The sequence below is a fragment of the Gymnoscopelus microlampas genome (genome assembly GCF_963454915.1).
Source record: "Gymnoscopelus microlampas genome assembly, chromosome: 7".
NCBI lineage: Eukaryota > Metazoa > Chordata > Actinopteri > Myctophiformes > Myctophidae > Gymnoscopelus > Gymnoscopelus microlampas.
Window position 1 is genome coordinate 43,625,629 of NC_139944.1, and position 67,706 is coordinate 43,693,334.

At 41.2% G+C, this 67,706-nt stretch overlaps 3 protein-coding genes across 8 annotated transcripts in view; 2 read left to right on the top strand and 1 right to left on the bottom strand.

Annotated features, from left to right (window-relative positions):
- The first annotated feature begins 4,731 nt into the window (after positions 1-4,731).
- Positions 4,732-51,505, top strand: tacc1 (transforming, acidic coiled-coil containing protein 1). Of its 4 annotated transcripts, none has more exons than XM_084063173.1 (13): positions 4,732-4,851; positions 33,397-33,503; positions 38,612-40,064; positions 41,269-41,329; positions 43,666-43,873; positions 45,383-45,444; positions 46,158-46,280; positions 46,504-46,580; positions 46,697-46,740; positions 48,828-48,991; positions 49,171-49,277; positions 49,434-49,554; positions 49,693-51,505. In XM_084063173.1, exons 3-13 carry the CDS (start codon positions 38,635-38,637, stop codon positions 49,756-49,758), a joined length of 2,463 nt encoding a protein of 820 aa, XP_083919299.1. In that variant the 5' UTR covers positions 4,732-4,851; positions 33,397-33,503; positions 38,612-38,634; the 3' UTR covers positions 49,759-51,505. The 4 variants fall into 4 exon arrangements, with proteins under 4 accessions (XP_083919299.1, XP_083919298.1, XP_083919296.1 ...); XM_084063172.1 differs by lacking the exon at positions 4,732-4,851 and adding an exon at positions 14,669-14,935; XM_084063170.1 differs by lacking the exon at positions 4,732-4,851 and adding an exon at positions 30,644-31,529.
- On the bottom strand, positions 16,074-24,076 carry aggf1 (angiogenic factor with G patch and FHA domains 1). Of its 3 annotated transcripts, none has more exons than XM_084062558.1 (16): positions 24,022-24,076; positions 23,873-23,936; positions 22,882-23,079; positions 22,668-22,773; positions 22,358-22,539; positions 21,738-21,869; positions 21,382-21,567; positions 19,930-20,341; positions 19,388-19,496; positions 18,990-19,041; positions 18,731-18,832; positions 18,217-18,382; positions 17,887-17,975; positions 17,662-17,789; positions 17,430-17,529; positions 16,074-17,335 (listed from the first exon to the last, which is right to left on the bottom strand). In XM_084062558.1, exons 3-16 carry the CDS (start codon positions 23,074-23,076, stop codon positions 17,096-17,098), a joined length of 2,199 nt encoding a protein of 732 aa, XP_083918684.1. In that variant the 5' UTR covers positions 23,077-23,079; positions 23,873-23,936; positions 24,022-24,076; the 3' UTR covers positions 16,074-17,095. The 3 variants fall into 3 exon arrangements, with proteins under 3 accessions (XP_083918684.1, XP_083918685.1, XP_083918683.1); XM_084062559.1 differs by having other exon boundaries at positions 24,046-24,070; XM_084062557.1 differs by having other exon boundaries at positions 23,873-24,068.
- A 2,549-nt stretch (positions 51,506-54,054) lies between the features above and the next one.
- loxl2a (lysyl oxidase-like 2a) overlaps positions 54,055-67,706 on the top strand; it is a 42,460-nt gene continuing 28,808 nt past the window's right edge. The window contains exons 1-3 of the mRNA XM_084063174.1: positions 54,055-54,214; positions 57,422-57,732; positions 61,608-61,783. Of these exons, the coding sequence (XP_083919300.1) occupies positions 57,450-57,732; positions 61,608-61,783 (459 nt within the window). The 5' untranslated portion in view covers positions 54,055-54,214; positions 57,422-57,449. The remainder of the gene's footprint in view (positions 54,215-57,421; positions 57,733-61,607; positions 61,784-67,706) is intronic.

Sequence of the window (67,706 nt, forward strand, 5' to 3'; positions counted from 1 at the left end):
TGGATTAACCACAAATTTTGACTTGAGGATTAGTGCTCGGCTGTTGTATAAATTGTGCGATTAATTGTTTACATTTGCTGCAGCAATAGTCTGACCTCCCTTTGATGGCATGGTATCATTGTCTACATTTATTGGATAGATAATTTAGCCTAAGTATTCAAAACAGGGTTTGATATTGCAGCAAAGTGGTCAGACAGCTCATTATACAGTAAAACTGTACGGACATCTGATAACGTAACATCCAAACCGGTGAGACACACCGTTGCTCCGATCCGGACCAAATTTGGCACAAACACTGGTCAGGAGTCTGCCATCAGAATAGCCACACCAGGGGCCATGTGTGGCCCCTGCCTGGGTGCCACAGGCGCACCGTTGCTCCAATCCACACCAAACTTGACACAAACTGTTCAGGGTTCTGCCATGACAATAGTCACACCAGGGGCCATGTGTGGCCCCCAGGGGCCCCGTCAAGGGCCCTCAAAAATATTGTATGGCAGTAGTTGCCTCCTCATAAAGATTTGTCCTCCTCGGGACAGGAGTGTCAAGTCCTTCCTTGGGGTTGGAATGCCCACTCGTGCCCGTTGTGCATGCAGCACCTTTTAAACGCATGATGACTTCATCAATATAGAGCCCACTTTATTCCTTCTAGCTATCACCTGCCTCTTACTTATCATTACTAACCATAAGATCATCTTAAAATAGCTTTCACTCCTCCCAGTCTCCTGACACTCAAGTCACTGGTCAGTGTGTCAAATGTGAAGTGACAATGTTTAAGGTTTCTATGACCCAGACACCATGTGCACATGTCATGATTAAAATCCCACTACCGTGAACTGGATTTAAAGTCATAATAATACTATGGCATTGAACGTCTAAACTTTCAAACTTTAGAGGTTACTGTGCTCACAATGCCCCCCATCACCATGTTCTTGATCACGATTTCATGGTTAAAGGTTACAGTTAACTGTGCCATCATAACCCCACTACTGCTAGGTGATGCCGGACACTTGGGAACAGGAGGGGTGCATAAATGTCGCTGCTTGGCAACACTATATTGCGTGTCCTTAAGTTACATTATATTTTTAAAATATTCTTTTAAAAAGGGTATAATACTGAATTTCCGCTTATCTCAGAAAAGTACATTCCATTGATCGTTTAGACTAGAGATATATACTGTTGTGTTTGTTTTCACCCACACATGATGAAAGGATTCTTTTCACAGCTACTGTATTATCAGACAACTTGTTGCCAGGTTACAGTGTGAGAAGGAGGGAATAGGGAAATGTACACAATGGAATAGATACAATTAGAATTCTAATAAGCAATGCAGTATTTGTAAATTACAGGTTGACAGCTGTGGCGATTGCAAAATAAAGTGACGGAGGAAGAGTTTTTTGTAACCCATAAAAGATGTGTTATATTGTTACTTGTGCTGTTCAGCTCATTTTCTTTGTAGTATAAAGATGGATAGTACATGATATGCAAATGTAGCTAGACGTTGGGATGTTGTCCTGGAAATTTACCACTGCACACTAAATTTGTACTTGTAGTCAAGTCAGACTCACGTTTTAGCTGTTTGCAAGAATGAGAAACAGACAGTGTGCACTCAGAGCATCACGGGTCTCAAAACATTATCAAATCATATAGCATTTATACTTTTTATTTATTCATAGAATGAGCGTGATAGAGGGTTAGAGCACCTTTCAAAAACAAGTTACAAAGTGCTTTACAATAACAACAGTAAATATACAATAAAGATCAGAAATTGCATAAATAGTACAACAGTTCATAAATTAAGAAAAAGCTGTGCGATAGAGGCGAGTTTTTAGAAGCGATTTGAAAGAGGACACTGAGCCCTTTGTGACAAGGCAAGACTTTGGAACCGTCAATAGGGCCCTGCTGGATGATCTCTCAGGCAGCGGCTTGGCTTATAGGGAGTTAGATCACAGATATACGCAGGAGCCTGACCATTTAGGGCTTTAAAAACAAGCAGTAAAATCAATTCTAAAACTCACAGGTAACCAGTGAAGGGCCGCAAGGACTGGTGTAAATGTGCTCACATCTCTTTTTGTGAGTCAGGTGCCTGGCAGCTGTGTTTTGTATCAGTTGCAGTCTTTGAATATTTTGCTTACTGATACCCGAATAAAGTGCATTGCAATTTGCAATTGTCAAGTCTGGAGGAGATAAAAGCGTGGATGACCTTTTCTTGGTCTGCAGCGGTAAGGAAGAGCCTGACCTTTGCTAGTTGTCTCAGCTGGATAAAGCAGGACTGACCTACTTTGGTCACCTGGAGGCCCACACCAAGGTTGTGGGCCTTCTTTTTCACATTTTTGGAGAGGCCACAGAGACTTGAAGTGAGATTGTCAACTATTTGTGTGTTGGGGGCAGGACGGGGTGAATATAATGACTTCAGATATCTATACCTGCTAAACAGAGCATATACCCAGCACCTGGACCCTGTGGACAGGAATCATGTACTTTGACTTTTCCAGCACCTTCATCACGATCCAACCACACCTGCTAGCTAGCTGAGAAGCTCTCTGCAATGCAAGTGGATCACGGCTTGGTGGCCTGGATCACTGACTACCTCACTGCCAGACCGCAATACATGTCACTGGAGATCGTGGACACCTACAAGTACCTACTGTAGGTGTTCACTTGAACAAGTAGCTGAGCTGGACTGACAATGCTGACACCCTTTACAGCAGTGGTTCTCAAAGTGGGCTTCGGGGACCCCCAGGGGTACATGTGACAAGAAATGGACTGAGACGAGGCTTTCCCCCCAAGATTACAATGTTTTATTCAACAATTAATCAATAATTAAAAGTACTTTATTGCATAGAATAGTTTAAAAGTCATATCAAAATAGAAGCTACTCTAAATACTCTAAAACTGTAACGAGAAAGGGAAAGGGAGTAGGACTACAGGATGGTAGGCCATAGCCAAAAAGAAGGGAGGGTAGTGGGCAGTGTGGGGGGGGGGGGTAACTTGACCACAAGTGGGCAGTGTAGAATATGTACATTAAGCTCTGATCTTAACTTTGCTGAGCGCATAATGATATATTATAACTCTATGATACTGACTGAACCTGTGCATACTACATCCTGCGGCACTGTCTGTGAATATCATCATCATCTGTCATCTGTTCTGTAATAAAATGTCCAAGATATTTGACATATCAAATTAAAAATGGTTGAGAATCACTGCTATAGCCATTAAAATATTGTCTTATGTGCCATAATAGGCTATGTGTCAATCTATCAATCAACAGCAGGCACATACTGACACCTCCAGCACTTCGCTCTCTTTAGATGAGCTTGTCCTAATTCTTGCACATTTACTAGAGATTTACTTAGATCAAGATCATGTATTTATTTTATTTTTGTATGTAAAGCCCGTATTTCTCAAAACTTGTACAAATGCTAAATATAAGGTGCTTACCCACTTGCCCCAAATGTTAACTAGGTGTATTAGTCCATATTTTTCAATAAAGAAGTGCTTTAATCTCGTTTGTGGCCAATTCTGCCGGAAGTTCCCAATGGGTGGTAGTGGCAGCGCGCATCCGGTGAACGCCGGAAATACACTCAATGTAAACAGGAAGTAAACGAGGGGGGAATGGCCTTCGGCCACAGACGGGATTAAAACACTTCTTTATTGACAAATATGGACTAATACATTGCACAAATACTGCGGACACTTAGCTAACATTTGGGGAAAGCGGGTAAGTACCTTATATTTTGCATTTGTACATGTTCAGAGAAATACGGGCTTTACTAGTGACATTTCAGGCAAACTGGGGGGGGGTCGCTAAGACTTGTAGATAAAGTAAAAGTCAGACTCAATACAATGCTACACATTTACATGTGATGAAATGTTGATTGATGTGCAGTGTCCCTCATGAAAAAATAATAAATAAACACGATCATGTTAAATAAGAAATTTCATCCATAATAACACACAAATAGTCTCTAAACCAACTCAACTTTCGCCGGAAAAAGGTGAGGAGTCCCCGAACTTCCTCCAAGGGATACACAAATTAACAGTTGCGGGGTAATTAATAACTCATTTAATGAATTTGTGTCCCATACACTGTGCTCACTCAACAGGCTTTGTATGAATCAAAGCCACCTCCCGTCTCGCACAGAGATACTGTTAGTGTGAATCTTGTGGAAAAGGAAACGTTGAGGTACTTCACTAATACACGTTTTCTGGCACAACTTTCAAATGGAATAGTAGCTGACCTGACCCCAATAAGTCACAATTCATTATTGGGTGAGTACTAGGAGTGCTAATTAATATGTCCCCCCCCCCCACGAAAACACATGCGTTATGTGTTATGGAATATCCTACATATAGCCTGTATCTGATCCATTCTAGATGGCTAGTTAACTCCATAATTATCCTGGAAACCTTGGAATGTCCGCTTTTAAGTCTTTTAACACATGAGCATTTTTTTTGTAATGAAAAACTATTTCCCCTCATTTTATTTTAAAAAGTGTTTTTTTTACTCCTTTTTAAACCCACGTTATGTTGTAGGCTATAGCACGTGTTGCATTGTAAAGCAACTCTGTGTCTTTAAGATACAATCCACTCTTGGCATGTTGCCCAGAAAGTTGCTTTCCCAGCCATTTCCCATCCAGCGGCATGATGGAATACACACACACACACACACACACACACACACACACGAACGAAGGACAAGTCTTCTCTTTCACAAAGCGACTGCAGCCCAAACATTCTCTCCACATGTTCTACTCCTACAGGCAACTGGAATACAGACATAGGACTGTAACTTTCTATCTGGATAACTGACTGACAGCAGATCATCATCTTCGTTCCTGATTTGTCAAGGTATCATATTTTACACTCTTAAGTTCAAAGTGTGACATCTTACTATTAATCAGGTGTACCGTTATGTCTACAATCTTCATAGCTCATAAGCCTGTTTGTTGCATAACCGGAGTAGTGAGTTGAAGAACTTAAACAGTGGCTCTGTGGTTCCTCAAGTCAGAGGAAATGTGGATATCAGGTGACCTATGGGGTTTAAATAGCTGTGACTGGTTTTAACCTAAACTCCTGCTTCCATATGGCAGCTTTGTTTAGAGCCTGAACATGTTCGTTTAACCATGTTTTATCCCAAGTGAAACCAACAGGTCCAAAGTACAGTGTTTATGAAAGCTTTCAGGAGGCAAGACTCCCTATAACTGTACTAAAACACATGCAATAGTCGGAATTCCATTCATTCATTGTAATGCATGGCTTGTTGTTCAGTTGTCTCATTTTATTGGCCACAATTTTCCTGTATTCTCTACCTTATTTGGTGAAATCAGAAACAAAGATATGAGGTGTAGACCTACTTAAGTAAAGGATGTTTTGAAGTACCGGTAGTTTGTATTTTACAACAAATTCCACTCACAATTCTTCCTATCATGTCCCAGTCTCGGAGCACAGTTTCAAAGTTCATCCACTGCTGGTGGCAAGGCTGGCTGTATAAACAGGATACTAGTTTGCACGCTCACACGCACATACTCAGCGCTTTTACAGGCTGATGCTTCAGCTGAAAGGACCAAGTGTGCATTGGCTCCAGTAGTGGTAGCCTACTGTTGATGTAGTAAACATGGGGTAAAGGTTTCCTTTTCCCCATAACCTGCTGGTAATTGTGGACAACTTGCATGGAGGTTGCATCATGTGAGACTGGTGCTTCTGAGGTTTCTGCAGCTTAAATGGGAGGAAGATGAGGTCAGCGTGAGACACACCCTAAAAGACCCGGGTTCTGCCAAGCAAGGAACGGACGCAGTGGAAAGGTTCAGCCGTGGTTCTCGGAGAGTCACTATAGCAGAGAGAGGAAGCCACAGTTCTTTGGAATGTGTATCTCCATTCAGCTTGCGGCACTGGAATTTGTGTCTGGATGGGTTATGGGTGCTGAGCCGGCTGACATGGCATACATGTACTTGTTTACCCACTAGGCATGGATGTTTCAAGAGGATCTTTAATCTTAAAAAGCTGATTTGCACTGTCTGGAATGTGGCTGGAATGGAGAGCATTTCCTCTCAGCCGAGCAGAACTGAGAAATTAGGGGTAGACTTCCTTTTTGTAGTGTTTAACCTGACTTCCTGACCTCTCTTCCCCTTACGTGGTGTTATTGTTAGGCTATAATACACAGGGACATCCTTTGACTTATATCTATCTAGAGATTACAGTCCCATTTTGAAGTAGATTAACAACTTCTGTTTTCAGTTTGAGAGTTTTGTTCAGTAGAGGAGGGTTTACGTTACTGGTTTTGATGGGCGAGCCGATGTGGAATTGATGGGAGAAGTTGAGTCACCTAATTGAGGCTGGAAATACAGTGCAGCAGTCAGATGTGTTCTGGCAAATGTGAAGCCCATTGTGAAGAGTGATTGTCTAGTCTGTTAATGTTGACACCATCAAAATAAAACAAAGAGAGGGTAAAGTGTACAATGGAAACGCAGACTGCTTCATTTCTGTCGGGTGTGGTGGACTGTGTGTTCATTCAATGTAGTTTTCTTTTATCAAGATTGCATTCAGAATACAGTGGTGCCTGAACAAAGAATATTGATGTGACTCTGGCCTGTATAGACAAAAACTATCAATTAGAATGACCTGGTGGTATGACAATTACACACATTGATTTGTACATCATAAATGGATTGGCTGATGGGGGTAGCATGAGACTGAGAGTAGCCCAGGGTCTGCTGTACTATTTTGAGCACTCAGTAGACAAGCGAAACTAATGTGTGATTTATAGTATTTAAAATGAAAGGGCAAACTTATCATGTTTTTTCTGTTATTTGCTTTTAGAATTATTCTGTCAGAATTGTATGACAGATATATAGTTAACTTTCCAAATTATAGTCTCCAGGATGTGATGCTTGCTGGTTCACCCTGCCTATGACCATAATGGAAAGCCATAGGAAATGATGCCATGGAGATAGTCTCGCGTCACCAGACTGTTGCCTCCCACAATTTACAAATGTTTCCGACATACAGTCTGGGACTCGGAAGCTCTGATCATGTGTAAGTGGAAAGCGGATGCCCCTCCCCTACCCACGTCCGTTTCAGCATTGTGCAGAGTCCGACTGGAATCAACGAATCTCATAAACATCGTTTATGTCTACTAGTGTCTTCTTTCACATTTTTTTCGGCATTAATTCCATGATACCTTTCTCAGTTTTCTGTGATAAACAATCCTCGCACAAATAACATGAATCTACCGCTCCTATGACTATGCTTCCGCCTCGGTTCTGTTTCCACTAGGACTACAGGTCCGCGGGCACCGCGTCGTGATTGGTCGAATGTCTTTCCGGTCTGAACAACTTCCGTTACACAGCTTTCGGGAAGTGTAGTCCCAGACTCTATTTTAGCATTCAGAGATTGTGGAATAGTTGTCTGGTGACGCGAGACTACCATGGAGATGACTGACTCAGTGGCTTCATCCTGAAACATACTTAGTCCTGCTCAAAAAAAGGTCTACCAGAAGATGTCAGGCTTTCCCTAATTTACCCCACCTGTCTGGTTACACCTGCATCTAGGCAGCCACTTATCTTAAAACTTAAAACACAATAGATGTATTTCATTGTACTTGCCTGTGTTATGCCTAGTTAATCATTGTCTCCGCCAGGCCGAAAGGCATGGCGAGAGAGTATGTTTTACCCTCCGTCCGTCCTTCCGTCCGTCCGTCCGTCCGTGTGTCCTGTCTGTGTGTTACCAGCTAATCTCCGGCACCGTTGGCCCGGTCGCTGCGAAACTGTGCACACCCACTCCCTGGATGCCAATTCAGAACCTCTGGCCCACATTTTTCACATGGGCCTGTTATAGCGCCACCAGGAGGCCGATTTGTGCAAAACCCATTTTTCCCATTACACCTACAGCTTTTAACCAAACGTCATGCAAATCGGTACACAGTATCTCTATAGTCATGTGATCAACCTGGATCTGTCCGATTTCCCATATTGCATCCTCATTGGCTAAGGTTGGCTTCCAAAGTTTGCAGGATTGGTCCGTTTTGAACAAACTGCCTTCAATCATGAACGCAGCTTGCCATTTCCATAAAATTGCACACACACATTCCCACTAGGCCGAGGAAGAAATGCCACTTGAACATTTTCAAATCAGCCTCATGGTGGCGCTATAACTGGCCGATTTGCATTTTTAACTATAACTGCACCGATCTGCGTGAAACTTTGCACGCACACTCCCTAGAGGCCAAGGAAAAACATTGGACTGCATTTTTCACATCTGCTTTTTACAGCGCCACCAGGAGGCCGACTTATGTAAAATACATTTTTGGAGATTATTCCTTCAGATTCTGTCCAAAAAACACGCAAATTGGTACACTGCATCTCCATAGTCATGTGATTCTGATGGATCTGTCCGATGTTTCATATTCCATCCTATTTGGCTTACAGTGGCTTCCAAAGTTTGCAGGATTGGTCAGTTTTAAACAAAATGCCTCAAAACATGAATGCAATGTGCAATTTCCGTGAAAGTTTGCATGCAGATTCCCACTAGGCCTAGGAAGAAATGCCCCCCTTTTCACATTCACATTGGCCTTTATAGCGCCACAAGCAGGTCTAATTTAGCAAAACACATTTTTGGAACAAAATGCCTCAAATCATGAATGCAGTGTCCCATTGAAAGGCCTAAGAAGAAATGCCACCCTTTTCACATTGGCCTATTATAGCGCCACCAGGAGGCCACAATAACCTACCTGACCTGGCGGAGACCTGTGCTCCGAGGAGCACTTTTTCTAGTTTTACATCATTAGGTTCACACACAGTAGTAGGCTTATATTTCACTTTGAGTTTTAAACGTTTTTGTGCATTACTTGAATGAAAGGCAGGGCAATGCAACAGTCATTGCTTAGCCTTATGAAACTAAGCATGCAAGTATGTAAACTATGTAGCCTAACTGATCTGTAACTGTTAACTGGCAGTTACAGTACTATACTCCTTAATACATTGTCTCACACTTATTTTAGAAAACATTCCTCTGTTATCAGAAGACTTGATTGTAATAGGGTGTTCACCTCTTTGTCTCCTGTGAAGTTATAGCATACAGCTTTGTTCAGTGTAGACTTGAGATATGTAGTATAAAGTATGACAATGACCTGTGTCCAGGGCTGCCAACATTGGACTGTCAGAATCCAGGAGATCCAGGAGAATATATATATATATATATATATATATATATATATATATATATATATATATATATATATATATATATATATATATATATATATATATATATGTTACTATATATTGGTGTGTATGAAGGCTTACTTTGTGGCTCCTAGAATCCCGACCTAGAGAGAACTTTCAACTATCAGGCTCCTCTCCTGTTGGAACCATCTTCGAGGTTTGGTCCAGGAGGCAGACACTGTTAGTTTAAGAGCAGGCTAGGCTTAAAACGTTCCTTCCATAGGGGAACAACAGCACCATCATCATCCATAGTCTGAGTCTATTGTCGTCATAGCCAGAGCAGTGTCACATTTGATTTCCTCATTAAAGGAGAATTCCAGTCATTTTAGATGTTTGCTTTGATGTGATTTGACTCACCAACATACAAAGGGCCGTTGAATTTTTCCAGAGAAGCCCCTGTTGTCCATTGTGGAGACCCCTTCCACTGGCATAATGGAGTAATGTGTATAAACGAAAATAACCTATTTTAGCAGCTCCAAAGCTCGTTTTTTTCCCACTAATCCTCATTATGCAGCGTACTGACACTCAAACATGCATGCACTGAATATCCCTTATGAGCTGCCGTTCATGCAGAACGACATGGAGCTGGTTGCTTGTTTCTCTCACAGAATCTGGCAACACCGAGGACTAGCTTCACGTCGTTCTGCATGAACGGCAGCTCATAAGGGACATTCAGTGCATGTTTGAGTGTCAGTACACTGCATAATGAGGATTAGTGGGGGAAAAAAACTTTGGAGCTGCTAAAATAGGCGATTTTCGTTTATACACATTACTCCATTATGCCAGGGGAAGGGGTCTCCACAATGGACAACAGGGGCTTCTCTGGAAAAATTCAACGGCCCTTTGTATGTTGGTGAGTGATTAGCGACACATCAAAGCAAACATCTAAAATGACTGGAATTCTCCTTTAACAAAGGACGTGACCTGCCGGGTGAAACATGTTCAACAACTCTTATGAACGTGTGGTGTGGTGAAGTAAGTATGTACATTATATTTGTACAGTATATAACACTTCTCACAGAGAGAACTCACAAAGTGCTTTACATACAACAGAAATAAAAACACAGCATGAAACATTCAAATGATTAAAAACAACAAAAACACACACAAACAAATCTAAGACATTCCACAAGTTGTTCTTAAAAATGTCCACAGAGGCTGCATCTCTCAAGACCTGTGGAAGGGCATTTCATTCCTTTTTGTTTTTGACCTTTTTTCGTCCCGCGGGGGAACTCCTCCTCCGCCTCCTCCAGCTTAAAAACAACAAAAAAACTAAATATCTAAGACATTCCACAAATGCTTGTTTAAACAGTAATGTTTGTAAGTGGTTCTTTAAAAAATCCACAGAGGTTGACCTTTTTTCGTTACAGCTCTCAAGACATGTGGAAGGTTTTTATTTTTTTACCTTTCTTCATCTTGTGGGGGAATGCGGAGGGGGGAGCAGTTAGGGATAAGTGTCTTGCTCAGGGACACTTCGAACCTTAGGCTTCCCAGGCGGGCTCTCTAACCATTCAACTATGGCCTTAGGGTCCTGCTGGTCACAGAATATTGTTGTAGCAGGTCAGTGAAGGGTCCTGGACAATTGGACATCACTATATGCTTCAAAATGAGGCTCTACTGGCAGCAGTGGTGGATCAAAGTACTCAACCCCAGTACTAGAGTCAAATGATATACTCCTGGTGAAACATTACTCAACTACAAATGAAAGTATTCAAAAGTAAATCTTCTTTTTAATATCAAAGCATGCTGTATTTAAATGTAGACACTTTCCAATACATGTTTTTTCCAGAAATGTAAATACAATATAAATAATAGTGAAGATAGCAGCTCAACAAGCTCACTGTGATGCGTTGTGAGCTTGTAGATCTTCTATTTTCATTTTCTAAAATAGTGCTTAAGTGTCAAAATGGCCCAGAGCAAGACACTTAACCTCTAACTGCTCCCCCCTCCGAGCTCCTCTGTGGGCAGCAGACGAAAAAAGGTCAAAAACAAAAGGTATGGAATGCCCCTCCACAGGTCTTGAGAGGTGCAGCCTCTGTGGAAATTTTGAAGAACCACTTGTGGAATGTCTTAGATTTTTTTGTGTGTTTTTAATCATTTGAATGTTTCATGATGTGTTTTTATTTCTGTTGTATAGCACTTGATATAGTACTGTGAGTTCTCTCTGTGAGAAGTGTTATATACAAATAAAATGTACATATTTACTTCACCACACTACACGTTAAAAAGAGTTTCACCAGGCAGGTCATGTCATTTGTTATTGAGGTAATCAAACGTGCACTGGCTATGATGACATTAGAGACTATGGATGATGATGGTGCTGTTGTTCCCTAAATGGAAGGAAAGTTTTAAAGGGCAAGACCACTTTAGTAGAGGTTTGGGTTGTGTAGTTACCTTGCCATGATCTGGGTTTTCTTCCTAATGAAAATGTCGAAATCAACAGGAAGTTAACATTTTTATTTAAAAAAAACAGTACTGGGTTTGGTGATACTCTAGTCTATATTGTCTGAGTCAACTTTGTTTACGTTCGTTTGCTAAAAGAGTGATTTTGAGAGCTGTTTCTCCGTATAATGTAAGTCAACGAGAAGCATATTTAGAATGATCAATTTCTAATCAATGGAGCAATTTTATTTTTTTCTTGTCCACCTTTGGAGTTACATCATGGTAAAACCACACAACCCAAAACTCTACCAAAGTGTTCTTGCCCTTTAAGCCTAACCTGCTCTTAAACTGACGCATACATCGATGTAATCTGACCTTTTTTAGCTCTGTTTTTTTTTCACTTTTTGCCCTAAAATAGTGTCAAGATATGCTTGAATCTTAATAATACCAATTTTAATGAATTCATTGAGTCCAAATTGTATGGAAATTGTATTCATTTGTATGTTATATATTCCCAAATATTTGCTATGTTTCCCTTTTTGGGTTTGGGTAGGGTAAGTGTTAACATAGGGTTAAAAAAAAATTAAGTACATGGCAGAATCTTAAAAAACACACTTCAAGGATTAAGAAAATGCAGTTAGGGCACGGCACGGCCACACCGCACTTTTATTTTACCTATGGGGCCGAATCTGACAATGCTTAATCAATGCAAATGCGTGGATTGTTGTAAAAAATGCGCAAGACCATGAATCCACGCATTTGCATTGACAAAGCATTGGCAGATTCCGCCCCAGAGGTAAAATAAACAGGATCCAGGAGTCTTGTCAGCCCTGCCTGTGTCCAGTTGACCCCTGAGGGCTTGAGAGAAGGTGTACATATCAGCATAGTTGGTAGTTAAAATGTTCCCAGGTCAGCAATAGTAGCTCTCACTTAATATGTTGCATTTTAATTTATTTAATTACAGTAGTGACTTATAAAGCCTAATTTGAAGATTGTGTCACTTGCCAACAAAGTATTATTAGAATAGACCTAAGGTTTGGTAAGCTTTAAACAAGACTATGAACTACCCAATGTAGCTGCCTTGAATATTCTCACACTACACTGGAATGTCACCCTAATTGACTGAGAAACGGTACATGCACCCTGGTGTCTCACTTTAGTGATGCTTAATTCATGGTCTGTCGTAGGGCGGTGTCATGCGCTGATAATAGCACATCGACAAGCTCACAGCGCGTCATGTACAAGTATGAAAAGTGGGCTTAAGAGGACCTGAGTGACTTGACTGCATGTCACCCCCCCTCCTGCCATGCAAAATAAAATATATATATATACAGTATGTATATATTGGTACCCTTTAGTTGTATGAAACATTTGTTTTAATTAATATCGCAAGTGTTTTCAATCTCATAATCACTCATGCAGCCAGTTTAAAAGGAGAAAGAAAGTCTGAATGAAAATGGGATCCATGGTAGAAGAGCCAGGATGACCCCTCTAAAATGTAGCCAGACTGGAATTTGCGCTTTTTGGTAAATCACATGAATTGTGCGGACCTCACACACTTTAATTTTGCTGCTTGTACCTGTATTAGTAGTAACAAATAAACCATATTGATTCTTTATTCTTCTACTCTGTTTACATAAGACAAAATGAAGCTTCCAAAGAAAACGCCATGTCTGTCGTGAAACATGGAGGAGGCTCAGTGATCGCAAGCCAATACAGAAAGGTCCCAATGTTTTCATGTACCGGTAATCTATTCTCTCTGTGCTTTTTGATGTTTGATGTTTCATTGTAATGGAAGGCCCATGACACATGTTCCCCAAGACGAATGAAACATTTACTTCCTGTAATAATGTATGTTCATAACCAGTTTGGAATATTGCGAGAGGTCAAACCAGCTCTTGAGGCGTCCCTAGTCAATTGTATGCAGCTATTAAGCACAAGGGCAACATAAAAGGACTTGAGAACTTTCCCAGCTCAAGCTTTGTACAGTTAAACTTTTCTGAATAGATAGTGGCAATTCCACCTCCTATTTGTTCCCGTCTTAATACTGACTGATATAAGCTGTATTCTGGTGGACATACCTTGATAAGTGTCACAATGCTATTGATATCTAACCACATTTAAGTGCATAAAATCAAGATTATGATTAACTACAACTACAAGATCACTCATTAAAAAGTATTTGTTTGATTTTAACATCGAACAGAGCTAAGTTTATATGCTTATTCATTGGGTGGAAAGAGGATTATTTCTGGTAGATTAATTTTCTATTATTTATTATTTTTAATTAATTTTCTAGCTTGAGCCATCTCTGTCCTCAGCTAGTTTCAACAGAACTCGTTTACACTTGTCTGTGAGATTTTTTGTCTCTTCTGTAAACTGTAGTGTAAAAAGAGATGAGTTTAAGAGAGGTGTACTACTGCAAGGCAAATCTGCATTCGTGCTCTGTTCTGGTTCAGGTCGTGTTGCTCAGTTCAAGCTACTGCCATGTAGTTTGGTTGAATTTGATGCAGAGTTTGGCAAGAAATTAACTACATTCTTTTTTTGTATAAGCATTTTGGTTAGTGTAACATACATACTGTGATTCTGTGACCACACCTTGTTTTATCGATACTGATTATTATTAGAAGCAAAGACAATTTATGCCTTGTTTTGCCCAAGCAGCTTAAGGTAGCTCAAAAAGGACCACGGCAATATTTGTTTTGACTGGACTGTTGACAGAACAGTAAGCTGGTGTTCTAATGAATCTCACAGCACTATAGCTCCAGGAACTGGTCAAGCCAGATCTGCCAGTGCCTGACGCCAGGGCCTTACTACAGTATCTCACTCTCTTCAGTGAAGCTTGAAGAAACCCCGTTTCATCTCATGACTCTCAGCCTGACTCAGTGTACAACATTTAAGACGGGGACTTTAACCTCAGAACAAACATGCACACGTCACAAATACCCTCGTGCACCAAGACAGCGACAAACGCACAACCGTCCCGCCCAAGTTTATAACCGTACAGTACACTGTTTACCTCCAGTGAGGTAATGGAGGAGGAGACTGGAGGAAGACAGCAGTGAGGTGGGAGGGAGAAAAAGGCAGCATGGATCGGCTGATAGATTGTAAGAACTCTGCAGCAGCAGTTGAACAGTCTCAGACACGCACAGGACGGTATGCTTACTAGCTAGAGGACAAAACACATTGGCGTGTGTGTATGCTGTTGACACACTGAAAGAAACAGGACTTAAATCGTGGGGCAGAACGAGAAAAGTCGCAATGGGAGGCTCTTCTAGTCAGCAGAAGAAGACCAATGGGTCAACGAAAGCACGCCACTCCAAAAGTAGCATGTGAGTCACTTGTTTACAATCTCTGAATTTTACCACAGATTTAAAAATTGGATTCAATGTGTGATGCAGTAAAAGTCGTGGTGCTCCAACCTGAAACGTATACCAGATGAAAGTTGTTGTAACACTTTATTTCCAAAAGTGGTATAATTTGTTTAAATTAAGACACACTACCTTCTGTTATGCAATAGCCGTTGTACCCACTGTCATACTTAGTGCAGTACCCCTCATCATAGTACATGGGGGCCTGTCTATGATGTCAGAAGTATGTCATATTGATGACGACAGGGATCTCCATATACGGACATAAAAGGGACCCAGACAGACAGATTTGTTCTCGAGATATGGAGGGGGACAGTCAGGCAGAGGTTCCGTGAATTTATAGATTGATGATAGCAAATAGAGTATTTACACCCACCACATCATCTCCATATTGTGCTAAACGGTGACTTGGTGTTAAAGGAGGAGTTCACCCAAAAAATTACTTATTTTCTATCAATTACACACCCCATGAAGCCTTGATTTCATGGATTTATTTTTGTGGCATTCCTAAAACAATAATTTGATGACCGTGTGTATTTCCGGTAGGAGACACAAATAATCTACTTTGTGTCTCCTCCCGGATTAGCCGGTAGGAGACGGTAAATTATTAGCTTAGGAATGCGACAACTAAAAATAATCCATGGATTCAAGGCTTCATAGGGTGTGCAATTGATAGAAAATAAGTCATTTTTTTGGTGAACTCCTCCTTTTAAAGGCTGACTTTGACCATTTGAATCGGAATCCTATCATTCTATGATATGAAGCGTTTTACATGGGCTGATGGTGTTTTGACAGCACCTGCAAAGCAGGCTATAGTAGAATGCATTGGATTCCAACATTGTGGTGGTGTTTGGTTGCATTTGCTTTCACTTTCTGATCGGAGTGTGAATTAATGACCTCTGTTCAAGTGTACACTTGCACACACATGCAAATATTCACACCCTCGAAACGAACTCTGCGATAAGGCTCAGGACCAGCATTTGACTGGTCTTGTGTTTATCCATGAACACTTGTGTGAATGAACATTGTACTTAAACATTCCATAGTAGAAAAGCATCTGGTCTTATATAATTGCTCAATGAATCAGAAGCCACTTAAAACGAACAGTAAATATTTAATTATGTGCAACAAGATAAAACATTTAGGCGTACACAAAGCAAATATGATTGGTTGAACATGATCTGCATAAACTAACGTTCACTAATGGGGCTGTCAAAATAGAAGCATGGTTGTTTCCTCAGAGTTATGATCTCACTGTGAGAAATGTATCCTCACTGTCAATATTCTCAGAGTTATGATCTCACTGTGAGAAATGTATCCTCACTGTCAATATTTGCTCGGGGCCATTCATGTGCCCTTTGTTCGTCAAAGTCAGCTCTGCCCTCTGTAGGCTAGACTATAGAGACATGTCTAGCCTTGTATGCACTGTAGTTTCATTTTGCTGTCAAGCTAGGTTGTCATGGCTTAACAGTAAAGTAGAAACTAGAAAAAACATAAAACAATTGCAGTTAACAGCCTCCAGAGATGGGTAGTTGTGGTTAGGCAAACTTATTAAACATTTGGACCAGGATACAATTCAGAACAATCCCAAATGATTGAGAATCCAGTGGATCTGTCAGATCACACTTTAAGAAAATGGTTGGTGGAGGCTTCTTCCAAAATGCCAAATGCATGAAACTGATGCTGTTGTGGACTACGACATTTACTATGGTTACTGACTTTGTTTAGAACTGTTGGGCAATCTGGAGCTTACTTGATCTTCCAACTCTGATCTTGTGTGTACCATACATGTACATTCACTGCAGGGTGATTAATCGATAGAAGATTGATATGATATTACATTGGATATTGCCTGGGATTTTGCTCATAGTGATATTGTAATATAGATTAATGTTGTATTAATGTTTAAGTCTTAAAGGCTGCATTACAGTAAGTAAGACCAGTTGAGCGTAATTCACATTACTAATGATTGTTTCTCTAAATGTTCTTGTGTGTAGATATCTTCTGAAAGCACAAATAGCCAACCTCAAAATATCATCACATTATTGAAAGAGGTATTTGGTCAAAAATATCATGAGATAAGACTTTTTCCAATATGGGCCATTCTTAACTTTGGCCGTCTCAATCCCCCGGTGTGTTGGTCTCCTCACTCTTATCTGCTATAACCCAGAGTCTGGGTGACTTGTCCTTCTGTGTCTTAGATTTATTAGACACAGTGTCAGGCTGGCAGGAGTCTGCAAACCTCTCGCGGGCTTTCTCCCAGTTCTTCTGGGTTCTGGATCTGGTCAGGGAAGCTTCGTCCACAGAAAGTGCAACACCGGCTCCTAAGCCTGATTGCGACTTCCTGATCTTCAAATCAATCTAGGAAATCAATATTAGAAAATCTGGTTAGTTTGTATATTAAAAAAACACTTACATCAGATGGCAGTAAAACTTTAGATTGATGAATTCTTACCGGGGCTTTCATTCCAGTTCCGTCTTTGCCAAGACCCTCTCCTTTTCTCCAGCCCATCTTCTCCAGCATCTTGCGTCCTTTATTAACTTCACTGATCTCCCTTTTAGAACAGAGTGGATCATGGGACATTATACACCAATAATACATCTACTCCATATGTCTGATTAACAACTGCATTTATTATTTCCATTCTGTTATTGATTTACCAACCAACTGTTAATTGTCCACTTACACGTTAACTGAAGCTGGAGCGTCATCTCGTTTGAAAACGCCCTCACTGCCCACTGTTTGCCGCCGCGACTCTGCTCGGTCTATGTACTTCGGGTTCCGTCGTGCTTTGGCTTCCTCATACTCGCTACTCTGTTTACGAAAGAGACAAGACAGCCAAGATTACTCGTTTACTGAAAGAGCAGAGAGGTTGAAAATAATGTGGTTGCAGGGGCAGCAAAATGCTCACCTGCAGGCCATATTTGGCTTTTATTTGTTTAAGCTCCTTCTGTCTCAGTGCTTCCTTTTCCTCTTTAGTTTGGCTGGAGAGAACAGGGCCTTTGGAAAAAGCAGAGAACAAAATAAAACCTCCCGCTGTGCTGCTTTGCTTTCCGCAAACCCCTGTCTCAAATCGGGGTGGGTAACATGACATGGTAAACAATCACTGCAGCTCAAACAGACAGTATTAGTCTGTCTTGTGACAGGTCTCATCTATTGACAAAAGCATTATCGGGTTTGAAGGGAGAGAATCATGATTAATAATCAATCATGAATGAAGAAACACATGAAGACCCCTCACCCGCGATCTCGTGTTTCTTGTGTTTGCTGAGGTGAGCCATCACCTGACCCGGCTCACAGCCATCACATGTATCTGTCCCAGAGTGGATGTGGAAGGACAGCACCGTTTCTCCCATCTTCACCTCATCGCCGTGGGTCAGAGCACAGGGCTCACACTTGGTTTTAGGCTGCAGCAAGGTCCAAAAAAAGGTGGTAAATGCTTCCATAACTCAAGCATTCTTTGGTTTTAAGCTTAATAACAAGGGGTTGGCCGATGTGGGGGGTTTCAGGACCGATACGGATTTGATTTTGTACCAATATTTAATTACAGTAAATGTGAAAATGCTTATGTAAAAAAATTCAAACATCATTTTAACTGAAATTACATTCAATTACAAAGTGCATGTTCCCAGCTAAACTAAATTAAATGCAAAAGGGAGCAGATGCATTTCATAATTGGCCAGCATACTGGTCCTAACAGCCATTGTCAGGCAGCCAATCGGTTGACCCCTAATAAAACAATGAAGATTACTGACCTGTAAGATTCGGTTGCCATTGATTACAGTTCCATTCTGACTGCCCTGGTCGACAAGCATATAGCCCTGCTGGTCCTGGTCAAAGTAGACTTCTGCATGGAACTGCATAGGTGGAAAAATAAGAACAGGATTCTCCTCTGAAATTGGCCAGTACAATTAGCATTTCAAAAGATCCACATTTGAATTCCCTGTAGTTAATGAAAGGCTCATTTTGCTGCTCGGAGGGAAATGGTAAAATTAGTCAAATGTAGATGAATACCTTGCTGACTCCCATTTCTGCAATTCGGATTGCATGGTCCATATCTTTCTCTCTGCAACAAAAGATAGAATGTCAAATAGCAAACCATTATCATGATTTGTTGGACAATAAACTCCCCCTTGTGTTCAGAGTGAAGCATTACTCCCAATGTCAATAGTATGTATAAAAGATTTAGTCTTTATTATCAAAAAACAGGGCTTATACAGTTAGCAGTAGCTGTGCGTAGACTATGGTACTACTACAATCCCACTGATAGAGATTTGTCTCTCCAATCTGTGACCACACAATCTGGCGACTGTAGGCTGCTTTTGGATGTGTCCATCAAATGACAGTACATTACCACTGAAAACAGACCTTGTGTTTCCATGTAAAATCATGAACATTACAGTAGTTCTAACCTGCCAATGGTGGCTGGGGAGTCAGCAGTGATAATGAAGAGGGTGCCCACTTGAAGCACTGGGGACCGGACTACCGTCACTCTTACGCAGGGTGGCCAAATGTCGTTGACTGCAATAAAGATGAACAAAGGAGAGTCAGGTTTTCAGACAATAGAAAGCTGAATGGCTTCTTAAAAAATACACCATGCTGTCATCAATGGCACTGATTCTTTTGTTGTGTAAAGAGGGCATAATAATAGCAGAATTTCTTTTCCACCACTACAACCTGATTTCTACTGCGTTGTATGACTGTAACGCTCGCCGAAAAAAAATAAAAATAAGCTGTTCTTGATCGTACAACACAGTAGAAATGTGCCATTAGCTTAGCAGTACCTCTATCAAGGAGTGCCTCTGTTTGTCTTAGTAGTGTACAGTGGATTTGATTATCAGCTCGTCAAACACAAACCTATGTGATCTGGTCAGATAAACAGTGGTAGTGTACACACACAGCCTCACTGAGCCCAACCCCGTGAACAAAACGGTTGATCCTCATTCCCCCTCACCTTCTATATTCTCACTCTCCATCTCTGACTCTGGGGCAGATGACGACCACGACGGCGTGGACGCCCATTCTCCTTCTGACTCTGTGCTGATCTCGCCCTCTTCCGGTTCGCTGTTCCCGCTGGAGTCATCGCTGCGTGTGCCGGTCTTCTTCTTCTTCTTGTGTTTATCAGATTTAGACTTTTTCTTCTTCTTCTTTGACTTGCCCTTGTCATCAGAGCGCGAGCCGTTCTTCTGTTTCTTCCTCTTTGAAGAGCCCCTTTCGCTGTCATCGCGAGACTTGGAGGTGTCTTTTCTCCGTGGGTTCGAGTCCGGACTAGGGGACCGCTGACTCCGTTTTCTCGATGCTGTGGTCTTCTTGGACGACTGCCGTTCCACCCATTCAATGTCATCCTCCTCTATCTTTACAGCGTCCTGTCACCAGACAGACAACTTTTACACCTCTAAAAAATTCCCCTGGAAGAATGGCGGCTGGCTTTGTAGATCCGTTTGTTTTTGCATGGCATTCTCATAAAGGTCTCAGTTTTCAAAGACAATTCTAAACTGACCCTCAAAAGAAAAACTTGAAGCATAACAATGACTCCCACACTGATCTAAAACACAACCGTTTGTCCTCAGTTGAAGTGTCCAAGAAACATTTAATAACTATGGTAGGGTGCTGTATTGAGACCTAACTGGGTATTACATACACAAAAGAATAATAGAGGCACAAATGGGTTGTTGTGAATGAAATGAATCTATTATGTAGTTTTACGTGATGCAATATCGCCGGCAGAAACCTTGTATGTCTAGACTGTTACTTTTCAGGGAATGTAAAAAAGAACCTGTCATCCAATTAAGTTATTATTTAGTCACAAGGTCTTGTTAGTACTTTTCAAAAGTTAAATGTTCATAAAACCCACAGACACTTAACCACTTTAACTTTAACATTTAAAAATGAGCAAAAATAGCAGATCTACAAGCTCAGAACGTATCGCGGATGCGTTGTAAGCTTGTAGATCGGCTATTTTTGCAACTTTTGTGTGAGACTGTAGTATGACGAAGTAGGGTATTCATTCACGAAAAATATAAAAAGTTGAAATATGGAGATACAAGGTTTCTGTACGACAGCAACGATATGCTCTGTATTCTGTGACAAGGTACCTCTGTAAGAAGCAGTATTCCAGTAAGAGGAAATCTTCATACTAGCCAATGATTTAGTCATCTCTTGCACCTACGTAGATCAGAGGAATAGTATTTTAGTCAGCTAAGTTTAGTCTATAAATGTAATCAAAATGAGTATTTGAAGACTGAGACCAATAACAGTAGCCAGAGGAGAGATGATCTTGCTCTTTAAGGAGAAATGGATCAAAAGCCAGCTGCCATTCACCACAAGATTTTCAGGTATAAAATACATAACATGAACATCAAATGAATTAGGTTTTAAGTGATATATAAACTATTTAATACCATACCTTATCATCCTGGTAGGTTTTCTTGCTTCCTTTTTTACATGTTTTGGCTTTCTTTTCAGTCGTCCTCTTGTCTTGAGAAGATTCTGCAGCAGGCACCTCTATTCTGGAATGGAAATGGTATCGCCCACTCTCTGCATCATGGTAGTAGTAAATGCCTGTGTTGTTATCGTAGTAAAGCATTGTGGTCTGAGGAAGAAAGCGTCAATTGTTTTTAACCTGGTTAATGGCCTACTTTAAGACACAGAAATAACGCTTAACAAATTCAAACTAGATTTAAAACATCCAAAGATTCTCCTGTTAACTAAATATATTAATAAATATTACATTGTGAAAATATAAGCATGCTGCAGACTAACCGAGTCATAGTAGAAGCTTGTGCTGTGGTCATAGTACATCCCAGTTGTCTCATCAAAGACGAACCCAGTCTGAGTCATGGCCTCCTCAGCTGTGGCTCTCAACATGTCAGCAATGGATCCTCCATCCGTTTCCTGAGAGAGATCATGGGTTAGTTAACAGTTAGTTAACGAGTCCAATACATTTAACTCTTCCCGAGTTTCACCATCTTACTTAATGTTGAAAGAAATCGGTTTTAAACAAATGTATGTACAAATGTCTTGATCAAAATGTGTGAATGCTTGTCTTTGCTCCATATTATAAATAAAAGGTTTTGACTGCAGGGTAAACATTAAGAGATTTCAAGATGTCTGATTTGTATTCAGATAAATTGTGATGAGCATTTAGCATCATTTTGTAATTTATAACCCTATGTTACCATCATTTTATTTATTAATACATTGCATAGATACTTATAGATAACTGAGTTACAGCCCTGCTGAACCAGTCTATTACATTTAACTGATCAACTTGTTTAGCTATTTAACTCGTAGTGGTGGAAATTTGATTCAAATCAAATTAAAATATCTGTTCACCTCATCTATGATACCAAACTTATACAGGTCAGATATACTGTACGTACCTCGGTTTTAGCTGCAGTGTTATTTTCATGTTGAGCAGAAACGGCCACGGCCACATCAACAGGTGGTGCAACCTCTACAGCCTCCTTAGCTGCATCATTAGCTGCATCCAGTCCCTCTGTGCTCGGTGCATCTGTAGCCTCAGCATTCTGCTGGTAGCCTCCATAGTAGTAATTGTAATAATCTGTGAAAAAAAGAACAATGTCAGATGGTCTGCTTCACTTTTTTATTTTCTTTACTGGAGACAGGCAAAGTCTGATAAGTAACTGTAATAATCTAATAATGCATGTTAGCCAGAGAAAGACCACAAACCACTTTCTGTCCAGGTGTATTCCTCCGTCTGAGTTTCCCCATCAACTCTTTTCAAGCCCTTTTCTTTCTTCTTCCGATCATGAATCTCTGCACTCAGCTTATCAACCTACCGAGCATACGTAAGCAGAAAAGACAAGTATACATAGTGTCACTTCATGACAGAATAATTCCCAATTACTGATTATAAGATGCACTTTCATTTGGTGAACTTGACCTGTTTCCTCAGGTCCTCATTGTAGCTCTCTGTGCTCCTCTGCAGTCTTTCAGACTGGTTCAGTTGTTTCTGTAACTTCACCAGTTCAGCTTGGCAGGTCTCCAGTTCCTGTTTCAACGACTCTACTTTGAGTCGAAGCTCAGCCACTTCAGGCTCTGACCCCTTTTCGTCTCCGTCGTCGTCGCAGGTCTCCATGGCCTTGGATAAGGAATTTTGGGATTAGCCTCAATGAACATTCATAGTATTGTAAAGCAGTGGTTCTCAACCTGTGGGTCTGGACTCCCAGGGGGGTCCCCATATGATTTTTGGGGGGTACCCAGATGACAGTGAAGTGACAATTTAAGGAATTGTAAGGCATTGTAATACCAAAAACTAAAGGAAAAGAAAAAAGACCATTACTGCATTATAAGTAATCAACAAACTATACTATAAAAACTAGTCAAACACTGGTCAAATTGTCAAATAATATAAGAAAATTCAGACGTAAACAAATGCCAGACCACCAAACAAATACAATAACCGTCCATTGACTGTAGGGGGCGCAGTGGAGTGACTAAAACATTTTTTCCATCCGGTCGATTACTTTACATTTTGGCCAAAAAGTGTATTTTAGACGTGAGGTCGGGGGCTCCGAGTGTTCACACTAAGGAGAATAGGCTTTCAACATCTTAAAACTGTCTTTGTTTTAGTGAGTAGCGAAAGTGTATTATTATTATTATTTTTCCTAAAGACGAGAGGCTGCGCTAAGGCGGGTGTGCGGGCAACGGATCGAAAGTAACAAATAAACTAACGTTATGGTGGACCAGAGCTAATGTCCACCACAAGCCAGCATGGCGATGACCCCTGCATCGGGGCCCGGGGGGTCTTGCAATTAAAAAGATTGAGAATCACTGCTGCAGGCTGTTTAAAGCAGCAGTCCGTGATGAATGGACTGGACTTACAGGCTGTGTGTGTGCTGTGCACAGACCTAATGCATCACAGCACTTCTTACCTAGGTCTGACTCTCTCTCCTCTCTGCAGTGTGCGGCGCGCGTTAATCTCCCGGGAAAATCCACCTGCAAGTTGAACATAAACATCATGTAAGCACTCTGCATTCTCGACACATCCGAGAACATGTTTAGATGATAGTGAGACAGTTACAATTATCACTGTAGGAATGTTTACAGTCCACCGTGTGAGCGACCGCCATTTGCTATGGAGTGTTACGTCACTACGGAAGAGGAAGCAGGCCTTCCTCTTCTTCTTCCTCTGTTGTTGATGACGCTTGCTAAACGATTTGCAGCGCAACACTGCCAGCTACCGACTAGCAGATACCTTCTCTAAAACAGTGGTTCTCAACCTGTGGGTTGGGACCATAGAGGCATAGACTGTAAGGTTTGGGACCCCCAGGGGGGTCCCCACATGACAGTGAAGTGACAATTTAAAGACTTTTAACACCTCTTTAATACTTAAGAAAAAAAAATGCTGGTCAAACATTGGCCAAATTGTCAAATAATATAAGAAAGAGGCAAAAAAATAAAAACAATTGCCGAGCTTGTAGATCTGCTATTTTCACAATATGTATCTGTGGAACCGAGTCAAACTAAATGTAATGCCTCAACTGAGACCCACACAATTCCAAGTGCTTGTCAGGGTGGGGGGTCCCCAGTTCAAATGTGATTATTTTGGAGGGTTGTGGTCTGAAAAGGTTGAGAACCACTGCTCTAAAGACTGTCTACCACCATCATTTATCTCATTTTGCTGTTGCCATTATGGTATTTATGTTAATTGCAAGTAGTTTTAATGGCATTTTAAAGGTCCACCGTCCAACATGTCATTCAGAGATATACTGTAGCCCCAGTGTCTGTCTCTCGCTCTCTCGCTCTCTCGCTCTCTCTTTCTCTCTCGCACGCACGCACACACGCACGCACGCACGCGGACACACACACACACACACACACACACACACACACACACACACACACACACACACACACACACACACACACACACACACACACACACACACACACACACACACACTGTCCTGTACACAAGATGCAACAATAAAGACCACCTTGTGGTTGATTCACCTCTTAATAGGATTAACACATTCATTATAAATAATAGTAATAAATAATAATAATAACCTGACTGAATAACCTAATCTACCTGACTTGTGTCTCCTCTCCCATTTGACCCAATTGTTCTCTGGACAACAAAAGAAAATCTCTTTAGATTTCCTTTCCTTTCACAGCAGGTCCAAGTGTTCTCTCATTGATTTGTCTTGGCCATTCTGCTGCTCCTGTATTGACTTGCAACCTAATGCTCTAATAAATTATCTAATATAAATCATAGGTACTGATTGCTATCAAAACTTCGTATTAGCCATGCCTTGCTGCAACAGTGTGTAAATTGTCACGGTGTCACAATCTATGTTGCCACTGGATGGCACTGCAACACATATGATGTCAGTCATACTGGGCTCTGCTGTGAGTAGTAAGTGAGCTGTGTTAGTTGAAAAGATCAGCACTTCTCTGGGAGGATGTGGTCTACGTACTACAACTTCCTTGTTTTGAGAACTGTCAACCTCCATTTTCATCTACTGGTTGAATCATTTTGCTGCAGTCATCATACAACATGTTAGTGACTTTCATCAGTTTTACTGCAACTGTAATATTTTTGTTTTGTTTCGGTCTGTCATATCTGTTTCTGTAAAGAGTAGAATGTGAGGAACACTGACTGGATATCAGTGCTTCAAATCACACTTACAGACATGACTAGAGCATAGGTGAAAGGACATGAACTTAATGTAATGCAAAAAACTGTCAGTCACAGAATTCACCAGATACATTTGACCTCTCCCTGACCCGTTCCTTATGCACACATTCTCATACAATGTTTCTCTGGGTGATCGGCATTAATTTAAGACCTCTTTTCCTTCTTTTCCTTGATCCCCGCCACCTTCTAACCACTTCTGTACTATTCTTTACTTAATATCAACCGCTGATTCTTCTGTCTTTTTTTTCTTTTTGCCTTGTATTTCTGTACACACGACAGTACTTTTTCTTTTCCTTACTCTTTACCTGTAACTCTGTAACCTTTAAATGCTATGCTGCCTCTGGCCGACTGAATTTCCCCCGCAAGATAAATAAAGGTATCTATCTATCTCTTTGGTTCTCAAAGTGGGGTCCGGGGAGCCCCAGGGGTCCTTTGGGGGGTACCAGCGGGTTCCCAGCAAAATGGGTTAATTTTGCATTCAATTCAGTTTAACCACTTGAGCCCGATATACATTGGCCACCTGATAACCACCTGATAGCTCTGCTTGCTTGTGTAGGACTTGGCTTGCCAAAGTATAGCGAGGCCCTCTCTGTCTGTCTGTACCTATTTCTGGACATAGAGGAAGTGCTGTTATGTAATGCTTCAGTTGAAGCATTGTGTCCAAAACTTTCAGAATGCCTTTTCAGTCTCTTGGTGTTTCTGTTTAGTGAACGTCTCTTAGGGCAGCAGTGGTGTAAAGTAGCTAAGTACATTTTACTGAAGTACTGTACTGTATTTAAGTACAATTTTGAGGTACTTTTACTTTACTGGAGTATTTCCATTTTTCAATACTTTTACTTCTACTCCACTACATCTCAGAGGAAAATATTGTACTTTTTACTCCACTGCATTGATTATTATTACAAAACACACTAACCGCTTCAGCCGTGTATATATGTACCGTAGTCTATTTGAAAATAGCAGATCTACAAGCTGACAATGCATCATGATGCGACGCATTGTGAGCTTTATAGATCGACTATTTTCTAAAGATTGTTTTAATACATTTTGAACTTGTAAAACGGGACATTCTGCACCACGACTAGTTTTACTTTTGGTACTTTAAGTATATTTTGATGCCGATACTTTTGTACTTTTACTCAAGTACATTTTGAATATGGGATTTCTACTTGTAACAGGCTAGCCGCTAGTGTATATCTACACTGCAGTATTGATACTTGATCTATCTATAGTGACACTGCATATATAGGGATGTTACATACTTTAACATTATGTATAGTAACGTTATGCAATGTTGTATCTTCATGCTGTGTTTACTCACACTTGGACATGGCTGTGAACTTTGTAGTTACTCTACATTATATCAGGGCCACTCTGTTGGGAAGACATCGTTATTGGACTGTTAACCACTTAAACCCTATAAACTTAGTTGATCAGAGTCCCCCAGGGGTCTGTACTAGGCCCCCTTCTTTTTTCCCTAGGCTCTAGTCTACACTAAATATCTTTGCCGAAATCAGTCGATCTACAAGCTCACAACGTGTTGCGTTGTGACGCGTCCCAGAATAGGGACGCTAGGGTTAATTCAAGATGACATTCAGAGTTCAGACTAAACACGGATGTGTCCTCGGTGACATCTGTGCTGAGAGAGACAGAATTTTTACCCGAGTGTTGTCAACTTAAAGACATACTTAATGATAAGGCGACGGTGGTGGTCTCATGGTTTCGGTGGATTTCTCCTGGTTTCAGTCCCTTTGAAGTTTCTGTTTTCCCCATAATGTTTTGCAGATTTACCAAACAGCGTTTGAAATCTGAGCCCCTTCTGTGTGTAGTAGTTGTGCTTGAATTACAAAGAGGAACGTCAGAATCACAGCCTGAGCAGTAGCAGCAGTCACAGTGGTAATGTTGGTAGTTGTCTTAACCACTTACTGTACTTTGGAATAGTCTTCCAAGTGAGATTCGTAACACCAGAGAAAAAGCCTGTTTTAAAAGGAAACTTCGACTTCATATACTGTACACTCAAAACATACAGTAACATCTTTTCTTACATACCAGATTGATAGTGCTACTTTTTAAATCTGTTGTATCCCTGTTGATATCTCTTTTTATGTGATAATTGACTTTTGTAAAATGTATTATTATGTTTTTGCTGTTTTTAGTACATCTGTGATATGTTGTATGTTTTTGTTAATGTATTTTAATGTCTTGGACCCCAGGAAGACTAGCTGACGTTGAGGCATCAGCTACTGGCGATTCGTTTAAATAAACAAATAAACTTAAATTCTTAGTAAAAATGGACCTGAGTTACAACTGTACTGCTTTTTTCTGTTTACACCAAATCTCTTTGCCAAAAACAGCAGATCTACAAGCTCACAATGTGTGGCGTTGCGGCATTGTGAGCTGATAGATCGGCTATTTTTGGGGCAAATGTTCCCCCCAGAATAGGCATGCTGGGGTTCAAATGGTAAAAAAAAAATCGTCTCTCATGTGGAAAGAGGCACGCGCACATGCACACTTACACACAGTTGCCTTTACTCTTGCCTATTCAGTCTGTCCAAACAGTCCCTGTGTTGAGTCAACGACTATAGATTTTCTATAACAAGATAAATCAATGCTGATGTACAGTATTGTACAATTAAGGAATATTTCACCCAAAATAAATAGAATTCTCTATCAATTACACACCCCATGAAGCCTTGAATTAATGGAGATTGTTTTGTTTTTGTCTCATTCCTAAGCCAATAATTTGATGACTGGCCGAGTAGGAGAGTCAAAAAGTCCCGTACTGAGTCTCCTACTGACTGATGACCCGGTCATCAAATTAATGGCTTAGGAATGCGACAAAAACAAAAACATCTCCATGAATCCAAGGCTTCATGTGGTGTGTAATTGATAGAAAACAAGATTGTTTTGGGGCGAACTACTCCTTTAAGGTTAATAATGAAAGGTGTCTGAATATGCAGTAACATAATAAAACATACTGACTGGTTATGTAACATTGTGATCCCTATATCTACCTTGTGTCCTTGTGTCACCCATGGATTTTATCTTCAGTGAAAGGCACCCATACAGATGTCAAGATTCATAACATAATAATAATAATTAATAATGCTTTTCTCTGCATGTGTTGATGAGGGATCACAGATGACAGACATGGTCACATTGGTGATGATTTGTGAGATAACAGTACCTATGGCTGCAATCGATCGATTATGTTCTTAGTTTTTATTCGATCAATTACGTTTTTGGATTACTCGAATAATTGTAAATAAATGGAGCTGACTCGTGGTTTGTTTATGGTTATGTTGTCGTGGTTTGTTTATGGCTGAGTCAGAATGACATCAGAGGTCAACTGGCCTGCCCGCCCTCCTATTAGCCAATTTTAATATAGGATACATGAATGAATCGATGCAAATAGAGCTTTTTATAATCGACATGTTGTGAGCTTGTAGATTTTTGCTACTTGTATTTAAAAAAGAAAAACATTTTTATAATCAATTAAATCAATTAGTTTGATTGACTGTTGCGCACCCCTCATAGTAACCCATCTAGTGTACTCCTCTGATAAGGCTTTGGTGACTGTCATAAGAAAAAGGGACTTTGCTAAAAATGTTTGCACAAAAGTTTAAGTATGATCAACGCATTCCAGAGATAATCTATTTGATGTTTATAATGTGTGCCTTATAATTCCTACCAGCACGTAATCAAAGAAAAATATGAATTGCTCAAATTCCTCTCAGCCCAAGCTCTTCTGGAGCCAGACGGTAAATATGTGGACAGAAGTTTGCCTCCGCCCTCTCTCTCTCTTTTCTCCTCTGTAATATGGAAACTTTGAGCCTGATTGAAGCACATGTGTCTCTCCTCCACCTCAGTGGAAACTCAGGCGGAATTTGGCTCCTGAAAAGACTTTGCAAAACCACACTCAAGATTGTCCAGCCAGTAGAATAACACAAAGACAATACACAGGAAACGCATATACTATGTGAACATGACAACATTTATATCACATATTATGCTACGACTGTTAGTTTAAATCAGAGAGGGGGGAAGAATGCTAGTATATTCTACTCAAGTGCTGTTTCTTGACTTAAATATTAAGTAGAAGCAAAATGGGTGCCCCGGTTTCTCACCATGTAAGGGTGCAAGGCTAAAACCTTCTCACAGCATGACCCTGTTTTGAATCCAACCCGAGGCACCTTGTAATGCATGTCATCCACTCTCTCTCCCACCTTTCAGCTGTCTCACTGTATCTGTCTGAAATAATAAACAAAGCATACAATGCCCGAAATAAATCTTTAAAAAAGAAGTGCAAGCAAGATTACTTGTTGAAAACGACTCAAGTAAAGGTACAAAAGTAACAGTTAATGAGATACATAATTGATCACCGTGAAAGGGCCAGTGTGGCTCTATTTCAATATGAATACGTCCTGACAGCCAAACTCTTTAAATGTTTTCTTTACATACTTTCTCTCAAAGATTGCACAAGGAAAAACTTGTTTTTGAACATCCCCCTGATTGTGACATACTATAAACAGCATACCTGTAGGCTTCACTCAGTCTGTAGGCAAATTCTTGCATATTATCCAAAAGTATAATATTTTTATCTAGAATCTACTTAGTTTAAAAAGCTCATGAAAGTTCATGAGAAAGCTGCTCAGTTACGGTAACTTAATAGTAAGTAATAAGTAACTTCCCACCCATGGTTAAAATAACAAAAGAGCATTTATCTTGAGTGACATTAGTTATTCTACAGAACAGTCAAATCATCAGGCACACCTAATTGGGAGATTAGGCAGTTTTTTTCTTCAAATACTGTATGAACACAGTGCCCTGTTTATTTTATTTGACTCACACTACTGTGTATAGCTGCAGGGGATCCTGGACATACCTCTTGTCAGTCAACTCAAGGACTACTCTGAAACATTAACTTAGGTAAATTGGGAAACACACATACTTCCACGCAGGTGGCTCTCCAGGGGCTATGTGACAGAACAGGTTCCCCTTGTTCTGCCGTTGGATGAGAGACGTACGTTTTTAACAGTTATAACCAGCCCGGGGCGGTAAGGGGTTAAGCTCCGGCCCCAACATTCCTAACCTCTCTCTGGGCTGTAAAACCATGGTGGAGCCCCACCAGTTCGGTTCCACTTCTCCTCCTCCCGTGTTTGTTTTCTCTCTCCCCCTCCTTCTACTTTTTTAGAGTGGAACAGCAAGCCCTGGCTGGGAGAGACCATTTCTCAACCCACAGGGGAGAGCAGCCTGACTGACTCAGGCAAAGCATGCATCTGTTCAAGTCACAGGCTTCCTGTCTCTCCCCTCTTGTTCTCTGTTTAGTGGACTGCCTCAGAGGTGGAGGGGGCAGGGGCGAGAGAGAGAGAGAAAAGCATTTTGGAAGCCAGCTGATCAGACAGAGCTGTGGTATTCTGCCACAGAGACAGAAGGAAGGAGGAGAACAGAGCGTGGCTGAGTTGAAGCGTATTAGTCATCCGTGGACAAGAAAACACCCAGATTGTGCCTTGGCAGGGGGGGAAATAGTGAAGGGAAATGGTGACTAACATGAAGACGCAAATTATGTGGAGAACTATGAGAACAGTTGGTTCACTGGACATCTGAGGAGCGAAAAGCTGAGAGGAGGAACAGGTTTTCCTGCTGAAAGAAGCCACTCTGGTAATAGAGTCTCGTTGTTTTGGACACCCAACCGTGGGAACCTGTCGGCAGACTTGAGACATGTCTTGGCTGTCCCCCGTGTCCTGGGCCAAGTGGACATGGACGGCGGTGCGAGGAGCAGAAGGAGAAGGAGAGGGGGATGAAGAGGAGGAGAGGCGGGAGGCTGGAGAAGAGGGTGGACGTGGAGAGACAGGGGAGGAAGAGGAGGAGAGATCTCAAGGCTTTAGGCGAGTGCCCGTGCCAACAGTTGAGCCTCCAGACTACTGACTGTGTTGTTTTCATGCTGCTGCCTGGAAGACAGTCAGAGTGTGTGTGTGTGTGTGTGTGTGTGTGTGTGTGTGTGTGTGTGTGTGTGTGTGTGTGTGTGTGTGTGTGTGTGTGTGTGTGTGTGTGTGTGTGTGTGTGTGTGTGTGTGTGTGTGTGTGTGTGTGTGTGTGTGTGTGTGTGTGTGTGTGTGTGTGTGTGTGTGCGCTTTTCCACCTGTGGTGGGGTTTACTGTTTGTAGTCAGCATTGTTTTTCAGGCGGCACAGTGTGTGTTAATTTAACTCTGCAAGTGTAAAAATGGACCCGTAAGGGTCTGTGTAGAGTTAAAAGGAAAACCTACAGGAATTTGAGGCTGTGGAGAGATTCAGAAAAAAACCCACATGTGTTGTACTACTGGCCAATGGGACAACAAATATTTAATGTTGTCACTTCACTTGACAATGTGATGTTTGATGATGGGATGGTGGGAATGTTTATTAGAAAAAGCTTTAAAGGAGTAGTTCTCCCAAAAAAATGCTTATTTATTGTCTACCAATCATACACTCTGTTTTTTGTTTTTGTTGCATTTTGTCCTGAGCTAATAATTTGATGACCGTTGGAGACTCCGGTAGGAGACTCAATGGAGACTGACATCAAATTATTGGCTTAGGAATGCGACAAAAACAAAAAAAATCTCCACAAATTCAAGGCTTCATGGGGTGTGTAATTTATAGAAAATAAGTCATTTTTTGGGTGAACTACTCCTTTAAGGCTAGTGTCACTGTGGTGTGGTGAGGGGCTTTGACATGGAGAACAAACGAATGGAGAATGTTTTGCTAAGCCTTTGCTTCCTCATTTCTGTGGCTAGTAGGGGATAATGCACTCTAGCACGAGACAGGTACAACATAGTCTAATGATGTGTACACACACACACACACACACACACACACACACACACACACACACACACACACACACACACACACACACACACACACACACACACACACACACACATAGAAGTACTGTATAGTTGACATAACGATCATGTCCGTTTCTGCTCTTTGAGTCTGCATCATTATTTTGTATCACAAAACATACTTTTAGTTTCAGTTTCTTGCATGAGAGGGTTAGTATTAGTCAGTCAGTTTGCTTCTCCAACATCTGCTGTATTTATCACTTCATTTACTTTATTAACGCTCTTGTGAGAGCTCAGCCAAATACTACACTAATGCTGAATCAGGAAGTAATAAATATCCATGCTTATCAAATCACATACCATCTCAGCAGATCACAAGATATATGCGTAGCTTATAGCCTAATTTATAACTTGTTTAATCTTCCTAAATAAGGTAATCTGGGCTGTGCAGAATCCTCTACCTAAAATTCAAGTTGTATGTTGAAAGAATCTTCCATTTATCTAAACTGACCAAATCCTGAATGTGATCTTATATTCTCTTTCTGACACTGTGCTGGAAAACAAAGCATGATTCCGTTTTTGTCTTTCCTATGCAGCCCACAAGAAGTCTTGGAATTGGCTTACAAACTAAAATAGCAATAGTAATTTAGTTCCCTGCTTTCATATTCTGGGAAGCCTCAAGGTCATGTTTTGTCTGGAAGGATATGTAGACACTTTCTAAATTAGAATGGGGAAAACTGGTATTTTCGCTGGTATTTTCAAATGCCTTAAACAACAATGAATGCTGGTCTATACTACCTTTGCTCAATGTGTGTATCCTCAGGTAAAACAAAAATAACGTGTGTAATGTAAATATCAAAACACATAAATTGTTTCCCTTCTTTTGTCTAAAGTCTACCTCTCTCTGTCTCTCTCTCTCTGGTTCCTACAGCTCTGACTCGGAGGGCCATTTTGAGACCCCTGCAGCCACCCCAGTGCATTCCCCTCTGAAATCCCCAGGAGAGCTGGAGGACAACATCCCTGATGCAGCCGCAACAGGTGAGGCCACCGCTTACACAAATGTCCAACCAACAAGAAACAAAGGAAAACGCATGCTATATAGGTTCATTCGATGCTTCTTGAAGGTCTGTATGAACGTAAACAACTCCATTGCACTGAGCAGACGTTATATAATACCATCTCCACTGGCACGTTCTGCGTTCACGTGGAGAGCGACTGCCTCCTTGATGTTGCCATGGAAACAAGACGAAGTCTTTTGAAGTCCCTCTGGACACTCCTGTCAGTGCATGTGTATTTTCGTTTTTGGGGGTATGCTCATTTGCACATATTTGCATGTGTGCTGCGTCTGATTTTACGGCCCCATTTGGTTGGATTTGTACACTTTCAGAGTTAAATGAACACTGAGGATCTTACTGTGTAAGTGGCTGTGCATACTGAGTTCTTGCTTGCGATGATGCTGACAGCAGTGTCATTATTGTGAGCTGAATGGGTGGGAGGAGCCTGGAGAACAGAGTAGTGTGGGAATGTCCTTTGGTCTGGAATTCAGCAGGTTAGACAAAAGCACAGGCTCAGTTGGCTTTTCCATTGGTCAATGGGACAGGTCAGATCAGATGCTTTCCGTTGGTCAATGGGACAGGTCAGATGCCGTCCGTCGGTCAATGGGACAGGTCAGAGTGCAGAGAAGAGTGCCTGAACATGTTACTAGGGCAGCAACTATCAATTATTTTCATGGCGATTAATATATCAATTACTAATAATTGAGAAGCACATTTTCTTTAATTTTGTATTTATTAACAAATTGATAATAACCATATATGTGTTATATTACACTTTGTCACACAACGATTGCCTATTTTCAGTATTTTGGATAAAAAAAAAAATCTTTTTCTACGCCTATAATTGCATGCCCAAAATAGCGATATAAACGATCGATTATCTTTTTTTTTAAATAATCGATTAAATAAATTAGTTTGATTAACTGTTGCATGTTACCAGACCATAGAGGCTTGTCTCCTGTCTCCAGGCCTTGACGTAACCTCAAAAACATGCAATGATGTATTGTGAATCCTCATTGTTTTGTTATGGATAATCCTCACTGTAAAAACAGTGCGTGTGGGTGTGTGTTTGCATGCAGCATTTACACAGTCAAATCCGGAGTGTTCATTTAACTCAGAGAATGTACAAATGTAATTTGGTCACGTTTGTACACTTTGCCACAGATTGATAAATTAACAGCAATCTACCGTGTACCATGTCTATTCTGTATACTGCTACTTTACAAGCTTGGAAGGTAACAGTAAACAGACTGTAAATCCAAGCAGAATTCAGAAGTGCGTGTTGTTAAAATGGGAGGAGGAGGAGGAGGTGACGTTTCCTTCGCCTTCAACCACAAACATCCCATCATGCAGCTGTGTGGAGAAGGAACATCTTGGCTGAGAAAAAGGCTGTTCTTGGCTGAGTGGAGCCAATGTGCCTCATGAAACTTCTTCTAATGTAAACTCGCAGAAGGCCTTGTTTTGTCTGTGGCCTATCCAAAGTCTCCATTACCATGCCAGCGACAGGCTATAATGTTAGACACAGTTAGTAAATGTTTTCTAGATGTAGATCTAAGTCGTGAGTCACTATCCCCCCATAACACCAAGGCACTGACAGCAGCAGCAAAGCTTATTTTGGTAATGTTGACAACTGTAATACTTTGTCATAAACATTTAAGTTTTGTAAACTCTAGCCAGATGTTATCAGATGTATTATTTATTAGAGGGATGGATGGATAGACTGATACAATAGATGAATAGAGGACTAGTTTTGGAGTTCGCCGCCGCATTGCAACCTAATTAAGTTAGCGTTAATTACTAAATGGGGGATGCATATTGTAAGCCAGTGTCAGGAGCCTATCTCCTGTTTGCTTAGCTTGAGGCAGCTTGATATACCAGTACATCCCCAGCCACGATGCACAAGTACAGCCCCTGGATGTGACACTAGTATGCCACAGTGAATTACCCCCAATCTAAGCCTTGATGCTGAGTGCCAAGCAGGGAGGCATTGACTATACCATTGTTTTAACCCATTAAGGCCTGAGGCCGATTCTTCAAAAATGTCTTCTAAATCCTAACAGTTTTCTGAAAAACCCTATGTTGCTATATCAGTGGTTCTCAAACCTTTTCATGTCAAGGACCCCCAAAATGATATGTATTTGGCCGCGGAAGCCTATTTCAAAATACTTTGTTCCAGGGACCCCCCCAGAAGCAAATATTTGAGTTACAAATATTCGCTTTAAAAAAGATTTCATAGATTTGCACACATTTTCACGATTTTTCAAAAATAGCAGATTGGTTGGAATGGGTTAGAATGGGTCTTTGGTATGACTGAACCACGACCTCCCAGCCTCAGGGCAGACACTCTAACTACTGAGCTAGTGCATATTGTAGTTGTGGCTACAACTGTTGTAGGTTTGGTTACATTTAGGCGTGTGAACTGTGAATGTGCAAGCATTGACGAGTGTCACACCCACTGTTCTGGCACAACAGTTCTAACACACCTATTGTTACGGTAATTTGATTATCTGCAGCTGTGTTGCATACAAACAAACCTGCAAGGTTTGTTGCCCTTCTGTAGTTTTTACCCTGAACCTGAAAACTAACTACAGAATCAGCCTATAGGATTTCATGTCCCTTTAACGACTTTCAACCTGGCATCACTATTAGTTATTAAATGTATTAAATGTGAAAATTGACAAATATGTTTAAAAACAAAATAGCAAAAATAGAAAAATATCATACAGTACATACAAGCTCATTGTAGATCTGCTATTTATACTGCTTTTGCATGTCATATGACAAAGTATAAAGTAGGGCATTAATTTATTAAAACTGCCCAATGGCAACACTATAATCCATACTACAGTTCAGGATCCAGAAACAAATGAACTTCTTTGAGGAACTGGCTTAGTTTCAACAAGGTGATACTGGTTCACTAATCACAATGCATTGGCCCCACATTAACCCTTCGTGGTGCCCGGTGCTTGGACCCGGTTTGGTGCCCCCCGGCACCGTTTTGTCAACGACGAAACGTTTTTCGTCTTCTTTCTTTTTTTTATGCCGTTTGCTGCCCCCTCAAGGGTTGGTGCCCTGTGCTTCAGCACCTCAAGCCCGTTGGATAAGCCACCACTGGGCCCCACACTGAGTATCACATTGACAAATCCCTTATCAAATCACTAACATTTGTTTATCATAATACATTTTTTAAAGAAAATGACATGGATGTGGAATGATTACATTTGCTTTACATCACATGTCAACACAAGATCAACCTTTTATTGTAAACTAACACAATGGTTCTCAAAGTGGGGTCCGGGGACCCCCAGGCAGGGGTCCTTGGGGAGGTTCCAGGGGGTCCCCAGGCAAAATTTTATACTTTGGCTATTCAAAAATAGCAGATATACAAGCTTACAGCCCGTCACTTCGTGCCGTGCTGCAAGCTTGCACATCTGCTATTTTAGAAATATTTTTGAAAAATCTTGAAAATGTTTGAAACATTCTGAATACATATATTTGTTTTACATAAACCTTTTCTTCTGTGGTTCCCTAACACAAAATATTTTCGAATGGGGGTCTGTGGCTAAATACAATTTGGGGGTCCTTGACATGAAAACGTTTGAGAAGCACTGAACTAACAGAAGCCATGTTTGTCCTCATTTTGACCTCCCTCAGCATGTGTGTGAACACGTGTCTTCTAATCTATCACTCTCTCACACACACACACACACACACACACACACACACACACACACACACACACACACACACACACACACACACACACACACACACACACACACACACACAAACAGACACGTTATTTAACCCATTGAGACCTGGAACTGTCTCATTTTTAGATTTGAGCAAAAAAGCATTATTTTACACTTTGGGCTATTCAAAAATAGCAGATATACAAGCTCATAGCGCGGCACCGAGTGCCGCGCTACGAGCTTGTAGATCTGCTATTTTTGAAAAATCAGAAAACTGTTGAGATTTAGGATACATGTAGAATCGGCTTCAGGTCTCAATGGGTTAATACAATAAAGTACTGCATAATAAGTATGCAGTGCCATAACACAATACTATATACGATGTATTGTGTTATAGATGGCATCAGTATTTTGACTAAAGCATGCATGTGGATATAAATATAACAGACTGTTGTTTCTCATCTCCTAGCAACATAATATTCCATGTGTAAACTGTGAGCATGACAGTCATGCTAAAATATGTTGACATCTCCCAGAGCCCAGAGGGCAGTGATCACATCTTGATAGTCACTCAACACATAAAATGATCTGTCATTTGATCAAAATGCACTGTTTAACTGTCTTGGCCTTTACTGTCAAATAAAAACATCACCATGACAACAGGTGCTCTTGGACCAGTTGGCATGGTAGCAGCAGCCTGCATTCAGAGAACCAATCAGTTGTCAACATACCCCCTTGGTTTAGATTCCTATTGGGCAGACTATTAAGCAGGCGATATGAGTGAGAAATGAATCTTCAATCGTAGAAATGTCCATGGCCTTAAGATAAGATCAGACAAGATCTTTATTGATCCTAAGAGGGAAATGCAGGCGCCAAAGGCAGCACAGCAGTTATGATACAGATTACAGGGCAAGAAAAATCACTGTAGACACAGCAGGGTAAAATACATCACATTACTGGCAAAACAAAAAAACTTGTTTTCAGACACAAACGACTATCTAATTCTATTGGTTGTCCCCTTGGGGAAGATCTATCTTTACGCCTCCTGCTAAATCTTCCCACCATGTATGTCCATGATAGCGTCCAACTTCCTCGCTATTCGCACCTCCTCCACACCGTCCTTCTGTGTTTATTTAAAGGAGCAGTTCACCCAAAAAATTACTTATTTTCTATCAATTACACTCACCCCATGAAGCCTTGAATTCATGGATATTGTTTGTTTTTGACGCATTTCTGAGCCAATAATTTGACGATCGGTGCGATGGTGAAGTCTCCAGTAGGAGACTCAAAAGTGTCTTCAATGAGTGACTTAGAAAATAAGTAATTTTTTGGGTGAAGTACTCCTTTAATTTGTTGATTGTGACTTTAATAGAGGCTTTCTTTCTCATCTGGTCTTCAGCATTGGAGCAGGAAGTGCAGCTGATGGTGACTGGACCTGCTGACACTCAGGAGGTGCTGCTGGATCAGAATATGGGCCAGGGTGAACCTGTGGTCCCCGTGGGGGGCCCAGAGGACATGAACATCCACACACAAGCAGCAGAACAAGTGGAAAACATCCTGGACACCTTGATTTCTTTGCCTGACCAAGAATCCCCTCTAACCATGGAACAACCTGATGTGACTGAATGCACAACATCAACCTCATTACCATCTCCTGAACCTACCCCCTCCTCAACCCTGACCCCTGACAGTGACCCTGACATTGCCCCTGTCCCTGACATTGCCCCTGCCCCTGCCCCTGCCCCTGCCCCTGCCCCTGCCCCTGCCCCCAACCCAGCTCTGACTTCAGCTACAGCTGCAGATCCGTTCCCAGCTGAGGACGGTGGACTTTTCAGCGTGACTCAAGCGCTCCCTGAGGACAATCATCTTCTCTCTCCAGAGCCAATAGAAAATGGCCTCACAAGTCAGACAGAGGTCGTGCCAAACAATAAACCCACAAAGTCTAAGCTTCCATCCCTGAAGATGCCGGCACCACTGACCGAACCCGCTCCTGAGAACGAGGACCAGATATGCCAGATCCCGCAGGCAAGTTACAACTTTGACCCCAACCAGCTGGATGACAGCTTCAACCCCTTCAATAGCGGTGGATCCAAAATTCAGAATTCTCCTCCCATATGTGGCATGAACTCTCTCCCCAGGCTAGAGCCAATAGGCTGCTCGATGCCTCCTCCATGTGAGGCTGGCTCTGCATCTCAGATGGAGGTGGAAGTGATGGAATCATCCACGGAATTCAAGGAGGCGGTAAAATTAGACTTTGGAATGGATGAGGGGGAGGTCAGAAAGCCACCTCCGAGAAGATTAGGCGCGAAAAAGACACTCGGCAAACTTCCTGCTAAAAAGCAGAAGTCCAAAGGATCAGCTGTCACCCGCAAACCGGCACCAGAACCTACAGTGTCTGAGCCGGATCCTGAACAAGTATCAGAGCCGGTGTCAGAGCTGATTGCAGAAACGACCCCTGCTTCAGTTTCAGAGTCCACAGAACCTCTGAATTTGGAGGATGTTCCAATTCCAAAGTCAACATATAACTTTGATCCCAGTCAATGGGATGACCCTAACTTCAATCCATTTGGTAGCAATTCTACGGTTAGCGGCTCTCCAGAGCTGCCCAGAAGTTCCTATAAGTTTGATCCAGATAACTTTGATGACTCTTTGGACCCCTTTAAGTCCTCTAAGGACTTGAATAATGAGAGCATATCCAGTTCCACCCCTCTGCCTCAGACCAAGGTGAAGGATGAAGGTGTGCAAAAGGACGTTTTGTCTTCGAAGGATGGAGGTAAAAATAAAGCAGAGGACACGCAAGAGGAAAAGAAAGTGAAACAGCCTCCCAAGAAAAAGAAGGACAAGCCAGTGACGTAAGTCTACAGTGACATTCGGTTTTTCCATCCATATGTCCATACACAGTGAAAATCAGAGGGTTTATTTAACTCTGAAAGTGTAAAATTGGTCCATATTCTTCCTCTGTAGCAATGGTTACTTAACTGCATAGTCACCATTCCAGACAGATTGCAGTTGGACTATTAACGTTGTCCAGACAGTTAATTACACATTTCCAAATATCTATGTGTCATATGCTCCCTTGTTGTTTCACTGCTTGCTTTATTCAGCTTCAGCACAAACTTGTGAGCCTGCTATGTCTCATTCAGTGTACTGCTTTGTACATCCACTAACAGTTGGAAGCATACCAAACTGCTTTGAATGCATGCCAAACACTTAACACTGCATATTGGCCATTGATGTGATCCCTGAACAGGCTAAATATAGGCTGTTAAGTGCGTATAGCATCAGTGTGGTTGATATTTTCTCAGCTTTTGCAGGGCTATTTGCATCATATGTTTATGGCCAAATCTCCCCCAGACTCTGAACTTAACTGCTGACTCTAACATGCCGGGCTGAACCCCTTTACTGCACTCACTCTCCCTTGTCTTTCCCTTTTCTTCATCCCCTCATCCCAACCTGTCCTTCCCTCGCTCTGTCCTTGACACCTCTTGTCTCTTATGCAACCCCCAAATCTCTGCTTTCTTCCACTTCTATTGGCATCAGGACCCCTGAGCAAGTCAAGCTTCTATGTTTTCTGTTGTAAGTATATTTTCTCTAAATCTCTCTCTGTCTCTCTGTCTCTCTGTCTCTCTCTCTCTCTCTCTCTCTCTCTCTCTCTCTCTCTCTCTCTCTCTCTCTCTCTCTCTGTCTCTCTCTCTCTCTCTCTCTCTCTCTCTCTCTCTCTCTCTCTCTATCTCTATCGGAAGCTCTCTCCCACTTCACGTCTGCCTGCATGCCTCCCATCGTATTCTTCTACTCAAGGCATGTATTGTCTGGTAATAAACAGATAAAAGAGCACGTGAAGCAGACAGATCTCTTGTTTTCGCTCTGACCTGCCCACAACACCAGGTCACATCAGCAATTCAATTTGTCCGGTCTTGTGATTCCTCCAGAAGTTGGGCAGCAGTGTTTTGTTTACATGCATCTGTTTTGTGTCTGATGTGGAGATGTTGTGCAAACTCAAATGGCAAATGACTGTGACACCTGAATTTGAATGATTCCTATGTGCTTTGTTTGCAGGAACTCCTGTAAAGTAAAGAAGTATGAAAGCCAGCCCTTGGTCCCTGACGTGTGTAATCAGGTAAAGTGTGTGTGTGTGTGTGTGTGTGTGTGTGTGTGTGTGTGTGTGTGTGTGTGTGTGTGTGTGTGTGTGTGTGTGTGTGTGTGTGTGTGTGTGTGTGTGTGTGTGTGTGTGTGTGTGTGTGTGTGTGCGTGCGTGCGTGCGTGCGTGCGTGCGTGATAAGGAAGACAAAGAGAAAGATAGTGTCTGTTTGAAAGTGATAGTGTGAATGTAGTGAAGTATCAGTCGAAAGTGTTCCCTTTTACTGCAGAGATGCCAGGGCCATTATTCAGCAACTCTCAAACCCCCTTGGCCCTCCTCTCACACACACGCACGCACGCACGCACGCACACACACACACACACGCTTGCGCGTGCATGCTCCTCAAGCTGATGGGATCATCATTGTGTCCAGCTCTGCAGTGCCGGGCCTGGCACAGTGACAGATCAGTGACTCATCACCGCTCTACAGTTCAGTATTAGTTTGTAGTTCCCATGTGCCCTTCCAACATGATGCCATTCTGCTACTTCAAGATACAAAAACATTCAGTGCACCCAGAGTCATCCCAGCCACACCCAGCACAGTGTGTGTGTTCATATTACCTCATCTTAACCATTTTCAACCTGACGTCCCTCTTTTAGGCGTGTCACTATATAGTTGAAAACGTTTTGTAAAAGCTTACAAGGCGATGCAATGCGTTTTGAGCTTGTACATGGGCTACAGTATATTCACGATCCATATATAGGAGTTAAAGCACAATGACACTTTGATTGAGATTTGGGTTGCATTTACCTTGCCATGATGTAACTCCAAATACTGGAGAGATATCTTCAATCGTTGCTTTGTTGACTAGAAATTGGCAGTCCTACATATAGTCTCCTCATTACATGGCATGGTGAAACAGCCCTCAAGGTCACTCTTGTAGCACATATAAACACAAACAAAGAAAAGTCTGCCAATATATAATATCATTCAAATAAATAATAAAAAACGTTTTCAAGATCGGCTTCCGGAACCACAGATTATGTCTTAATTCAATTGTAGACACAATATAAAGTTGACATTTTTTATTTAAAAAAGAATGCCGTACTGGTTTTTGTGATGTTACATATTGGCAGAATCAACATTGTTTGCGTGTGTTTATGTACTAAAAGCCTTAGCATAGAGATCTGTTTCACCATGGAAGCAATAATGAGACTATTTTTGGAACATCCAACTCTAATCAACGGAACAACTATTGAAGACATCTCAACAATGTTCGATGTTACATCATGGCATTACACAACCCCAGAGCCACAATCTGATGGTATTAACACTCATTGCCAGATATATGATGAGTGTGTGGAATTATAAATTATAAATCATAATGTCACATTATGATTTTTGTCTCAAATCCCTTGTATTCCCAAATGGCTTTTGTGTGAAAGGTTTCTGTATAAAACTCAAAACTCAAAAATGTGAAGTTCTTCACTCATAAAGTAAGAAGTATTTCACCTGGATTACTTTCATGACAGTAACCACCTTTTCGCAAGACCAATCTACAATACTGTATGTTTTCTTTTCACATGGCTGGCTCATTTTGTAACGACACTCTTCACATGGTGTCTAAAGCCTGATTTATACACTGTAGTGTGCCAGTGCTACACACCAAACATAGTTCAGTTAGACGCTTTCGTCAGGAATAACCATTTATTGCAACGCTATTGCATTCAGTTTGGCGGTGTGACTCTGCTCCTGTGAGCACAGAATATCTGCTCAAGCATGACACAGAGATCTGAGATCACAAACCCCCCCAGAAGCAGAGGATAAGATACAGAGTTATTGCATAACATGAGCCCTTGCCTTCAGGGCATACATTAATATCAGATTAACATAGAATTCACAGAAACATAGAATCCACAGAACAAAGATTTCAATATTGAGCCCTTCAAGTTTAAGTTAAGATACACAGATATAACATCATACAACCCACAGAATCATACATTTAACTTAGATGGCACGCCACAGGAGGAGGCTGGGGAGGAGGAGGGAATTTTGTAACAGACAGCTGCAGGAACAGAGCTGAAACCAAACAGAGCTGAGACCAATAATGAGCATGAAGAGTGAACAGTGTTCTGCTTAAATATACCACATAAATGAACCATTTAGATTGAGGGCGTATGTGTTAGCTTGTTAGTGAATGGGAATGAAAGGAGCTGAGTGAGGTTGAATGTGGAAAGGGGGGGAGAAGTGTGAGGCTGAGTGTGTACACCTCCTGCCTGCCGTGCCTACCTGAACTATCAATTAGCTCTACAAGCTCACTACATCACAGAAGTACAGTATACATGAAGCCTAACATCTCCCCCCTGTTTCTCCAGGAGGAGAAGGAGAAGGAGAAGGAGGAGGTGGTGGTGGTTCATGTGCCAGAGATCACACACCACGGCCGACCTGCCACCGACGAGGAGAAACTGGCGTCCTCTGCCATCTTGGCTCAGACTACAGACGCACAGGACAGAGAGGTCACCGAGTGCAGTAAAGGACTTGAAAAACACCAGCCCATCGTCGATGACACATCTATTATCAATGGTATGAATCATCAACCAAATGTGTACGGACCATCTGTAACACCTCTATCTTAGGGGAGGGTAGTGTGTTATCACACTTTGATCATAGTATAATACTATATTTCATGTCAAGTTTGACAATGACAGATACTGAGGCTGAGTTTATTTCAACCAGGAAGAGATGCAAAACTATTGTTGAACTTGTTTGTTGTTTGTTTGTTTGTTTGTTTGTTTGTTAGCTCGTCTGTGTACTATTATGTATGTACCAGTATCTGCAAATCTGACCACCAGAGGGTGCTGAAGTGGCTTGACTATGCTGTCCTCGTTGTAGCATCCCAGTGCTAAATATATCCATTCTGCCTCTGTAGGGTCATTTGGAATGTTGTTAGTTACATTATTAGTTAGTTAGTTATTTTAGTTATTTATTACACCCGCACCAGTGGGTGTAATGTAATCTCTCTCTGTCTGTCTGTCTGTCTGTCTGTCTGTCTGTCTGTCTGACTGTTTGTTTGTGTCATTGTTCACTTGAACAGTTTTATTTGGTTTTGATCAGACTTGGCAGATGAGTTGGGGGTTAGAGTCTGCACCTGCACTTTTAATATTATTTATTTTCAAATCAGCCAACGGTCAAGGTTACGGTACAAGGTCAAAGTTAGTCCTTTGGGCCACATTTAGAATGCCCATAACAGAGCATATATTGGAGGTAGCCTGTAGCATCTCTCTGAGTGCTTTTCTGGTTTGTTATAGTTAGTTAGATCATTATTAGTTTAATTATTATTAGTTATCCAGGGCTATAGTAAACTTATTAGTTTTTTTTCGTATTATAATAAAATAAGACAATTAAATTGGCTTATTTTGGCTTATCATACACTGAAATATAAACAATTTCATTTGTATTAGGGAATTGTTGATAAAGAGCATGCATGCCACTGAAACCATTCCCTGGATAAATAATAGTCAAAACAGCCATTGTTTTTCATGTTAGGGTTTAGATACAAATGGGGGTTTGACTCATGAAACGTTTTACTGCCATCTAGTGGTTTGTAGAAATGTCAGGACATTACCTAAAATATACATTTAGGGCACTCTGGTGGCGCAGTGGTAAAGTGCCATGCCCACCACCGTGGAGCTTGTAGGTTCAAATCCACCGTGGTGCATCCGGCTTTGTCAAGCATCTATGAGAACATCATTGGCCTATGTTCGGGGTAGGGAAGCCGGGCTGGGGAGGGTGATATCACTGCACATAATTCTACGGGCCGGGGCGGCACTGGCAGCTAAGCCAGATACAACAGCAGTGATAACACACAAATGTGTGTGTGGGGAAGAGTTCATTGGCATGACGACTAAATTGTGGAGAAAAAAAAACAATAAAATATAAATTTTGGTCAGAATCAATACAAGCAATCCGAGATAAAGATAATCCCTGTATCTCTTGAACTTAAATGATATGAACTTTCTTTTAATTCCATTTAAATTGTATTTTGGAGTGATTCAACGGTATAGATCCCTAATGGATTGTGTTGTTTTCTAGGGCCTGAGACCAAGGTAATAGACCGTCTGGAAGAGGATACCTGGAGGCTGAAAGATAATACGGTAGGTAGAGTTGAAGCTACAGATGGAAACTGTGACAATAAACTACACAGGACTCGTGTTTCCTTCAGTCATTCTTAGTCACTGGCTTGAAGGTGTTTTAAAATGTTTACATTTAAACTCAGCTGCCCGTCTGCTCACCAGTACCCGCTCCAGAGACCATATGGTCGGGTGTAATATTATTACACCCGTCCTCTACGACCTACACTGGCTCCCTGTCAAACAAAGCATCCACTATAAAATCCTGCTTACCACCTACAAGCAGTGGTGGAAAAAGTACTCACATTTGATTTAGTCTATGTCTAAAAGCTAAAAAAAGAATGTGAATCTGCAATCTTTTCTCTGCTATTTTGCATCCAGCACCTTCTCACAGTAAGTTATACTTTTGTCAGTGGCCCATGCCGTATAAACGTATTTGTATTCACAATGTTTCATTGAAACTCATTCTATGCAGTGGCCTCCACCTGTACTAGCCCCTGGGTACTAGAAGACACGTAATTTATTAATGAAACCCAACCTTGCAATACTACTCTAGTCCAGAAGACTCTCAGGGTTATTTTTTACTGCAGTGTAAATATCCCTGGATGGAACGTTATAAATCTGTGGAGGTACTGTAGGGATTATAGCGCGGGGATCTGCAATAAAATGTGCTTGTAATAATAAAGTCAAAGAAAAGGGTTGTCATGTCGGATGTATGTCTTCTAAATGTTCTGCAGCCTAAGGAATTGTCCTTCGGTCCAACAAAGGTGATTGGACAAGAGAAAGCGAGCCCCTCCCAGGACAATGTCCCGCTGAGTGAGATAGACAAGGCTGAAGTGCTTGCCTTGATACGAGAAGAGGTACACAGTGATGGAAGAAGTATTCACATGTTTTACCTAAGTAAAAGTATCAATACTGCAATGTAGATAGTAGAAGTACAAAATATACGGTACTCAAAGTACCAAAACTGCATGTAATAATTGTGCAGGTTAGAATGTCCCACCGATCCAGGTTAAAAAATGTCAGTCGCCCGTTAACATATACAGTATATTGGATATTCTAAATGTTGTCTCTGTCAAACAGATCATCACTAAAGAGATTGAGGCCAATGAATGGAAGAACAAGTATGAAGAGAGCAGAGCAGAGGTTTTGGAGATGAGGTATGAATCTATTTTTATTTGTGTTTTTACATCTTGGTTTATATACAGCATACAAAACACAATACACATGTTGTACATACAATATTAAGACATTATTCTATCACCTTTCTTGACAGGAAAATAGTTGCAGAATATGAAAAAACTGTTGCACAGATGATCGGTAAGCTGTTTCCTTACTTTTTATTACTTACTTATTTTCTTATCTTTAACTTTGTTTATTGTTTTTTCCACAGAAGCATTCAACATCAAAAGTTGGTATTATGCAGATACCTAATAGCTTCATCCAGTGCAAACGAACAAATACAAAAATTGCAATAAACAGATTGAATTGAGCCAGCGGTGACTCTGGTAGGAGATTCAAAGTGTCAACTTGGAGTCTCCTACCGGAGACATTAGCATGTTTCCGCCGGTCATAAAATTATTGGCTTAGGAATGCGACAAAACAAAAAGATCTCCATGAATTCAAGGCTTCATGGTGTGTGTAATTGATAGAAAATAAGTCATCTTTTGGGTGAACTATCCCTTTAAATTCTGGACAAATTGAAAGAATGGACCCCATACCTTCCCAAACTTATTGGTGGAGCCACTTAATGACAATCTAATCTTTTCTAGTTTTAGACAGTACAAGATGTCTCTTATCCATTGAGTGTGGGAGGGGGAAGTAGGTGATTTCCAATTAATCAAGATGAGTCTCCTGACCTAGTCAATAGAGTTACAAAAGCCAAAACATCCTTTTCCAATTTAGAGAGCGAAGGCAGTGAGGGGAAAACCCCAAACAGAGCAGCCAAAGGAAACAAAGGGCACTCTTTGCCCCACTATCTCCGATATAGAATAACTTGGTGGTATTTTCTTACCTACTGTATTTGTTCAAGATGATCTCTACTATAAATAGCGTTTTACTGTACAGGAGTAGGGTACGACAGCAGTGGGAGGAAGTAATTGGCACACAAAAAAAAAGAACCAGAGCAAGCTACAACACCTCTCCCATCAAAGATGGCTTCGCCTCATGAACCCTAGCGTCCCTATTCTGGGCATGTCATAATAGGCTCAAATTCAGCAAAAATAAGTGAACATTCTGCAAAAGTAGGCAAACATTCAGCAATAATAGATTAGTAAAAAATAGCAGATCTACAAGCTCAGAATGTATCACAAGATTACATGTTGTGAGCTTGTAGATCTGCTGTTTTTGCTATTTGACATACATAACTCTAATAAAAAAGTATAGAGTTATGTGGTTGATTTGTACATGAAGGGGCACGGTGGTGCAGTCGGTAGCGCTGTCGCCTCACAGCTAGAAGGTCCTGGGTTCGATTCCCGCCAGGGACGCTGTGGGCGCTGGGGGCGTGTCTTCTCCTCCGCGTCATCAGCGCCCATACCCAGGGTGGGGTTGGCGAAAGGGCCTACTCTGTGTGGAGTTTGCATGTTCTCCCCGTGTCTCCTAGGGTAGTTAATACCCTCACAAAAACATGTAGTAATCCTGGTCGCTATACCGCCTCCCCCATGACAGCCGGGGCGCCTGATGGAAGGGAAGGGAACTGGTTGGAATAACGTTTTCCTTCCACGCGCTACGTCCAACCAGGGAAACTCCCCCCTGTCAGGTGACAAGAAGGTCAGTTGGCTCTCATGCACTGAAGGAAGCATGAGCTCGGCCCTGGCCTCCCTGGCTGTGGGGGACTGGTGTAGCGCTGGTGTAGGGCTGGTGTAGCGCCCAGGATCACTTAGGAAATTGGCACCGGGTGAAAAAAATGGGTTACAAAAATCGCGGGATAAAAATTATAGAGAAAAAGAATTGTACATGATTATAATGATTATACAATATTTCATAATAATAACAATCAACACACTTTTTATTACTGATGTTTCCAGTAATGAAGGTGGGACACTGCAAACAATCTCACTCAATAGTATGATGTACAGATGTTTTGTTTTGTTTAGTTTTTTGTTATTATTACCTCTGCCAAGGAAGGTCATGTTTTTGTCACCCGTCTGTTTGTCTGTCTGTCTGTGACCAACAGTTGAAAAGTAAGGCCAGCAGAATTGTTATAAAGTGTGCTTTTCACATTCATGCTACCAAGAGCAAGAAACTCATCCATTTTGGTTCTTCTAGCACCACTCTACTGAGTGCGTTCTTGTTTACTCTGATTTAAGATTCATGTGATAATGCTGTTTTATTTGTGTCAGAAAGATAGTATGTAACTGTGGTTTGGTTAAAACTCTACTGTTTTCGCCTCCTTCTACGGTGTCCAGAGGATGAGGAAAACCAGAAAACTCTGAGTTGCAACAAGAGTGTCAGGCAGCTGACCATGGAGAGAGACCAGGCAGTGGCTGATCTCAACTCTGTGGAACGCTCACTGTCGGACCTTTTCAGGAGATATGAGAACATGAAGGCTGTTCTGGAGGGCTTCAAGAAGGTCAGCGGGGATAAATGAAAACCAAATATACCAAATATATATCCGGCCTCGGCTTCCTGTGCCGTAAGAACGAGTGCTCCTCGTTCTGCTTTTCCCACACAGTCTGTCTCAAGACATTACTTCACCAGAGGACTTTTATCCTGACCTGATATCTGTTTGTATCTGTCCTCTGTCTCCAGAATGAAGAGGTGTTGAAAAAATGTGCCCAGGAGTATTTGGTGCGTGTCAAACAGGAGGAGCAGCGCTACCAAACACTCAAGGTCCACGCTGAGGAGAAACTGGACAAGTATGTTAGGCGTTCCGTCACCAATGTGATCAGTGCCCTTGCACTGGAGTGTAAACCTTTGACGCAATTATTCCTTATACTCAAATTAAAACACGGATAAGATCATCCCGCTCCCATGTACAGTATATCATTTTCACCCACCCTAATGTCCTGCAGGGCCAATGAGGACATAGCCCAGGTGCGTACCAAGGCCAACGCTGAGAGTGTGGCACTCAATGCCAGCTTGAGGATGGAGCAGATGAAGGCAGAGTCTCTTGAGAGAGCTGTCTCTCAGAAGGTAGGAGAACAATGAGGCATTGATGCTTCTTCACTTAAAATGTATTTAAACGTAATGCAGTCTGTTATGTTGTCTGTATTATTTTTTATTATAATCATATGACACCAAATGCTTGCACCTTTGCCTTTTCTCCCGTAGAATCAAGAGATTGAAGAGCTTACCAAGATCTGTGATGAACTGATTGCCAAACTGGGAACAGATTAAAAGGCCTGTAATCAAACTATCATGCAAATATCACTTTTTTCCTTCTTTTTTTTTTTTTGCACGTATGCGTTCCAGTGTGATGTTAACATCAGATTTGAGCACATTTCAATAATGTTCTCGGTCTCCTGTTATTATTATTATTATTATTATTATAAAATGCACAATGATTGCACTTGCTTATTTATCAGAGTGAATAAGTGTCAGCTGAAGAATCACATGATAAGATAAGGCCTCAATGAGTCACATTGTGATGAGATGCCACCTGGGGTATCCGAATTATTAGCTCTCTCTCTATTAACCTGATGTTTTGAATCATACGTGTTTGTTGGTCATCTCCTTGGAACTGTGTGTTTCGAAATGTGTGGTTGTGACTGACAGGGAGGAATCAGCAAGCGAGATATGTCCAAGCTGTTTATTCACACTTTAGTGTTTTATAAATAACTATTGTGTTCATTAGTGAAGAGATGAAGACATTGTAGCACACAGGGAAAGAGCCCAGTCATCAATATTCCATTTCGTTTTTTGTATCATACAGTAATTGTTATTTTAAACACTCAGTAGGCGTACACTTGATGGATGCCAATGATACAGTCACTTGGCTGCTATTCTGAAGGGGAAATTGATTTATGGTGTCTAATAACCCATTTGTAGTTTATTATGTTGATATTTAACATCTTGGATTTTTTTCCTTTTTATAAGTCATGGCATGAGAACATTTTTTATGACTTTGACATTGTAATGAATTGTATATATTACAGTGCATGTATGAAGTTGGCTTTGACGTTCTTTTTTGTATTGCCATAAAATTCAACAATGTCTTGAGCATCTACACACTTAGTAGATGCATTATGCCGAGCAGTTGCATACTATATGGATTTATTTTCTTTTTCAAGAAATACAGCGCCTAATCAAATTACATAATAAATGTATCAGATAAATGATATTGCATTCAATAGGTTTACAGTGGATGTATGTTGGCTGCATATTATATTGGAGGCCATGCATACATATATTTTTGGACAATGGTCGTGTTAAACTGTATCCCATTTGCAGTTGTGCCTTTATTTTGACACTTTTGTAAAAAAGAAAACAGAGTAAACTTGTTTAGTTTTCAATTATTTGCCTGATGCAAATGTTCCCAGATCCCCTTGCCAAAGTGTTTATGTATGTATATATGTATACTGTGTTTGCTCAAAATATCCTGAAAGAGTTATAATGGATTTGTTCTGATCCTTCAGGTACATAGTAGTGATATCACTATAAATGATTCAAGTAAACCCACAATTGTATCACATTTTGTTTTGTTTAAAATGTTGAGATAAGAAGGAAGACCAATTTGTTTCGAACTAAATGGACTCTTTCACAGTAATATCTGGAGTCTTCATTTACCTCTGAACTCAGAGTTATGCTGTGTTGGAGCCATTAAACACCCAGTAAATGTCTACAATGGAATCTAGTTGGATGGATCAGAACAATCTTGTGCCAATGTCAGTGCCAAATCATGTCCTGTAGTGATGATCTTGTATTTGCTCGAAGATGCCTTGTATGTAAAATTCATTGTTGCAGTACAAATGTCTATATTTTAATACTAAATATTCATTATTTTGCTGTCAGTATTTGTAAAAGATTAGATGTCAACCATTATATTTTGTGCATAAGGCATTTCTGAATAAAATGGTTAACATTTAAATGGTACGCTAACACAAATCTACCAAGGAATAGCCTATGCTGCTTGTTTTGCTTTTTCCAGTGTTTTTGAGATTTAAATGCTACACAGTATTGTCTTGTGATAATACAGATACAAATTCATGGTACAGTTCTGCTAACTCCACTGGTTCCAAGGCTTTTCCATCAATGCCAAAACGTGGGAGAGGATGTTGAGTATTGCAGTAAGCTCCTCTTACCACAAGGTGGCGCAAACTTACCACACACAGGTAAGCAAGCCATAATTAATTGAGCTACCATTAATATGCGCGCGCGCGCACACACACACACACACACACACACACACACACACACACACACACACACACGCATACAAGCAGCATGCACGCACAGTGCGCACGCACACACGCACACACGCACACACACACACACACACACACACACACACACACACACACACACACACACACACACACACACAGTAGTAGAAACACTCTGTTACAAGCATAGACCATAAAAGTCATCCAAATTTACTTGAGAAGGCCTAAAAGTACAAAAGCATTGTATCAAAAATATACTTAAAGTAGCCTACAAAAGTAAAAGTACTCATCATGAAGAATGTCCCATTTCAAGTTTTCAAAATGTATAAAAATCTTTTGAAAATAGCAGATCTACAAGCTTGTAGATATGCTATTTTCAAAAGTATATATATGGCTGAAGTTAAATGTATATTTTGTAATAATAATCAGAGTAACTGAACTTTTCAAATAATTATAGTGAGTAAAAGTAGCCTACAATGTTCGCCTCTGAGGTGTAGTGGAGTGGAAGTAAAAGTATTGAAAATTGGAAATAGTCAAAGTAAAAATACCTTTTACTCAAGTAATTTTGAATACCTTACTTTTACTTGTTGTAACAGAGTATTTTTTACATTGCAGTATTGATGCTTTTACTTAAGTAAAAAATGTGAGTAAGCCTACTTTTTCCACCACTGACTGTAGGCCGTTGGTTCTCAAAGTGGGGTCCGGGGACCCCCAGGGGTCCTTGGGGGAGTTCCAGGGGGTCCCCAGCAAAATGATATAGTTAGGAACCATATGGACCCTTATGGGTCTGTAACTCAGAGAGTGTACAAATGGAACCAAATGGACCCATTAGGATCCATTTGGTTCCATTTGTACACTCAGAGTTAAATTAACATTGATTTTACAATATAAATTGGGGTCCCAGAGATAGAAATGCCATTAAATGGGGCTCCGTATAGTCTAATCCATGTCAAACTGGGGGTCCTTGAATTTAAAATGGTTGAGAATCACTGCTAGAGCCATAAAAAAACTTCTCTTATGGGGGTCCTTGGCATATCTTTTCAAATGGGGGTCCGCGGGCTAATAAGTGTTAATTTGGGGGTCCTTGACATGAAAAAGTTTGAGAACCACTGACTGTAGGCTACATTACATACACACATAGCCAGCCTACCCTCCACTTTCTTGAGCAGTTCAAATGCTGGGGACGGCCCCTAGAGGTATAGGACGGCCCCTACCTCAGGACGCACGTGTGCACGTGCGAGTATGAGTGTACGCATTCCCCCATCCATAACATCACGTCCGCATTTCTGTCATTCACTTAACATGTCTCAGCGACCTATGTTGGCAATATAAAGTGAACTAAGTGAATAACAGAAATGCGGACGTGATGTTAGGAACGCACACAATCATCTTACATAGGCCTACTGGTCGATAAATTATAACTCTATGGCTCGTGTCCATACCGTTAGGAGAACTCCTTCTAACACTATGGACCAGAGCTAGATAGATATAGGGGCCAAACATACATACTAGATACATATATATATCTTACATATATAGGCCTACATACCAGTGGTGAAAGTAACTAAGTACAGGTACTCAAGTACTGTACTTACGTAAAATTTGGTATTTTTACTTTATTGGATTATTTCCAGTTTTCAATACTTTTACTTCTACTCCACTACATCTCAGAGGCAAATATTGTATTTTTTACATTTGAAAACTTAAGTTAAATAATTATTTAACCCTCCCTATATAACTTCAACCCTCCCGCATTTCGGCCATTTGATAATAGCCGATCTACACGCTCACACTTGGAGATATGCTATTTTCAAAGGATTTTTATACATTTGAAATGGGACAGTCTGCATAATGAGTACTTTCTACTTTTGGTACCTTTTTAAGTACATTTGGTACTATTACTCAAATAAGTAAGTAAAAAAATGTACCGGTAATACTTGTTCCACCACTGCTACAATGAAGAAGAAATAATACTTTTGAAGAGCCAAAAAATAAGTGATTTCTAGGAAAAAAAAGAAAAAAAAGATTACAATTTCTTCCTAGAAATCACGTCTTGAAAACTTTTCTCTCTCTCTCTCTCTCTCTCTCTCTCTCTCTCTCTCTCTCTCTCTCTCTCTCTCTCTCTCTCTCTCTCTCTCTCTCTCTAAACATCTGTGTGTTTTTTTTCCTTTTTTGTTTGTTTTAGCAACAGCTCTGGCCAAAATTGGACAACTAGGGGGCGTGTGTAGGATGCTGAGAACGCCGCTGATTGGCTGGCCAGTGATGCTCGCAGTGGGACGGGAACCTCCAGGAACCCGCCGGCATGCTCCAACAGTGAGATGCCTGAGACATAAAGAGGAGGAGGACTCAGCTATCATCTCACATAAAGGACTGTCTGCTACGTCCAGGACTGGACATTACCCAGTTCAACAAGTGTTAGTGAACATCCCGAGGTCTGCTGCCTATTGGAGTGCGTCCCGCGGTCAGACTAAGTAAGTGTGCTTTTTTTTTTATCATTAGGATGTAAGCTACTATACACTGTCTCCGTTTTAGGCTACTGTGCACCTCTAGGAAAGTCAGTGGTGGAAAAAGTACTCAATTTGTTTTACTTAAGTGAAAGTATCAATAAATGTAGAAATACTCTGTTACAAGTAAAAGTCTGGAATTCAAAATTAACTTGAGTAAAAGTACAAAAGTATTTGCATACTTAAAGTACCAAAAGTATATTGTATACTTAAAGTACCAAAAGTAGAAAGTACTTATTGTGCAGAATGTCCCATCTAACGTTTTCAACTGTATAAAATGTATGAAAATCATTTGAAAATAGCAGATCTACAAGCTCACAAAAAGTATTGTGAGCTTGTAGATCTGCTATTTTCAAATGTACAAAATGTATATAGGGCTGAAGTGGGTCATGTATATTTTGTAATAATAATCAAAATCTACAAAGTAACTAGTAACTAAAGTTTTTCAAATCATTGTAGTGGAGTAAAAGTACAATATTTTCCTTAGAGATGTAGTGGAGTAGAAGTAAAAGTATAGAATATTGGAAATACTCCACTAAAAGATACCTCAACATTGTAGCTACTTAAGTATAGTACTTGAGTAAATGTTCTTAGTTACTTTACACCACTGTGGAAAGTAAAACTATATGCTGTCTCTGTTTCAACTGATCAATTGTATATTTAATGATATTCACAGACCCGCCCTGCCAATGGTAGCCATCATTAATACTGTATGCTACTGTATAGGCTACTAATACCAACTTGTTAAATTGCATAACTGCACACAACTGCAGGGAATCTTAATCATTTAAACTTAATCAAAAGTTCTGTGTCATCTCTGAAATTTTCAGAGCTTGTAGACCAACATTAATTGCAATATGTGTAAGGTGTATGAAAAAAAAAAATGAAACTACTTAAAAGTAAAAAGGGTACTTTATATAAGCATTGCATTGGGTGGGACTCGGGAGGGCTATAACATGTGTAATATATATAATAATATATAGCTATGATATGTGGAATGATGGACCTTAATTCACTTAAATCACTGGCTACTTATCCTGAGGAGATTGTTGTGATATTTGATTGATTGATTGATTGATTGATTGATTGATTGATTGATTGATTGATTGATTGATTGATTGAATACTTTATTAACAGCTGCAAATAGTAGCCTACAGTGGTACGATATTACAATGATCGCTAAAAGGGTAACACAACAAATCCTAGCGGCTTCTTTCCATTGTGGTCCTGTGTATTTTGGGGTGTCCATGAATTCAACTTCAAATGGTGTGTTGAGTGCAGTTGGCCAATCTAATTTGCAAGGGGAGAAAATGTGAAAATATTGAGAAAATACATATTATGATTATTTTTGTTTCTCTCTGCTGTTACTGGAGATCATATGTAACATTTTATTAGAGACCTAGTAGCCCAGCTGCACATTCTCCATTCAGAAAAAGGAAACATGTTTAGTTGTTGTAAGACCAGTGAGAAATTACAATGGAGCAAGAGCTTGATTGAACATCGTGTACTTGTTGATCATTTATTCAATGCAGGAGATTTCTATATGCTTCAAATCTGTCACTTCAGCAGTTTGTTTGACAGTCACCATGACGTCAACTTGAAACCCTGCTGCTCCCCCCCCCCCCATACATCTGCTAAGCTTATACATAGCCCACACCACCCCCCCCCCCCCCCCCCCTCTCCTCCCCCTTATTCCCATCTTCCTTTCATTGCGTTCCTACCCTCCAGGAGCGTTCCCTTCTTTTGGTTGCCTCCTTTGACACTTTCATGGCCTACCGTGAAATAGGGAGGTGGACTGGAGCCCACATTCCCTCTGAATCCATAGTGCACAGCCTGCGGGCGCCGCAGATGAACCACAGATAGCAGCTCAGCCTGCAGGGCAGAGAACAGAACTCCCTGCATGGGCCTACACTACAGTTACTCTTCATTATAGGCTGTCAGAGGTACAGTAAAGAATCAATGCCATGGTAAAGCCCCCCTTCCCAACCCTTAGCATGACCTGAGGAGGGCCTACAGACTCCCATCCCTCTGTGTCCACGTCTCTGTCTGTCTTTAAAACAGTGAAAACAACTTTTTTGTTGCTCTTGGCTCCATGTATTTAATTAAGTATAGGGTGAAGTCTGTCCATGAGTTTGTGGTTCTTGAGGTGGGAGGCGGGGTCCTTGAATTAGGATGGCCAAACTATACAGTTGCTGGGCTGAAAAAGTGACTTTATATTGAAAATTCTCCCGTGTTTAAATTGCAGACTAAACTACCCCAATGACCACAAACTGCTGTGTGTCTCTGCCTATTGCATAATATCTGAAAATATGTCTACCTCCTTTATAATAGTTGGTGTTATAGAAGCTATAATAATGGGAATTTCATTTTCAAAGCCTATTTCATACAGTTTTCATATGAATCTGGATAGGGAAGGGAAGGCTTACATTATAGTATACATAATAGTGTCTCTTGCCTATGGGAGCCAGAGGTTTCCCAGTTCAATCCCTGGCTCCTCAGAGCTTTATGTCGAAGTGTCCTTGTCTGAGCAAGACATTGAACCCCCTGCTCCCTATGAGCTGCCTTACATGGTTGCCTCCACCGTCAGTGTGTGAAAGTGAATGGGCGAATGTAATGCACATTGTAAAGCTTTGGATTAAAGGTGCCACACACGTGAAAAAAATGGTTCTTAAATGGTTCTTTAAAAGGCGATATGGTTCCACAAAGAACCATCAACTACTAAAGAACCATTTGATCTAGTCTAGTGAATGGTTCTTCATGTCCCTCATCTAGTTCTAGAGAATCTTTTTTTGTCCAAGTTCTTTGAGGACATTTTGAACTCTTGACTTAAACCATGTCTTAATAGGACAGACATTCATCGAAAATAGCAGATCTACAAGCTCACAACGCGCCACGGAGTGTAGATCTGCTATTTTTGACAAACATTCATTCATTTCAGCCGGTTGATGAAGTTTATACGGTTTAAGGGGTTTGGGTTCTTTATAGAACCATCAACCATGTCTGAAAGGTTCTTTCTGGAACCAAAACTGGTTCTTCTATGGCGTTACTCTGAAGAACCAGTTTTGGTTCCAGTTGGCACCTTTATTATTCTGTGTGTATAGAAATGAAAACCATTTATGCAGACCATATTTGTACTAATCCCCCTTTACCCTCTTGGTCTTTATCTCTCTGTAGGAAACTGTGTTTTGTTAAATCCTGAGCCATGCTGTACCCGACCACTATCCAGTGTCTCTTGTCCACCTTGCTGTCCATATGGGGTCTGTGCCATGGCCAGTCAGACTCTAGCACCCCGGTGATCCAGCTGAGGTTGGCGGGGGAGAAGCGTAAACACTACGAGGGTCGTCTGGAGGTGTACTACAATGGAGAGTGGGGGACGGTGTGTGATGACGACTTCTCGATCCAAGCTGCCCAAGTGGCCTGCAGGGAGCTGGGCTATCTAGACGCAGCGGCATGGTCGCCTTCAGCCAAATATGGAAAAGGAGACGGTAAGAGAACCAGTGTGGATGCAGAATGGGTTATGAATGCGACTCTATAGTCAGTTTCAGGCAGTAAACAGTGGTGTGTTCTACCGTGTACTAACCATTTCATCCATTGAAAACGTGTATCTCCATGACCACGCGCATGTCGTGCAGGGAATGATTATCGTATCCCTCCGAAAAAACCTAGAACACACCACTGGTAGTAAACAATATCACTGCTGTCCTGAACAGTCTAACTTCCTGTTTGTTACCGTTACGCTTGGAAACCAAAATTGTTGATATTTTCATCCATAATGATCATAATGGATGGATGGAATGGAAAACAATGTGATGATGATGAATATTGTTGTTTCAAATGCTTTGAGCTTTCCTGTATATAAAAAAAATGCATCAAATCATTTTCCTCAAAAGATGACACTTCACTTTAAGAAGGTGACGACATGAAACAAACAAAAAAAAAGGGATGTAGTTTATTCTGAATAAAGCCCAACTGTCAGCTCAAAGACTTGGGGCTTGTATCGGTCCATATGCATTATACGGTCTACAGCCTAAAAACTCCCATTATTGGCCAATCCATGAAGTGTTGATCTCAGCCAGCTAGCCTGCAGCCAGGCAGCCCACCACACACATTCAACAGCAGTATATCTCCTCAGTCCTCAGACAGTTTCATATGTTCCATGGAAATCCTTGAATTCAGCGCACGTTTACCCAGTGTGATTGCTAATCCCCCTCAAGCACTGGTGGTTTCCACATTAAAGGACAACTGAGACACACCAATCAGCACACTTGAGCACAAGGGGGACAGACTGGAAAAAAGGGGTGTGAGCCAGACACGTGTAGCGTAGACATAATCTCACCTCCCCTCTTTTTGTCTTGTACGAATTCCTTCATAACTGTAAAGTGACAAACTAGTTTCCAAACTCCATAAATATGATAGTTGCTGGTGGACGAAGGGCAAAGGAATGAGTCAGATGAAAGTTGTCATTCATTTAGTATCTCTTATTAAAGACACATGTTTTCCTACTGAGTTAACCACAGCGAAACATCCCACATGTCTGTGGGATGCTTAGCTGTTTGTTTCCGTATGGATGAGAACAGTTCCTAACCATCTGAGGCATCGCATTCATGATGTAATGTCTGGGGAACAGCCAACATCCCAGTAAACATGGGATTATTATACAGTATCTGACCACTTTGCATGGCTGGGGTACTGTCAGGCCATTGGTTCTCAAAGTGGGGGGGTCCTTGGGGTGGTTCAAGGGGGTCCCCAGCAAAATGAATTAATACATATACAGCATCACAGTCGTTTTAACCACATTTATGGGTTGGCTAGTGAAAAATAGCTGTGAGCTTTTTTTGAAAATTCCTGAAAGTGTTGGAAAATTTTGCATTTCTTAACACAAATCTACAAAACAATAAAAATCAACCAAATGAATCAACCACATAAGGGGGATCAAAATGCTTTTTAATAAAAGAGAGTCTTGATCCTGGACATAAAACATTCCAGGGAGGGAGTAGATCTGATAGGGAGGGGAATGCGTTTACACAGTATACAGACTGTGGTAGCAAAGGCGCGGCCGGTCAGTCACCCCTGAGTTCTTGGGACAGCTAGTAGCCTCCCGTCAGCTGACCTGAGGGACCTGGAGGTAGGAAGAGAGGTTAAAAGGTCAGCAGACCATACCACACTGAAAAAGTAAATAGACCAGAATAGAAGTACATACAGTAGACCACAATACATACTGTCTTGTCTCGTGTCTGTATCTCACCCAAGCAAAATGTTTTATTGCTTGGGACTCGAACCCACGATGCGCAGTGCAGCTACATTAGAGCCTAAGTGGCCGGACCGCAACGCCAGCGGTCCGGGCCTTTGTGTGCAAAGCTTTTAATTGCACATTTAATTTTGATTCTACAACAGGGGAGATGGGAGAGCATGGTGACCTGTCTCTGAACTGGTTCGTATCGTTCCCAGGCCTTGACCAAACAAAGCCTGATTATCAGACTGAAGCGAGAGGCAGTCCACTCAGTGAGTGGGCGGGGTCTATGGTCTGGAGCCAGGCTACAAACAAAGAGCATTATTCGACTCGGCTTCCAATTGCTTCCACCATTACACTTTTCTATGGATGGCAAATTGTACAGTAAAGAAGCCTTACTTGAGACCATGTGACAATGTTCCATTTCCATTTTGCTCATGAGTACATTTTTGTTTTGGTTTGTGGGAGACCCACATTTACAGAAATGCTGCACATGGTTGGAAACATTTTTTTATTTGAGTCCATGTCCTTGTTGCTGAATCTGATGCTTGCTGATAACTGTGGTTGGAACAAGAGGGTTTTCCATTTCCTGCAATCATGACTTCAGCCTCGACGAATGAAAAGAACCATTGTAATTTAAGGCATAAACACACTAGCTGAAGTGTTTTCTACATTTTCGTGGGTCAAAAACAGTGGTTCTTCCCACGGTTCTTATGTGTGATCCCAGTTTGAAAAGGTCTTAAAAAGTCAGAGGCTACTCAGTTTTAGACAACTGATATTGAATTCATGTTTACAGGAACTGTGTGTGACTGTGATTAACTGTAACTTCACCAAAACAGGTCAAATGAGGGTTTGGTGTTTCTTATAAACTCATGACCATGTTATTTATTTATAAAACAATCATTTTATTCAAATCTCCCAGCTTAACCCTACGGCCAGAGTCGAGGAGCATTAAGCTTTGTCCAGTGTGGTGAGATTCTGAGCCACGGCTATGTGGTCGTATTATAAATGCCTGTAAACGCTCAATATGAAAATTCATGGTTTCCTGAGTATTCGCTGCTCTTTTCACTGGCTTGTGAAATTACGTTCCCATAAGCCTTGCAAATGATAGCTTTAACAGAGCAATTCAGTTTTTATCATACCTGGCATGGCTGGCAATGTTCAATATTTGTTTGGACATAGACCTTTAGCTGTACAATAAAATGTTCCCTCTGACGCCGAGCTGGAACTCAGAAACTCTGTTGTGTTTCGGTGCCAGGCAGCTGAGCTGTTACGTGAATCTTCCAAATTAAGCTATATCATCTGCCTGGAGGCTGCCTACGTGCATAACGAAATGTACTCAGTGAGATGAAGTCACGTTGTAGGTATGAGCAGGTTGCTCCCCAACAAACAACATGTTCAGGCCGTCTGGACTGCGGAGCGGAGCAGTCCATTGGTGGTTTCCATGCTCACAGTTATGAGGTTCCCCTACATGGCTGACTCATTACAGCCAGCTGGGCTGCACATGATGTACCGAATGAGTGGCGAACACCTCCTCCAGGTTAGGGGTGAGAGAACGTGACAGGATGTGGTGAGGAAGAAATGTGGTCTCCCATGTGAGCTAGTCTCCTGTCTCAAGGTCCAAGACTTCAATGGAAATACTAAAATACTATGTCGATAGGGTGTGACACAGGACTTTTTTAGTATGAGGAACAGAACAGAACAGAACAGAACGTATTATTATCTGTCTTTGATCCCGTGTGGCCATGCATAACTCAGTGGAAAGAACATTGTAATACTTCCAGAGTAGGGGCTCAATGCTTGACAGAAAACACATGAGTAAAGTACTCATTATGGCTGCACACTTGCAGGTGATAAGTCGATTAATTGGTCCACCTGGTCAATTAATAAAAAGTCTTTGTGCATGACTACATGTAACAAAAATATAACAGAGTAGCTGAAATAAATAAATACATTCTATGAGTACGCTATGAAATATCCTTCCCTGTCATAGAATCTCTGTAGTCAAAAAGAACAAAGTATCAAACTCTGGGTGGGGTTTCCCACCTCAATACCATGATATCCCAAAAATATCATACTGTATATACAGTAATAGACATTCATTCATGTCTTTACTTCTCTCCATTCCAGGTCGTATCTGGCTGGACAATATCCACTGTAGAGGCACAGAGAAGAGTCTGGCAGAGTGTGAGTCCAATGGCCTCGGTGTGACTGACTGCAAACACTCTGAAGACGTCGGGGTGGTGTGCAACCAGAAACGCATTCCTGGTTTCAAATTCATCAGAACCATGGACAACAGTGTGGAGGTAATATCATATGGACATGACACAAATAGCAGATTTACAAGCTCACGGCGCGTCACTTCGTGCCACGCTGCGAGCTTGTACATCTGCTATTTTTGATCATTTTTTTTCTAATCTTAAAAGTGTGAGAACTACTGATTTAGAAGCCGTTTGTAGAATCGGCCTCAGGTCTTAATGGGTTAAACATAAACAAGTGACCGCAGACATTACGTACACATATTATTCAGGCATGCACACTAACTGAACAGATGTTCAATTCAACAACAAAAGAGGTAGAGAAATAAGAACAGGCCTTAGATTGAAAGATCCTTGTTGTTAGCAGTGTCCGTTGTGAATAAGTCCACTTTTCTGGTCTTTGACGTGCATAGGAGCCTAATGCCCTTCATTGACATCAATGGAGAGTTATTTGCCGCTTGTCAGCCTCATTACGCTCTGGACAGCGGTGAGCAGATTGTATCTCCACTGCCTGCAGCTGTGCTCAAAGTCACAGTTTTGACCCCTCGGTCGCTGACCTTTTTAATTAAGCGCAGCCAATAGCTAGATAGGTGGCAAGACTGAACCAACCAACCTTACGAAGACAGAGGAAAAATGTATTATGTGTGTGAACGTATTCCCCGAGTTGTACCAGTCAAATACTTGGGGCTACCATGATTTACATTTTCTTTTAATATTTCATGGTGAAACATCAGTTTTCAGTTTAAATTAAATTGAATTTAAGAGAGAGAGAGAGAGAGAGAGAGAGAGAGAGAGAGAGAGAGAGAGAGAGAGAGAGAGAGAGAGAGAGAGAGAGAGAGAGAGAGAGAGAGAGAGAGAGAGAGAGAGAGAGAGAGAGAGAGAGAGAGAGAGAGAGAGAGAGAGAGAGAGAGAGAGAGAGAGAGAGAGAGAGAGAGAGAGAGAGAGAGAGAATGACAGAGAGAATGACAGAGAGACTGGAAGAATGTAAGAGAAAAAGTGAAAAAATGAGAGAGTGAGATTTAAAGTGGTGTGACAGAGAGATAGAGGAAGGGAGGGTAGAGGATTCTTAATAACAGACACACACTCAGTTTACTATAAACAAAGATGGCTGGTGTAAAGTCACTTAAATACCTACAAATATTTATTTAATTCACTCTCTGCTTGCACTGACCATAACGGCAAGCCGAGCACAAGATACGCGTCTATGTGAAAGAATTAAGAAGCAAGTCCTTCCAACTGTATGTCCTAGGCCAGGAGAGAACTACAGATGTTTTTGTGGTTTGCCTGGAAACCACAAAGAATTGTGTTATTGCATTGAAAAAAATACATCCCTCCATTTGTTATGAAGAATCTGTCTAAAATGATGCAACATGTCCTGATCAAAATCTCAAAGACTGTGGTGCTTACAGTAAATATCCAATAGCCCTATTCTTTTAGGTGTATTTCAGTCAGACGAGTCACGTGAAACAGTCAGATTTATTGAGAATGAATGGCAGTATACGTTTTTTCCCCATTTTGGTGTCTAGACTCTGAGCTGGTCACTTCCTGCAAGTATAGAACACAAAGTCCTAAAGTCACTCGTTCATCCCCTGGGTCACGGAAGTCATTTCTCTATGGAGAATAACACTGAGTCATCTTAGAATCGTCTCATATAAGAATTATGGTCCAAAAATAAACAAATTGTCCCGACGCTTTTGTCAGGGAGGTGGCTCTGTATCGTCAGTATCGATAGTTAGTCACTCATATTTGATACAGTCTGTTTCTGGCGAACATTTTATTAATTTGGCGGCTGTAACGTTAGCGTTTTCTCGCCGCCAGTTGATGCTTCATATCCATATGAGTCAAACCGCCGTGCTCATTTGTTTACTTTTGGAACACAGTTCTTCTATGCCGCGATATTAAACACGTCTATGAGAATTCAGAAAAAACTTGACCCAGGTAGGCATTACGTCTGACTTCGGTGCTAATACACCATAAAGCTTAGAGCTTGAGATGATGAGATCAGAGAGTGACTATAGGAAGATTCTCCCCAGGTGAAATCTAGAATCAAGAGTCTGTAGGTGGATGTTGGGGTGGAGGACTAGAGGTGGGGGTGATGATGAAATGCAGGAATGGTGAGCAGCAGCAATAATTGTAGGAGCAGCAGCTTGTTTGGAGTGAGATAGAGGGAGCAAGTGCATTTCACAGCTTAAATGGATGCTTTGTGAAAGAGGGTGTTGGGTGTGGGGACTCTTTCCTTGGTGTTTTGCCTTGATTGCGCTTAAACCCTAACATTTAACTTCACTAAAACTATGCCTAAACCTAACCTCAAAACCCTGTCCGCCTGGGCGAAACACCTGGGAAAGACATCCTCCCATTGGGTGTGTGTTGAAGTGAGAATGTATCACGTGTCTAGCAGCGCAACTCAAGTCGACTTCCTGAACTACAGTAGCTTGCAGGTATCGCTCCAGTGAATATTACTGGAAATTTACTGAGATACTATTGGTATTTCCCTCCCCTCCACTCTGTTGTTCGCCACTTTACCACTTTATTTTTAACTTATTTCAGATAACGTCAGGCCATTATTTCAGGCCATTAAACTAGACTAGACTTGCATGTCTCATAGACTCCTCATTGTTAATGTAAAAGAGTTTTCAGAGCACATGGTGAAAACATTAGGGGGCACTTCCCGCTTCACAGACCGCTGTCAAGACACGGTGATGTCATAGGGTATAGGGGTCTCCCAGGTGGGCAGGGTCTCAATATTTCCACGCAGTGTCATATTTGTCCACAGGAACCCAGTGAAATGATAGAAGAGTGAGCTGGAATGGTCTCGCCGCCATTTGGACCATAATGACTTTGCCAGGTCTCTGCTAGTCTATCCTCACTCACACTAGACCCCCACTCTGCTGTCTGGGAAATGTACACACACACACACACGCACATGCACACACACGCACACACACACACACACACACACACACACACACACACACACACACACACACACACACACACACACACACACACACACACACACACACACACACACACACACACACACACACACACACACACACACACACACACACACACGTACAAGTGTACAAGCGTACAGAATACAAACAAAAACATGTCCTCAGACCTCACTGAAAGAAACGGAAGAAATGATGTAACTATGGCATGCTCTTTCTTCAGACAACACACACACACACACACACACACACACACACACACACACACACACACACACACACACACACACACACACACACACACACACACACACACACACACACACACACACACACACACACACAAAGAGGGGGAATACCATCCTGTCTGGGTGATGAGAACGCGACTTTGCCGGATGGAAAGTGTGCGTGGGTGTGCAGACATGAGGGGAGAAAGGGAGGAGGGAATTCCTTCTGAATGGACCTGTATGCCAGTACAGATAACCGAAAACCACTGCCTCTGACTCACAGTACCAGTAGATAATATTAAACCACTGCCTCTGACTCACAGTACCAGTAGATAATATTAAACCACTGCCTCTGACTCACAGTACCAGTAGATAATATTAAACCACTGCCTCTGACTCACAGTACCAGTAGATAATATTAAACCACTGCCTCTAACAAACAGGACCAGTACAGATGTTCTAAAACAGTGATTCCCAGACTGTGGGACCACTAGCGGGCCATGAGGATATTGCAAGTGGGCCCCAAAATATTTGACAAAACACTACGATTTTAATGATAATACATATAACTTTAATATTAAAACATGTATGTAAAAAAAAAAGGTAAATGGTTTTCTTTGGTTAAAATGTGTTAAATAGCTCTATTTTTGATAGTACTCATTGCTAGAGCGTTTGTTCAGTAACATGAGTCTCCATGTCTCTACAGCTCTTTATTAAACAGAAAATGCATTTTCAGGGATACCAATTTTATCCAATCAGGATAGAGAACTCAGACAGGATACAGATTAAACAAGTGAAATTGGAAGTGATTTTCTTTAGATTCATGTAGATGGTAAAACAATGTTATGAAGTACAAAATGATGGTAAATGCACATTTTCATTACCCAGATAATATTTAACAATTTGGTGAAGTTGCAAATAACTCATATTAGAAATGTTACATCACTGAAAGTATACATAACTAATCTGATTAATCGACCACCAAAATTAATGGATCCAATACATTTTCTGTCTCCATTATTTAATTAATTAATTCAATTGTTTGACCCCTACTGCTGTAGTTGTTTGTCCATGCTGGGCTGCCAGTCTGTGTGGGATGGCCAGCACAGTGTCTGTGTTTTTACTGGACTCTGTAAAGGCAACAGGCCTGGGGAGAGCATCTCACATCACTGTGTATCTTTCTCATGACTGGTTCTTCGACTATGAGGCAAGGGAAATGAAGGAGAAACAGGAAAATCTCTCAAAAGTCTCTTTGCCGTAAATTGAAATGCTCACTGCCGAGCCAAATTCACAACCTTGTTTTTTTTGGTGGTCTGTCTATAATGTATTTTTGTAAGCAGTGGCCTCTTGTTGACTATTTGTCCTGTTTACTTAGCGTCTCCAGGGTGTTATTGGAGTTCAGACCCCCACCCTGTAAATATTTCCTTGGACCACCGTGGCCTTTGAAGTTGCAGCGGAGAGGAATGGTGAAAGCTCCTTGATGTGACGTCAGGCAATGAACAGCCCTGTTCCTGCATTCTGTTTATTCACACGATGAATTGGCATTCTGTCTCCGGTCTGGAAAGGTTACACCCTAAACCATGTCAAAAGTTTACAAACTGTTCTAACTAACAGAGACAAGCAGTTGACGCTTTTAATTTAGCTAAATAGCTAAGCTGTTGAACAAAAACGTGTTGCTTTCGCGGGCCAAGCATTAGGAGAACATTATGAGAACATGTGAACATGAGGTCATATTTAGAGCTCTCAGAAACTGTAATTATTAAATTCAGCTTTGACCACAAATGGTAGGCCATGCATATTGAAAACAGTTGCATGATGCTCATGCGAGTTGATATTCTCAGAAAGTGGAAAGCGTAGAAACAGTATCAAATTCCTGTAAAAAAAAAAAGAAAAAAAGATCCTGGGAACAGAACCGCATTAAGCCATGATAGTGTACTGTTACTGTAAGTATGTATGGCTTCTTCTTCTATCTCAGTCAGCATTTACTGAAGAAGAGCCAATCATTCCTCTGGCCAAACTCTAGATCTAAACAGATTCTAACCCTTCTCAGAACTGTCTGTTAACCTCTAACCTTCCTACGGTCTTTTTCCAGTAAGTGATGGCCATCTTTAGTCTCATTCTGCTGTGAGCTCTGGAGATGTGTACTGTCTATCGTCTTGTCTCCTTGGCTTTTTCTGTGAGCTCTAGGAGACTTGTACTATGGTCTCTGTCTTGTCTCATTCTTCAGTGAGCTCTGGAGATGTGCGCTACCGTATGTCTTTCGCCAGTAGACATTCTGTCGCAACCAGTTGTCCAATCCACTCATTAACTAAACACCTATCAGCAAGTGTCATTCTAATTAACGTTTAGATTCCATTTATTGTTTTAGCACAGCAAAATGTGGAATTTACTAGTTTGGATAGAGTATACAGTGTCTGCAGAGTATGTACACACAGTGAAATTCGCTGTGTGTACTCAGTAAAATCCTCAGTGTTAATTTATCCATTTGTACCATGTTGGAGTTAAATGAATACAGAGGATTTTAGAGTGTATATGTGCCAGACTGCCAGTTGCAGCCACTAAGTTGTTGCTTATATCTGAATGTTCTGTTATGGTGAGTTAGTCTCTCTTGGACGCTAACCTAATGAATAAAACAAATGAAGTCATGGACCAACAGGGGGCAGGGGCCGGGGGGTATGTTTCTTTGCAGAAGCAAACACTGAGATGCCAGAGAGAGCTGTGTTTATTTGTCATCTGTTCAGGGATGACTCCGCTCACTCCACAAATGTCAGGTCGCCCGGTGTGCACAGG

Coding starts and splice junctions, on each gene's coding strand:
- aggf1 (XM_084062558.1), bottom strand. CDS start 23,076: ATGGAGACCTGCGACGACGACGGAGACGAAAAGGGGTCAGAGCCTGAA. Junction 22,540..22,667: donor ATACACCTGGACAGAAAGTG/GTTTGTGGTCTT, acceptor TTTTTTTCACAG/ATTATTACAATTACTACTAT. Junction 19,497..19,929: donor GGAGAGTGAGAATATAGAAG/GTGAGGGGGAAT, acceptor TCTTTATTGCAG/TCAACGACATTTGGCCACCC.
- tacc1 (XM_084063170.1), top strand. CDS start 31,363: ATGTCTTGGCTGTCCCCCGTGTCCTGGGCCAAGTGGACATGGACGGCG. Junction 41,330..43,665: donor TCCCTGACGTGTGTAATCAG/GTAAAGTGTGTG, acceptor CTGTTTCTCCAG/GAGGAGAAGGAGAAGGAGAA. Junction 49,278..49,433: donor GCTGAGGAGAAACTGGACAA/GTATGTTAGGCG, acceptor AATGTCCTGCAG/GGCCAATGAGGACATAGCCC.